This window comes from Raphanus sativus, chromosome 3, assembly GCF_000801105.2.
Source record: "Raphanus sativus cultivar WK10039 chromosome 3, ASM80110v3, whole genome shotgun sequence".
NCBI lineage: Eukaryota > Viridiplantae > Streptophyta > Magnoliopsida > Brassicales > Brassicaceae > Raphanus > Raphanus sativus.
The window spans coordinates 13,256,290-13,324,331 of record NC_079513.1 but is presented as its reverse complement, the minus strand read 5'-3'; the positions used below and the strand labels follow the sequence as shown (position 1 = coordinate 13,324,331).

The window sequence follows — 68,042 nt, the reverse complement described above, 5'->3', positions numbered from 1 at the left end:
ATATTTTTTTTTTCTGATTATATTTTTATCTTTTTTATAATCATATTTTGTGTATAAATTTTAATCAAAATATATTTTATTAAATAATAACAGTTTAAAAATTGATCCGGTATACGCACAGCTAAGGCTGAATTGCGGGTCGAATTCGTCCGCTGATCCGCCAACCCGCGGATTTGCAATTTTGTTTTGGTTAAAAAATGACCTACACAACCCGCAAACAAATAATTTGGTACTCGCACCCGCTCCGCTTAATTTTATAGTCATCCACGGGTTATATATATATTTTAAAAATCATTATTTAATTTAATTATTACAAAAATATATTTATAATAAAAAATATACATGATTTAAATTTTAAATTATTTTTTTTAAATTCCTGTATTTAAAAAAAAATATTTAATTTTTTAATTTTTTACTTTTTAAATATTTTATGGGTCAACGGGTAACTGCAATTCGAAATCCACCAACACACTTATGATCCGTCCTTAAAAGAACAGATATATTTTTTGTTATATATTTATAAAATTCAAGTTGTAACCATCAACAAACAACAAACTGTCGTCCATTCCACAAACTGCCACGTGTCAGTTCGAACTCTTTTGAAAAAAGTTATGTAACTGTTTATTTGACCAGTTAATTATTATCTGAGTATTCCTAAAAACTAATAGTCTTTTCGACCAATTAGTTGTTGCCGTGTTTTTTTCTAAATAAAGTTAAAGGTTAAGTAGTTATATTTATATGACCATATAAGTAGTTATATATATATATATATATATATATATATATATATATATCTTTTTTTAGTTGGACTCAACTAACATCAATTGGACATATTCCAAATTTAATAGTAACGATATTCTTTTATTTTGATTATAAAGTATTTTTAAATATGATTTTACTTAAATTTATTAAAAGATCATATTAACCCATATATATATATATATATATATATATATATATATATATATATTAACAGAATATTAGAAATTAAATATTCAAATATTTTTCAAAAAACTTGTTCGGTTTTCAGTGCGGATTGAGTATGATTGGTTTTCGGATTTAACATTTTAATAACCGTTTCGAATATATAAACATGTCTAACAGAGTATGAGATTTCGAATTTTCAGGTCGGTTCCAAATCGGATTTTTTGAATACAAATATTCTTGACTAAATATATTAGGTAACTATTAAAAATATAATATATTGTAATATCTATGAATAAAGTTTAAAAATAATTTTTGAAATGCATATAGCAAAAATGTGTAGTTATGCAACTTGACATATTTAATAGTTACTAAAACTTATATTAAATTAAACTAATATTAAATACAAATATGATTACAAAAATGAAAATATAAAAATAAATTTCTCACAAAAACTTAAAACAAAAATATACTCGTCCTTGAAAGGACGGGTTTAAAATCTAATTTATATTAAAAACCACAAACAATTAAGAATAAATCTATATTATTAAAGTTGAAGTACAAAATAGAGATGTTTGGAAACAAGAATAGTAGAATAAATGAGATATGTTTGGCAATATGAATAATAGAATAAATGAGATATGTTTGACAATATGGATAGTAGAGATGTGTACTTTCTTTTATTTACACATTTAGCCATTGTATTTTTAGTAAATTAATAACAAATGAATTGCTTAGAAACATGAATAAAATATTTAATATTCATTTTTATTTAAACATTTAGCCGTTGTTTCTATATTTCTTTTTATTTTAAATTATGTCACTATATTTACAATTATTTTTATTTACCATTCTTTATGGTGAAAATAAAAACACAAACTGAAATATAAATAGTATATTATGTAAAACAATTTTTAAAATCAGTATTATTACCTTATTTAGTTTAGTCAAATATAAAAAATTTCAAGAGTTCAATTTTAAAAAAAAATCATAAAATTAATAATAACTCATAGAAAACTAATGCAAAAAATTTAAAACTTTGAAATATGGATAAAAGTATGTCAAGAAGAAAAAAAAAATGGCTTATGTTATTAATAAAAATTGGAAATCCATTATATCAGTTTTAAAATATACAAAATGGACTAATCTAATTACCTAAAAAAATTGTTTTGTCTAAAATAATCAAAATTTAAAATTTATATACATATTTCAAATCAAAATAATAATTTAAAGTTGATTTATATAAAAATTGTTTTAAAATATTCATATATTCAAAAATTGTTTTACTAAAATATTTTTCAATAACCATTATTAAAAAATGTTTTCAATATCTATAAGAAAATACAATAAAAGGATTAATTTTATATACCAACTTAAATTATGGTTTTTATATTTCACATTAAACTTGAAGAATATAATATATTTGATTATTTATAAGATGGTACATATAAATTACTCTTACTTATATGATTATTTATATAATGGACCAATTTTTTTTTTGACGTCGAAAAGCTATTCTATTATTTATATGATGGACCAATACAATTAATTATAAAATGACATATACATGATACATAATAGTGACTAGGGCTGGGCGTTCAGGTATCCATTCCGATTTGTTTCGTATCTGTTTGAGTTTCGGGTTTCCAGGATCAAAGATTTCAGCCTCATTCATATATTTCTAAATTTCATTTCGAATTATGACTAGGGCTGGGCTTTCAGGTATCCATTCGGGTTCGTTTCAGATCTGCTTGGGTTTTGGGTTTCCGAGGTCAAAGATTTCAGCTCCATTCAGATATTTCTAAATTTCATTTCGAATTATATTCGGATCTTTGCGGGTTCACTTCGAGTTCGGATAACCAATTTAAATTATTTTTTAAAATTCATTATATATTTTGAATTTCTTAAAATCTATAAATAAAATAATATATTGTATATAAATCTGAATAACATATGTCAGAATACCTAAACTTAACATATAAATCGGTTTGGTTTAAATTTTGGATCAAAAAACCATAATTATTTTAAATATTTTTGGTGTTTTGAGTGTACTTCCACTATGTTAATATTTATATTTCACTATTTTATATATTTTCAAATATTTAAACCGACCTAAAATTATGGTTTTTATTATAAAGAAAGTTTCACTAAGATAAATACATTCAATACCTACAAACAAATAATATTTTTCATAAAAGTGAAAAATAATATCCGCGCTTTCGAAGCGCGGGTCAAAATCTAGTAGGATATTAAAAACCACAAACAATTAAGAATAAATAGGATTTTACACAAATTAACACTATACAGAATTTTATCAACATTCTGCGTTTTTGACTGAGTAGAAAGAAGTTATGATGAACCACACTCGTGATCTCTACACTAAGAATAAAATAAAATTTTAACAGAATCTGCATTTGTTAATCAAATAAAACAACTTAAAAATGAAATAAATAAAATATAAGTTTTATGGATGAGAGTTAGTGGTTCCTAGAATATAGGAAAAAAAATAAAAAGTAACGATATACTACACGTAACAGGTAGAAATACATTTATATGCAGTTATAAAAGAGTTGGTTTTCTTTTTTTTTTAAAGTAGGTTATATAGAAAAATAGTTATTGGATACAACATATATCAATTGGTCATACTGAATAATTAATAGAATAGATGGGCCAGCCTTGAACTTACGAAGTTGAAAAACTAATAAACATGCTAACTGTAGTGAAACCACACACATTGTATGAGTTTTTATGGTCAGGTATACTGTTCCGTATTAGGCTATGATATAGTCCAGAGGCAACTATTGAATAAAATGCTATTACAGCATTACTATCAAATATCAATAAACCCACCTCATGTTTATTACATGTTGTTGTGGTCAGATCGGACTCACAATATACTTATTTGGGAAAAAAGGAAACAATGCCAAAAACAATTTCAAGATATGAGAGATCATACGATGCTTTTGTAAAATGATATTTTTTAGAATGATTTATGGAATATTTTGTTTTATTAATTATTGGTTTAGTATGAACCTACAAAAAAAAAATTCTGGGTTCTCCCCTGATTGAAGTATATTCACGGATCTGCTAAAAACATGTTTAAGTGCTGAAGAATTAAAAACAAAGACTATGTGAAAATGCATAATCAATTAAATTAAAAATATATAACTAAAATATTAAGCGTTTCAGGCTTTGGTACACCTTAGAAAGAATCTTCGCTAGATACTTTGATCGCATCTTGCTGGATAAGTGACCATAGTTAGGATTGGTGTCACAATATTACCGCTCTCTTCTACTTGCAAGCTGATTCATGTCGAAATTATTATTATTTTCTGCTTGCGACCATTGGCGGTTCCAAACCAATGATGTTGCAGCATGTATGATAATATCCCGAGATTCTTACTAAGGCAAACATTACTATATATTAGGAACTGATTTTCTTAAGGACATGAACAAACTGTTGATTTGGTTACTATTATTTTCCAGCATTACTTTACTCAAAATAACAAATGTTATGTAAGGCTCAAAAGTTAAAATACACCATGTCAAGTGAAAAAAATGGCAGAGGTGCTTACTCTTAATGTGTTAGGTTCTTCGTCCATTAGATATGATACATTAAACTCAATCTATGATCTGTCAGTCTCAACATTATTTGAATCATCAACTTTTAGAATTTTTTTTTTCTAAAATAAAAGTGAATTCAGTAAACAAACATGTCCTATAAAACCTAATCAACTGTTCTAAAGATTTTTATTTCAAATACTATCATAATTGAGCCAAATTCGTGATTTCTGACAAAAATAACAAAATAAATAGTGAAAGGTATCTATACTATTAAAGTACAAGCACATTTGGATTTTTACTCTGTTTACCCCTATTAAAGAGGCTTTCTTTTGTATTCATTAATGACATTTTAGACATTCTGCATTGGTTTTTTTTTTAATTGTTTTTGGTTCGTCATTAATCACCGGTTTCCTAATTCAATTTTGGTATGTGATTATTTCGTGTTTAATACTGCATCATTTTAATATTTTTTCAACCGGACATATTTGAAACTGCATTGTTTTTTTTAAACTATTTAATGGTTTGGTTTTAAACCGCTTTTTCCTAAATATAATCCCAACTATCTAACAAAAATTATTTATAAAAAATAAAAATTGTTTATTGGTTCAACCAGTGGTTCAACCGGTAACTGGATTTCGATTTTAGTAGTTTTTATTGGATTTTTAAATTTTGTTTTTTTTTCAAACCTGAACTGAATTTATCTTTGATCAACCAGTAATCCGTTCAACCGCAGGTCTCAGTCGAATTTCAAAACACCGATCAAAACTATAAAACTGTTATATTGATTTATATTTAAAATATCTAATTCAAAATTAAAAACCTAAAAATACATGTATAATATAGTTTTACCGAACATAAATCTGGATATAAAATACATATATGAGACGGATTATATAAATACATATACAAGACAGATTATATAAATGTGATTATATAAAATTTTCACCAAACATAAACCCGCGCTTTGAAAGCGCGGGTCAAAATCTAGTACTGTAATTAAAAAGGCTGTATACTTACATTTTCAAATGCTCATTCAAATAATAGACTTTATAGTATTTATAATTTAATATCCCGTTCATAGGACGGATTAACCCTATTAATAAAATAAAATAATGTTATAACAAAAACTATTATTTATGTGCATGACACATGAAAACTCCTATTTGTTTTATATGTAATTATCTTATTTAATTTAATAAAATTTTGTTCATAAAATCAGTTATTAAATATTGATGTATTAAATAAGAAATAATAGTACTTATATGAACTATTGCTAATTTATGACTAAATGATATAGACTTCTATAAGATAAATTTATACCTTTTTTGTCATCAATTTATACCTATTTAAATAATTACAAATTATATCAGATAACGATATGCAGTTTTTCAAAGATTTAAAAAGTTAAGTCTTGATTTCGTTCAGACTTCCCAGCTATATTTCCTTTCTACATAGAACTTAAGTAATGACATTATTTTATACTAATATTAATAAATTAAAACCAATCCAAAACAAGGTAAATCAGATTATCAAATTTTCACTGATAAATCTATACTATTAAAGTAGAAGCATATTTGTATTTTTATTCTTTTTACTCTTATTAAGGAGTCTTTCCTTTGTATTAATTAAGGGTATTGTGGACATTCTACGCCGGTTTCCTAATTCAATTTCGGTCTGTGATTATTTCCATGTTTGATACTGCATCATTTTAGTATTTTTCCAACCGATCATGTTTTAAACTGCGTCGTTCAAAACTATTTAATGGTTTGGTTTTAAACCGCTTTTTCCTAAATCTAATCTCATCTACTATTGATTATTTTCTGATTCGAAATGATAATAGGGTTGAATATTGCCGAATAGAACTAAAGTTTTCGGTGAAGTCGTTTGGTTCCGTTACGAGTTTGGTTAGACTGGTAAGTTATTTAAATTCAATAATAGCATGCCGATTATTCTTTAAGATTTTAGTTAATTCTAAAATTATTAATTTTGACAACAATCATTATCATTTAAAACAATTTTGAAAATATAAATATATTTTAAACAAATTTCCAACTTATGATCACCAAATTTGTCTTATCATTAAAAAAATCACAATATTAAAAATATCAGGTTACCAACCGGTAACCCGTTCAACGGCGGGTCCGAGTCGGGTTTCAAAACACCGATCAAAACTATAAAACTGTTATATTGATTTATATTTAATATATCTAATTCAAAATTAAAAACCTAAAAATACATTTACAATATAGTTTTAACCGAAAATAAACTCGGATATACAATACATATATGAAACGGGTTATATAAATGCATATACAAGACGGATTATATAAATGTGATTATATAAAGTTTTCACCAAAAATAAACCAAAAATAACCTGAAAGCGCGGGTCAAAATCTAGTATCAATTAATACGATTATCAATATAAAAGTGTTTAGGTTGATCCAAACCTGAACATAACAAATACAAATTCAGATTCTAATAAAAGGAAATTATTTGGTTTTTCCTTTTTAGTTGTACAAAAATATGGCAAGATCCCATCTATATATAACGTAGCCTGTTGGGCAATGCAATCACTTAGATTATCAAATTTGTCTATTGTTGTTCAGAGTCTTCCTCCATCTTTCTGCTGTCTCGATCATCAGAATCTAGACTCGCTGCCTTGAAGGATACGCTACTAAATTCTGTGAAAGAACACTAGGGTTTCATCTGAGCTACGTTTGGAATAATGGCATATAATTTTGTGGATTATCTGCGAAACATATGGTCCGTTTCAATGTTTGATACTGACCTGAGAGACTCAAAGGAGATTGTAAACACACTATCTGTGCCTGAGAGCACAAAGACCTTTGTGTTTGCAATCAAAGTCCCCGAGCATGACTCCACTATTTACATACTCTCTGCTCAGAACTTTTCTCTTAGATCTGTTATTGATGCCGAGTGTCTTATACGGGAGCTTCGTCCTGATGCTGTAGTGACTCAAGTGAACGGTTCAGATCTTAGAGAAGAAGCTCAAGAGATGGATGATGGCTCTAATGATTCCATCCCCACGTCAGCTTTTAAAGTTCTTACACGTTGTTTTCTAGACAAAACATTTAACAAAGAAAAGTACGAAAGTGTTGCCGGGAAGTTGGTTTTGAAGGAGATTTTTGGGACAAGTTTCAATGGACATGTGTTGGCTGTCAAAAAGGTGGCTGAGGAGGTTGGTTCATCGTTTATGGTACTTGACTCTCCTTTTATTATGGAAAGTCTATCAAAATCTCTCAAAGCACAATATTATTATGGCTCTGCTATAACCAATGATGCACATGCCTTGATGTTGAAACTGTTAACTTCGCATAGTACTCACCTCAGTAAAGAGATTAGCCCATCAAGCAATCTTGCCAACGAGACAAAGTCCGATTCTCCTGAGCTTCCACTATTTGCTTACTCCATTTATAACTTGCTTGTTACTCTTCACAACATATTCAATGGTCGCCCAGCTATTAGGAAAGCTTTAGACAGTGCCACAAAGATGTTGTCTGATGTAAACAGAGGGGAAACCATTGATAAAGAGGCTCTTCTTTCTGAAGTATACCTTTTCAGAACTGCAGTTGAAGGTATAAGAATTGCTTTGAACAATTCTGGTAGGCAACCCATCAGGCTATCAAACCAAACCCAAGTTCAGTTCTCAAAGCTCTCTTCTACGGAGAAATCTTATGCACTTATGGCAGATAGTCTCCGTGATCAGGCTAAAAAGTTTAAGAACATAGTAGCAGTAGTAGACGCAGGTAACCTCGCAGGTCTCAGGAGACACTGGAGAACTTGTGTTCCTCAAGAAGTCAAAGATATGTCTACCGAGCATACGCTACTGGATTGTAGTAGTAATGATTCCAACTTAAAACCAATTGCTGCGGTCGGTGCAGGTGCTTTAAAACTAACCAAGGCCGTTTCAGCGTTTAAAGCCCTAGCTCCGTTGAAACTTTTCTTGAGAAACACGCAAAAGGCAATGTTTTTGGGAAAAACATCTTTATCCTCGGAGATAATCAGGTTCAGCGGAGTAACAGAGTATATATTATCTTCTGCGCAAGATACCAGCTTATTTTCCGTACAAGCTACACTTTATACAATGATAATAAGGAGAAGACGAGCAACACCTATAGGCACCTTACCAGTGGCTATGTTTGGAGTCAGTCTTGCTACTTTTGCGGGGTTGCTCTACTATGAAAAGGGGATCATGTGTGCAGCTGAGACTCTTCCTTCAGCTCCTTCGATTGCAAAACTAGGACGTGGGATTCAAAACTTACGTGAGGCGTCTCAGGAAGTGATAAGGAGAGAAAACAAGAGGATACCACCGAAAGTAATGGAGGGGCTTAGTCAGAGGGTGAGGGACTTCACCCTTCGCTATTCATTATCTTTCAGTTTCAAAACCAAATTTGGTTCGTATTAGTATTCTTAAAAAGGTTGTATATAATATTTCTGTTAATACAAATATTTAATTTTACTAGAATCTATATTATTAAAACAGAAGTACACTTATGAATTACTCTTTATTTTTTCAACTTATTTACACTATCATGCCACTGACGATCAATAAATCTGTTTTTTAGTTTTCTTTGTCTTTTTAGATTAATAAATACATATCATAAAGATCAATTTTAAATTAACAAATCTATACTATTAAAGTAGAAGCATATTTGTATTTTTATTCTTTTTACTCTTATTAAGGAGTCTTTCCTTTGTATTAATTAAGGGTATTGTGGACATTCTACGCCGGTTTCCTAATTCAATTTCGGTCTGTGATTATTTCCATGTTTGATACTGCATCATTTTAGTATTTTTCCAACCGATCATGTTTTAAACTGCGTCGTTCAAAACTATTTAATGGTTTGGTTTTAAACCGCTTTTTCCTAAATCTAATCTCATCTACTATTGATTATTTTCTGATTCGAAATGATAATAGGGTTGAATATTGCCGAATAGAACTAAAGTTTTCGGTGAAGTCGTTTGGTTCCGTTACGAGTTTGGTTAGACTGGTAAGTTATTTAAATTCAATAATAGCATGCCGATTATTCTTTAAGATTTTAGTTAATTCTAAAATTATTAATTTTGACAACAATCATTATCATTTAAAACAATTTTGAAAATATAAATATATTTTAAACAAATTTCCAACTTATGATCACCAAATTTGTCTTATCATTAAAAAAATCACAATATTAAAAATATCAGGTTACCAACCGGTAACCCGTTCAACGGCGGGTCCGAGTCGGGTTTCAAAACACCGATCAAAACTATAAAACTGTTATATTGATTTATATTTAATATATCTAATTCAAAATTAAAAACCTAAAAATACATTTACAATATAGTTTTAACCGAAAATAAACTCGGATATACAATACATATATGAAACGGGTTATATAAATGCATATACAAGACGGATTATATAAATGTGATTATATAAAGTTTTCACCAAAAATAAACCAAAAATAACCTGAAAGCGCGGGTCAAAATCTAGTATCAATTAATACGATTATCAATATAAAAGTGTTTAGGTTGATCCAAACCTGAACATAACAAATACAAATTCAGATTCTAATAAAAGGAAATTATTTGGTTTTTCCTTTTTAGTTGTACAAAAATATGGCAAGATCCCATCTATATATAACGTAGCCTGTTGGGCAATGCAATCACTTAGATTATCAAATTTGTCTATTGTTGTTCAGAGTCTTCCTCCATCTTTCTGCTGTCTCGATCATCAGAATCTAGACTCGCTGCCTTGAAGGATACGCTACTAAATTCTGTGAAAGAACACTAGGGTTTCATCTGAGCTACGTTTGGAATAATGGCATATAATTTTGTGGATTATCTGCGAAACATATGGTCCGTTTCAATGTTTGATACTGACCTGAGAGACTCAAAGGAGATTGTAAACACACTATCTGTGCCTGAGAGCACAAAGACCTTTGTGTTTGCAATCAAAGTCCCCGAGCATGACTCCACTATTTACATACTCTCTGCTCAGAACTTTTCTCTTAGATCTGTTATTGATGCCGAGTGTCTTATACGGGAGCTTCGTCCTGATGCTGTAGTGACTCAAGTGAACGGTTCAGATCTTAGAGAAGAAGCTCAAGAGATGGATGATGGCTCTAATGATTCCATCCCCACGTCAGCTTTTAAAGTTCTTACACGTTGTTTTCTAGACAAAACATTTAACAAAGAAAAGTACGAAAGTGTTGCCGGGAAGTTGGTTTTGAAGGAGATTTTTGGGACAAGTTTCAATGGACATGTGTTGGCTGTCAAAAAGGTGGCTGAGGAGGTTGGTTCATCGTTTATGGTACTTGACTCTCCTTTTATTATGGAAAGTCTATCAAAATCTCTCAAAGCACAATATTATTATGGCTCTGCTATAACCAATGATGCACATGCCTTGATGTTGAAACTGTTAACTTCGCATAGTACTCACCTCAGTAAAGAGATTAGCCCATCAAGCAATCTTGCCAACGAGACAAAGTCCGATTCTCCTGAGCTTCCACTATTTGCTTACTCCATTTATAACTTGCTTGTTACTCTTCACAACATATTCAATGGTCGCCCAGCTATTAGGAAAGCTTTAGACAGTGCCACAAAGATGTTGTCTGATGTAAACAGAGGGGAAACCATTGATAAAGAGGCTCTTCTTTCTGAAGTATACCTTTTCAGAACTGCAGTTGAAGGTATAAGAATTGCTTTGAACAATTCTGGTAGGCAACCCATCAGGCTATCAAACCAAACCCAAGTTCAGTTCTCAAAGCTCTCTTCTACGGAGAAATCTTATGCACTTATGGCAGATAGTCTCCGTGATCAGGCTAAAAAGTTTAAGAACATAGTAGCAGTAGTAGACTGATACGTTGCAGCGTATCTATTTCAGGAAGAAGTTGAAGAATGGAAGTGAGAAGAGAAAGGACAGAGTGGCGGGAGTTATTCAAAACACATCGAAGGAAACAGAGGAGGCAGAGACTCTGGGTGACTCCGAAGGTTTGGGTCAAGAGGAATGAGCAAAGCCGCGAGTGGAAAGAGAGGCTTTGCAGTTACAATTTCTGTTTTACGCTTTTGAATAAATACTTGTTGTTTGTCATTTGGAATGTTCATGCTGAGTATTGTTGAGAAGTATCGACATGAGATCTTCCCTATGATCGTTATGAGATCATAGCTTTCTCAGTATTGGATTTGTATTTCTGGATTTGGATTTCGAGATTGAATCTATTGAAGTATTCCTTTATTATCGATTGTTCTGAGTTTACAATATCTGAGTTACAGAGAAGAAGAGGAAGAAGATAAGTAAGAACTTATCAAATTGGTGCGTTTGTGACGATCGAGCAGTGCGATGGCTTCATTTGATGATGGCGATGAGGTTTCAGGTGATTGTGGTGATTCGAAGATGTCGACGAACTACGAGCTCTCGTTTCTTCACTCTGAGTGCGAACGACTACAGATCGGAGCGAAGGTGACAGATGAACATTTCAAATCGATCGAGATGCGTATCTCGACTTATGAAGCTCGTTTCGACTCGTTAGATAAGCGTTTTGATCGGTTGACTCAGTTGTTGTTGGATCAACAAACTGAGAAAGCTCAAGGGAAGCAGATCGAGACTCCAGGACCTCCGATTCCGGATATTTCGTCTTCTTCGCGAGCTAATCTTGCAAATCCAGGAGGTATGGCTACTGGTTATCAACTTCCTCCTTCGGTTTTTGAAAATCATGAAAGTTTGTTGAAGAAAGTGGAGATGCCGATTTTTTCTGGTACGAATCCGTTTGAGTGGTTGGCACGTGTGGAGAGATACTTTCGTATTGGAAATTTTCATGGCAGGGAGAGATTGCAGTTTGTTTCGATGAGTTTGGAGGGACCAGTTCTGAATTGGTTCAACGCCGAGATGGAAAACGATCCTTTTACTGACTGGCTACAGTTTAAGCGTCGTCTGGTGCAGCGTTTCCGTCAACGCTTGGAAGATGAGCCTGGCAAACGTCTGTTCTCTTTGCAACAAACAGGCACGATTATGGAGTATGTGAATGAGTTTGAGGCATTACGTTCGATTGTTACAGGAGTGGATGAGAGGAATTTGGTGGATGTGTTCTATAATGGTCTCAAACCAGAGATGCAGGAAGTGATTAAGATGAAGGAACCTAAGGGACTTACTGATCATATTACTGCAGTCATTGGGATGGAAGGTAGTGCGTTCTGTAAGTCTATCAGTTCAGCGGTACAAGACTCCAAATACAAGAGAACAACACAAGTTTCCACTAACAAAACTTGGTCTGCTTCTAATGCAAATGCGAGTCGTGCACCGTACGGAACAGAGAGGGGTTCTACTACAGCTGCTACAGATCGTCCTCGTGTGCGTCATACTGATGCAGAACTGGATCAGATGAGGCGTGATGGTGTTTGTTTCAAGTGCAAAGGTCCTTATATCAAACCGCATACTTGTCCTAAGAAAGAGTTGCAGGTTTTAACAGTCATTAACGGGTACGAAGTGGAGATTTTGGATGAATATTGTGAAGCTGTTAGTATGGAGAGTATTGAGACTGATCAAAGACAGATTGAGCTGTCGCTGAATGCTTTCTTGGGCATTGATACTCCAACTACAACCAAGCTTAAAGGGATCTTTGGCTCCAATGAATGTGTGGTTATGATCGATAGTGGCGCTACTCATAATTTTGTAGCTCCGCATGTGGTTGAGAGGGGAAGACTTCCTCTGTCTACCGAGAAGCGTTTTCAGGTTCTGTTGGGAACTGGAGTGACAGTTGAAGCTATGGGAGTATGCCTTCGTGTTCCTTTCTCACTACAAGAGGGCTCGTTCACTGGTGATTTCGTGGCTTTAGAATTGGGTGGAGTTGATGTGATTCTCGGGATTTCTTGGCTCAGAACACTAGGGAACTGTTTGATGAATTGGGAATCACATGAGATGTCTTTCAAGCATGGAGGTAAGATGTTAACTCTGCGTGGGGATCCATCATTACAAAAGGGTTCCGTGGCACTCAAGACACTTCAAGTTTCAAAGATGGTAGAAGTGTTGGAGTTAAATGCTTCTGAGAATGTTACACTACCTGTGTCTCCCCCGGTGCAAACTATTTTGGATCAATTTACATCCGTTTTTGCGATTCCAACTGAGTTACCACCGGTGAGGGGCAGAGAACACTCGATCCATTTAACTCCGGGAGTGACATCAATATCAGTGCGTCCATATCGTTACCCTCATGCCAGTAAAGAAGCGATGGAAGTTATGGTCTCAGAAATGTTGAAGAGTGGGATTATTCGACCTAGTTGCAGTCCGTTCTCCAGTCCAGTGCTTCTGGTGCGCAAAAAGGATTCTTCTTGGCGTTTTTGCGTCGACTACAGAGCACTAAACAGAGCCACAATTCCTGATAAGTACCCTATCCCTATGATTGATCAACTATTGGATGAGTTGGCTGGTGCTGCAGTGTTTTCGAAACTCGACTTGCGTTCCGGCTATCACCAGATTCGCATGAAGGAGTCTGACGTTGAGAAGACGGCATTTCGTACTCATGAGGGTCACTATGAATTTCTTGTGATGCCATTTGGTCTTATGAATGCTCCGGCAACCTTTCAAGGCCTAATGAATCAGATTTTTCGACCTTACCTGAGACGTTTTGTTCTGGTCTTCTTTGATGACATTTTGGTCTTCAGTGCTAATGAGACTGAGCATTTGGAGCACTTGCGCGTGGTGTTACAGGTCTTAGCAGAACAGAAATTGTTTGCTAATCAGAAGAAGTGTGTATTTGCTCAGAAACAGGTGGATTATTTGGGACACATTATCACTGCTAATGGTGTTGCCACTGATCCTACCAAGACTGCTGCTATGCTCAAATGGCCTACTCCGCGTACAGTCAAGGAACTTCGGGGATTTTTGGGTTTAACCGGTTATTACCGCAACTATGTTTTGGGCTATGGCGTTATCGCTAAACCCCTGACTGATTTGTTGCGTAAAGATGGTTTTCTTTGGTCTCCTGAAGCTCAAACTGCTTTTGATAAGCTTAAGAAAGCGATGTCTTCAACTCCTGTCCTAGCATTGCCTGACTTCTCGATTCCTTTCATTGTGGAGACGGATGCCTCAGGATATGGGTTGGGGGCTGTGCTTATGCAGAATAAGCGTCCTATTGCTTACTTTAGCCACAGTTTGACTCCTCGTGAACGTTTGAAGCCGATCTACGAGCGTGAATTGATGGCTATTGTCATGGCAATCTTGAAGTGGAAACACTACTTGCTTGGCAGGCGTTTCGTTGTACACACTGATCAGAAGAGCTTGAAATTTCTCCTAGAGCAACGTGAAGTTTCTATGGAATATCAGCGTTGGCTGACTCGTTTGATGGGGTTTCAGTTCGATATTGTGTACAAGCCTGGCATTGAAAATAAAGCTGCCGATGGTCTTTCTCGTCAGATGCAGGACTCTGTCGTGGAGACTAGCTCGTCTCTGTTGTCCTTAATTGTTCCGCATGTTATCCAACTACAAGATATCTATGCAGAGGTTGAGTTATCGGATGACATTCGGGCTCTTAAGCAACGGATTCTAGCCGGAGAACCTGTGAAAAAAGGTTACTCTGTCGTCGATGGCAAGCTATGGTATAAGAAGCGTTTGGTTATTCCACATACATCTCGTTTCATTCCTTTGATACTGCAAGAGTGTCACGACAGCTTGGCTGGAGGACACTCTGGCGTACTGAAGACTTTGAAGCGTATTCAACAAACTTTTCACTGGAAGGGCATGCGCTTGTTAGTTCAAGAATATGTTTCTCAATGTGTGGTTTGCCAAACGCATAAGACGTCTACACTCACACCTGCTGGTCTGTTACAACCTTTACCTATACCCTCTCAAGTATGGCAAGACATCAGCATGGATTTCATTGATGGCTTACCTGCTTCGGGTGGTTTTAGTGTGATCTTTGTGGTTGTTGACCGCCTTAGCAAGTATGGGCATTTCTTTGGTCTCAAGCACCCGTACACGGCTAGTGAAGTGGCGTCTAAGTTCATTTCTGAAGTGGTGAAGCTCCATGGGTTTCCTTCTTCCATTGTGTCTGACAGAGACAAGGTCTTTCTCAGTTCATTTTGGAAGGAATGTTTTAAACTCTCTGGTACGCAACTGAAGTATAGTACGGCTTTTCACCCTCAAACGGATGGCCAGACTGAAGTCCTCAATCGATGTTTGGAGACTTACTTGCGGTGCTTCTCGTCTGCTCACCCTAAGACTTGGTATCGTTTCTTAAGCTGGGCTGAATTTTGGTATAATACTTGTTACCATACAGCTATTCATACTACTCCGTTCAAGGTGGTTTATGGGCGAGATCCTCCTTCTCTTCTTCGCTATGAGCAGGGGTCTACTACCAACTTTGATTTGGAGAGCATGCTTATGGAACGTGACAGAATGTTATCTCAGCTAAAGACTTTTCTGGAGAAAGCTCAAGTGTTGATGAAGCGTTCTGCCGATAAGCACAGAAGGGAAGTGACATTTCAAGTGGGTGATGCGGTTTTCTTGAAACTTCGTCCTTACCGTCAACATTCTGTGACTCGTCGTATCTGTCAGAAGTTGTCTGCTAAATTCTATGGACCATTTGAAATTTTGGAGCGGATTGGCAAGGTCGCATATCGGTTGAAGTTACCTGAGGGGTCTCGAGTTCACCCTGTCTTTCATGTTTCTCAACTCAAAGCAGTGGTGGGCTCTTCTCAGCAGTTTACTCCTTTGCCAACGACTTTTTCGGATCAAGGTGAATTTGTGTTGATTCCGGAGTCTATTGTGGAGACACGTTACACGAGTGATGGGTATTTGGAGGTGTTGGTTAAGTGGGCTAGTCTTCCTGATCATGAGTCGTCGTGGATGTTGGGATGGGAGTTTGCGCGTCAGTTTCCATCGTTTCCGCTTGAGGACAAGCTGAGTCTCGTGGGGCGGGGTAATGATACGTTGCAGCGTATCTATTTCAGGAAGAAGTTGAAGAATGGAAGTGAGAAGAGAAAGGACAGAGTGGCGGGAGTTATTCAAAACACATCGAAGGAAACAGAGGAGGCAGAGACTCTGGGTGACTCCGAAGGTTTGGGTCAAGAGGAATGAGCAAAGCCGCGAGTGGAAAGAGAGGCTTTGCAGTTACAATTTCTGTTTTACGCTTTTGAATAAATACTTGTTGTTTGTCATTTGGAATGTTCATGCTGAGTATTGTTGAGAAGTATCGACATGAGATCTTCCCTATGATCGTTATGAGATCATAGCTTTCTCAGTATTGGATTTGTATTTCTGGATTTGGATTTCGAGATTGAATCTATTGAAGTATTCCTTTATTATCGATTGTTCTGAGTTTACAATATCTGAGTTACAGAGAAGAAGAGGAAGAAGATAAGTAAGAACTTATCATAGACGCAGGTAACCTCGCAGGTCTCAGGAGACACTGGAGAACTTGTGTTCCTCAAGAAGTCAAAGATATGTCTACCGAGCATACGCTACTGGATTGTAGTAGTAATGATTCCAACTTAAAACCAATTGCTGCGGTCGGTGCAGGTGCTTTAAAACTAACCAAGGCCGTTTCAGCGTTTAAAGCCCTAGCTCCGTTGAAACTTTTCTTGAGAAACACGCAAAAGGCAATGTTTTTGGGAAAAACATCTTTATCCTCGGAGATAATCAGGTTCAGCGGAGTAACAGAGTATATATTATCTTCTGCGCAAGATACCAGCTTATTTTCCGTACAAGCTACACTTTATACAATGATAATAAGGAGAAGACGAGCAACACCTATAGGCACCTTACCAGTGGCTATGTTTGGAGTCAGTCTTGCTACTTTTGCGGGGTTGCTCTACTATGAAAAGGGGATCATGTGTGCAGCTGAGACTCTTCCTTCAGCTCCTTCGATTGCAAAACTAGGACGTGGGATTCAAAACTTACGTGAGGCGTCTCAGGAAGTGATAAGGAGAGAAAACAAGAGGATACCACCGAAAGTAATGGAGGGGCTTAGTCAGAGGGTGAGGGACTTCACCCTTCGCTATTCATTATCTTTCAGTTTCAAAACCAAATTTGGTTCGTATTAGTATTCTTAAAAAGGTTGTATATAATATTTCTGTTAATACAAATATTTAATTTTACTAGAATCTATATTATTAAAACAGAAGTACACTTATGAATTACTCTTTATTTTTTCAACTTATTTACACTATCATGCCACTGACGATCAATAAATCTGTTTTTTAGTTTTCTTTGTCTTTTTAGATTAATAAATACATATCATAAAGATCAATTTTAAATTAACAAATCTATACTATTAAAGTAGAAGCATATTTGTATTTTTATTCTTTTTACTCTTATTAAGGAGTCTTTCCTTTGTATTAATTAAGGGTATTGTGGACATTCTACGCCGGTTTCCTAATTCAATTTCGGTCTGTGATTATTTCCATGTTTGATACTGCATCATTTTAGTATTTTTCCAACCGATCATGTTTTAAACTGCGTCGTTCAAAACTATTTAATGGTTTGGTTTTAAACCGCTTTTTCCTAAATCTAATCTCATCTACTATTGATTATTTTCTGATTCGAAATGATAATAGGGTTGAATATTGCCGAATAGAACTAAAGTTTTCGGTGAAGTCGTTTGGTTCCGTTACGAGTTTGGTTAGACTGGTAAGTTATTTAAATTCAATAATAGCATGCCGATTATTCTTTAAGATTTTAGTTAATTCTAAAATTATTAATTTTGACAACAATCATTATCATTTAAAACAATTTTGAAAATATAAATATATTTTAAACAAATTTCCAACTTATGATCACCAAATTTGTCTTATCATTAAAAAAATCACAATATTAAAAATATCAGGTTACCAACCGGTAACCCGTTCAACGGCGGGTCCGAGTCGGGTTTCAAAACACCGATCAAAACTATAAAACTGTTATATTGATTTATATTTAATATATCTAATTCAAAATTAAAAACCTAAAAATACATTTACAATATAGTTTTAACCGAAAATAAACTCGGATATACAATACATATATGAAACGGGTTATATAAATGCATATACAAGACGGATTATATAAATGTGATTATATAAAGTTTTCACCAAAAATAAACCAAAAATAACCTGAAAGCGCGGGTCAAAATCTAGTATCAATTAATACGATTATCAATATAAAAGTGTTTAGGTTGATCCAAACCTGAACATAACAAATACAAATTCAGATTCTAATAAAAGGAAATTATTTGGTTTTTCCTTTTTAGTTGTACAAAAATATGGCAAGATCCCATCTATATATAACGTAGCCTGTTGGGCAATGCAATCACTTAGATTATCAAATTTGTCTATTGTTGTTCAGAGTCTTCCTCCATCTTTCTGCTGTCTCGATCATCAGAATCTAGACTCGCTGCCTTGAAGGATACGCTACTAAATTCTGTGAAAGAACACTAGGGTTTCATCTGAGCTACGTTTGGAATAATGGCATATAATTTTGTGGATTATCTGCGAAACATATGGTCCGTTTCAATGTTTGATACTGACCTGAGAGACTCAAAGGAGATTGTAAACACACTATCTGTGCCTGAGAGCACAAAGACCTTTGTGTTTGCAATCAAAGTCCCCGAGCATGACTCCACTATTTACATACTCTCTGCTCAGAACTTTTCTCTTAGATCTGTTATTGATGCCGAGTGTCTTATACGGGAGCTTCGTCCTGATGCTGTAGTGACTCAAGTGAACGGTTCAGATCTTAGAGAAGAAGCTCAAGAGATGGATGATGGCTCTAATGATTCCATCCCCACGTCAGCTTTTAAAGTTCTTACACGTTGTTTTCTAGACAAAACATTTAACAAAGAAAAGTACGAAAGTGTTGCCGGGAAGTTGGTTTTGAAGGAGATTTTTGGGACAAGTTTCAATGGACATGTGTTGGCTGTCAAAAAGGTGGCTGAGGAGGTTGGTTCATCGTTTATGGTACTTGACTCTCCTTTTATTATGGAAAGTCTATCAAAATCTCTCAAAGCACAATATTATTATGGCTCTGCTATAACCAATGATGCACATGCCTTGATGTTGAAACTGTTAACTTCGCATAGTACTCACCTCAGTAAAGAGATTAGCCCATCAAGCAATCTTGCCAACGAGACAAAGTCCGATTCTCCTGAGCTTCCACTATTTGCTTACTCCATTTATAACTTGCTTGTTACTCTTCACAACATATTCAATGGTCGCCCAGCTATTAGGAAAGCTTTAGACAGTGCCACAAAGATGTTGTCTGATGTAAACAGAGGGGAAACCATTGATAAAGAGGCTCTTCTTTCTGAAGTATACCTTTTCAGAACTGCAGTTGAAGGTATAAGAATTGCTTTGAACAATTCTGGTAGGCAACCCATCAGGCTATCAAACCAAACCCAAGTTCAGTTCTCAAAGCTCTCTTCTACGGAGAAATCTTATGCACTTATGGCAGATAGTCTCCGTGATCAGGCTAAAAAGTTTAAGAACATAGTAGCAGTAGTAGACGCAGGTAACCTCGCAGGTCTCAGGAGACACTGGAGAACTTGTGTTCCTCAAGAAGTCAAAGATATGTCTACCGAGCATACGCTACTGGATTGTAGTAGTAATGATTCCAACTTAAAACCAATTGCTGCGGTCGGTGCAGGTGCTTTAAAACTAACCAAGGCCGTTTCAGCGTTTAAAGCCCTAGCTCCGTTGAAACTTTTCTTGAGAAACACGCAAAAGGCAATGTTTTTGGGAAAAACATCTTTATCCTCGGAGATAATCAGGTTCAGCGGAGTAACAGAGTATATATTATCTTCTGCGCAAGATACCAGCTTATTTTCCGTACAAGCTACACTTTATACAATGATAATAAGGAGAAGACGAGCAACACCTATAGGCACCTTACCAGTGGCTATGTTTGGAGTCAGTCTTGCTACTTTTGCGGGGTTGCTCTACTATGAAAAGGGGATCATGTGTGCAGCTGAGACTCTTCCTTCAGCTCCTTCGATTGCAAAACTAGGACGTGGGATTCAAAACTTACGTGAGGCGTCTCAGGAAGTGATAAGGAGAGAAAACAAGAGGATACCACCGAAAGTAATGGAGGGGCTTAGTCAGAGGGTGAGGGACTTCACCCTTCGCTATTCATTATCTTTCAGTTTCAAAACCAAATTTGGTTCGTATTAGTATTCTTAAAAAGGTTGTATATAATATTTCTGTTAATACAAATATTTAATTTTACTAGAATCTATATTATTAAAACAGAAGTACACTTATGAATTACTCTTTATTTTTTCAACTTATTTACACTATCATGCCACTGACGATCAATAAATCTGTTTTTTAGTTTTCTTTGTCTTTTTAGATTAATAAATACATATCATAAAGATCAATTTTAAATTAACAAAAATAAAAAAATCGTTGGAATATTAAATATTTATATATACGATTACCTTAAATAACTATAGTTATAATAAAAGGTAGATTCTTACCATAGTTGAATCATATGTTTTCTGCACTTTTTAAATACACATGTCTAAAAATATCGAACATGAATTATATCATATTGTCTGGTTATTTTTCATATGTCAATAATTTCAAATTTCACAACTTTATTATATTAAAATATGATAAAGTAATATATTTGGATAAACCTAAATATACTAATAATTATAGAAACACATCTCACATTTATCAGTCAGTCGACAAAAAAGATATTTTCAAATTCAATGCCAAATTTTGACCACAATTTTAAAATATTATTTCCAAATACATCCTCCTACATTTATGGTATTTAAATTTTATATTATATTCCTTATAATTTTAAAATGGGTGCATTTGTGTAAGGGAGTTATTTATTTTTGAATTTCACTGAATTTATTTCTTTGTTTTTTCCGGTTGAAAATATTATTGATTATAAATAACAATAAACCTTATTAACTATCCAATAAATAACATTACATGAACATATTTCTCTATTCACAGTACATGATCTTAAAACACTAAAATAAATTTAATACATCTAACTCTTATTATTTTTCTTTCCATAAATATTTGCAAGAATCGTAGTATTAAACTAAGTTGGTGTTGTTTCATCTATTCTCTCCATAACTAAGGAATAACTAAAAAAACTTAATATTCGTGCGGTCGCACGGATCAAGGTCTAGTTAGAAATTAAGATAGAAAGAACCTTTTTAATAAGGCTAATATTAATTACTTGGTTGTTGGCCCGCATTAATAATTAAAAGACTATAATGATAAATTATTAATTTATGTTTTCATTTGATTTTTTTACATATTGTATTTTTTTAAAGTTTATATGTATACTATATTCATTACTAATAAAATTATTCACAGAAATCACTCAATATTCTTTTCCAATTTTATAATATTAAATAAAAATTGATTAATATTTAGCTATGCTTTTTTGTTTTTAATTTTTAACTTTTTAATTAAGAGATATTTTTGATAACAACACAAAAATATATATATATATATATTTTATATTAAGATATCTTTTTAGATTTTGGATAATTTTTATCTAATCAAATCAACTTTAAATTCGTTTTTTTTTTGACTAATTTATACATTTTATTCATTAAATGTATCAACGATTTTAACTATCTTAACTTTTAGCATGAAAATTCGATGGCGAAAAATCACTCTGTAAATAATAGAATAAATACCGTTTATCAATATTTAGTTTAGTTTTATGTTCAAAAGGAAGCAAGTGTAAATATGAATTCAGATTCTAAGTCATACATTAATTTTCAAACCAAGAAAACTAACTTAACCAAAACTTAACCTAGTCGAATATTTAATTGAATAAACGGAAAAAAGGTTGCAGCTTTTGGAGAAGCTCAAGTTGAGTAGAGTGTATTAGGAAATTGGGCAAAGTGATTTGATCTCCTCGCCAGCTTTTAGAATTCTTAAGCAGAGTTTTGTTGAAAAGGTTAACCAGAAAAGTACGAACGTATTGCAAGGATCTTTGTTTTGAGGGAGATATTTGTATTTTTGGGCAAGTTTTAATGGACATCTATTGGCTGCCAAAAGGGGGCTTGGGAGGTTGGTTCATTGTCTATGGTAATGCGATCTCCTTTTCTTAATATTGTCGTCTATGGTAATACAAAAACAATCTTCATGTTTCTTATTGTCTTACCAGATTTTTTTCATGTTTTTGCAGAACCGTATGAGTTATAGAATTTTGGTCTATTATATAAATTAAAAATCTAAATAAAATGTTTTTATATTTTCTTTACAAATAAAAAAATTTCGGATGATTTAACCAAACTAATTTCAATTTGATAAAATGTGTTTGTTTCATTCTTGGTCATCTATTGGTAAAAATAAAAATCTTGGTCATCTATTGGTAAAAATAAAAATGCAAAACGCTATTAATGTTATTTCAAACAAACATCATTGATTTTATCTTGGACACATACTTATTTTTCACAACAACATTGATCTTGAGTACACTTCTTGAAATAATAACCACACTCCTCACAAAATTTATAGCACCCTGCTCGCCCTCCATAGTAACACGCCTCTTGTGATGCTGAAGCATACTGCGGTCCCCAACTTTATTCCATAACCTATTTATATAAATCAAATCAAAGAACCAATATGTATATTTATCAAAAGGAATAAAATCGTACGTACAATTATTATAAATCATTGCCTGGAGAATTATCAGGAGTAGTAGCCGCAGTTGTAGTATGATAATCAATAAAGGATATTATACCCCTGTTCTTTTCTCCGAATTTGCTGGAATGTTTTCATTCTTTTTTTTTTAAATATATTAGTTTTAAAATATGTGTTTTTTCACAAGCATTAGATACAATTTATCATCTTAAAAACTAAGAAATGCAATTATTCATATAAAAATATAATAGATTCAATTTTATATTAATACACTGATTTTTAGATATAAAACAATTGTAAGTATTTATGTAAAATAATAATAAATAGATATGAGCAAAATAAAAGTGAAAGACACAACTTTTCATCTCAAAAACTTAGAAAACTAATTAATGTTGAAAATTTGTGTGTTTTCATAAAAAAAATTAAAATGATTTTTGAAAAAGTTGTCAAATTATGAAATTATGTGTGTATCTATAATTTGTATCTTTTCATTATAGTGTCAAAGGTTGTATGTTTTCATTTTTTTATTTTTTAAAATGTATTAGTTTTAAAAGTTGTCTCTTTTCATAAGGAAATGCAACTTTTCATCTTAAAATTAATAAATGCAACTTTCATATAAAAAAACTTAAGAGATTAAATTTTTATATTAATACCCTGATTTTTAGATATAAAATTGTAAATATTTATGTAAAATAATAATAAATAGGTATGAGCAAAATAAAGTGAAAGAATTAATTTTTTCATCTCAAAACTAATAAAATACAATTTTATGTAAAACATTTTTAAAAGATGCAACTTTCATGTATAAAAGTTAATAGATTCAAATTTTCATATTAATACATTGAATTTTAGATACAAAAAATTGTAAATATTTATTAAGCATTAATGAACAGATATGAGCAAAGTAAAAACAAATAAACATAAATTTTCATCTGAAATCCTAATAAATAGGATGTTTTCATATAAAAATATAAGAGATGCAACTTTTCATATTAACACTTATTAAAAAATTATAAATATTTATATGGTTTCGTCAATGAAGAAGTACAAATGTGTTTTGATTTAAGAGGTATCTATGCATCGTAATCTAAGAGGTATGAACGTGTTGTGATCTAAGTGGTACGAATATGTCATGATCCAATGTTGTGACTGAAAGGGTGGGAACATGTTGTGACTGAAAGGGTGAGAATGTGTCATGACTAAAAAGTGCAAATGGGTCTACAAACAGCTGGTGAGAATGGATCTTGACCGAAAGGGTGTATAAGTGTTGTGAATGTGACTTAGAAAGTGCAAATGGGTTATGACCAAAAGGGTGCAAATAGTCGTGACCGAAAAGTTGTGAATGGATCATTTCCAATAAAGTGCAAACGGAACGTTAGCAAACGGCCGTGACCGAAAGGTTGCGAATTGATAGTGAGCGAAAAAGCGCAAACGGGTCGTGGCAGAAAGAGTATGAATGGAACTGAAGTAGTGTAAATGAATCGTAACTGAAAGGGTGCAAAATGGATCATGACCGAAGGGGTAAGAATGGATTGTGACTGAAAGAGTGCAAACAAGATATCACCGAGAGAGTGCGAAAGGTCAACCATGATATCGATGATCTAAAAGCACGAATTTTTGGTCAACATAAAAAATCTATTTAAATCAGAAATATATCATTTTCTCAATAATTTTTTGATTTTGTCTGTTTTACACATCCATAATATTTTTTGTCTTCATGGTCCTTATTTAAAGATAAAATATCTACACTTTTCTTTTAACAAAATTTAAAAGGTACATATTTCACTGCAACGCTAGTTGAAAAAATGTTTACAATTTCTATAATCATTTTATCCAGAAAATTAACATTAAAGAGTTTGATGTCAAGATTTTGTGGGGGTTGTATGTCAATCCTTGAACCAAATTCGTTGTCCATGTTAAAGATTCACTTTATCTAATTGCATATCTATTTATATAAAATAAAGTTCTTTCATTCCAGGATGCACTACGTCAGATGCCAGCGCATAAATTCGACTTCAAACGGCGCGACACGTGTCCAGATAACCGATCTGCTGCGTTTCATTAATAGGTGTGTGCAATTCGTTTGGGCCGGGCTTGGTGTAAACTTCTTACAGACCAGCCCGTTTATCATCTTAGCCTGCATGAAACGCTGCATGCATTTTCCTTGAGGGTTAGACCCCTGTTCTTCGTCTTCGTCTCTCTAGAGCTCATGGCGATTAGAGTTTCACAATAGTTATTTCGTCTTCTTCCTCACTGTACGAAACGATACCAGTCACCTAATAATACTCTTAAAACCCTCCATTAATACATCACCCACGATCCTTCCCTCTAAGCAATACAGTAAACTTATATATCCAGAATATAGCTAACGCAGCGATCTTCCTTTCCGATCTGAGGACCATACGATGCTCATCCACCGTTCAAGTCCGTTTGCTCTGCTTCTGGGAGGTCAGGAACGTCCGACGTATCAGCGAACTCATGGGAGTCGATATGTTGCTGCTTGATTCCCAGGTCTGTTATGTTCCCCCGATTGAGTTTTTAATTTAAATGTTTCAGACATATTCATTCCTTATTACCAACAATTCCTGTTTAGAGCTTCGAAACTGATTGGCATCTGTTTTAAATATTTTCCTGATTATATATCATCTGTCGTGTTGAATCTTTACTAAAGAAAATCTTCTGATCATTTTATGTTTAGTCGACCATGATGCCGGCGACGGGAATATGAACCGGCTTGCAACTCAAAGCCCTAATCTGAATACGGTTTCACTATATTCCCTAGCCGGTTTTGATGTGACCCGATGTAATCAGAATTACCGGGACTCCTCTATGATGTTTTGTTTCGGAAAGTCTACCTTTTTTGATGAGATAACCGAACCGGCTATTCCGATAGGTGTGGAATCTTTTCGGTTCCGTAATCACAGCGAGCTGCTTGGTCTTGCCAGCACAAACTCTCAGCTTCCAGGTACTGCTCTTCTTCTCTGTAAATTTGTCTATTATGATTAGTTATTTAATAGTAATCACCCCACAGACATCGTCGGTGAGATAGCTGCCGTGATGCCGACCCTCTGCAGAACAATAACCGTCTGATGGCAACCATTAAAATGGATAAGTTACTAATTGTTCCATATTTATCAATTTAGATTCTAATACTGGTTGTCTACTTTAAAAAGTATTACATTTTGATCGCTTTTTATGTAAATGTTATCAGTGATGTTTCGGTGACTATGAGTCTGTTCGACTCACAGGCTGTCAAGCTCCACAAACAACTTGAATCATGGGAGGTGATCCAAGGGTTCTGGTTCCAACCAGTATCAACCCAAAATTGTGGGAGCTAATTACTTGAACTTAACATCACATAGTCCGCCTTTTAATTATTCTCAGTACATTTACAGCATTTTATTTTGAAGGTCGTCTGTTTCTGAATGCTACTTCAGGCACACACATATATTTTGACAAGGAAACCACCGCAGGGGAGGATTATTTCTACAGGCTGGTTGCCCAATACACCGGGTTTCCATAAGCAGCTCAATTGCTAAAGAGCTACGCCAAGGTAGAATCTCTGAGCATAGCTGAGCTTAATGAATTTGTCATATCTGCTTCTTCTCATGTATAGTAACCATATATTATGATTTGAAAAGAGAATGAACTGAAGTTAAAGTTTGCTGCTGGTGGTTAACGAATGTAGGAGATTGATTTCATCTGCACCGTGAAGGTCACTGGTATCAAGCTTAGATAATGGATGGTGCTATGTTTCTTGCTCCAACTGCATCAAGAAGCTCCAACACACTGTCTCAGCTTTCACCTGTCTGCATTGTACTAATACTAATGCTGTTGGTGTCCTAAGGTATGTACTATTTGTGCACACCTTATTTGCATTCATTAATGTTGGTGTCCATGCACATAGTCAATTTTGAGATTTGATACGTGTTAACTTCCTGCTAGATATCGGGTGGAGATGTCCATTGAAGATGAAACTGCTGAAGGCCTCTTTGTTTGTTTTGGCAGGGTTATGACAAAACTGAATAATACGAGAGCCTACGAAGCTGACCATGTTTTGGTATGTTCTTACTCCGCCTGTTATACTTCTTTTTCTTGAAATTTTACTCATAAAATTGCCTTCAACCGTTGCTTCCTCAGGCTGGTGATGGTTTGAACCCAGAGGACACTCAGGCACCTCCATTTGTTGCAGGCATGGAGTGTAGGACCTACACGTTCCAGGTCAAGGTCGGTGCATACAACTTCACTGCAAACCATCAAACCTTTATGATCTCCCGCATCCTTAGTGAAGGTGACCGTATGCCGCTCCGTAAATTTATTGGCAATGTAAGTTCCATGTATATTACAGTCAGTTAGCTTCACGGTATGCAGATATCAACAGGTTAGTTTGGTCTGAATAGGGAGGCGATGATGACAATGGAGACAACAACAGTGGTGCCATCTCGGTTCGTTCTAAGGTGGATACTGGTGGTAGCAGTCAGGTGCAAGGATCCTCGGAAGTTAAGAAAAAAATTGATCCTTTTTTTTCCCTGTTTTGATGACAACATGGTCTTTGAATCTTGGTTATTTTATGTTTGGTTACATACAAGCTTTATAAAATCTATCACGTTCTCCATTTGTTTTGTATTTAAGATCTTTATTCAAATTTGGATCGCTCAAAGACTGCTTGAAATGGAATATGATTTGAAATGTCCGTTTCATAGCATTTTACTTTAATATAATATAATCTTATATAGTGACTGTACGTATACGTCACTATATAATCTTATACAAACTATCCATGTGTTTGAATCCAAACATCAATTATTAAAACGGCGAACCAACTTTTATATTCAAAAAATTGTTTGATTGATCTACTACATCATTTACAAATAAAGCTAAAAAGACATACCGTCTGTTTGATTGATCTACTATATCAATCTACTGTAATTTTAGGAAAATCTATTCACCTATTGTTATATTGTTATAGCATACTTATATTTTTAAAATTTATAATAATTAAAATAAGTTAAACATTAAAATAATTTTATATTACTAATTTATTTACGGGCGGGTTTACCTTAGTATTATAAATATTTTTCTTGTAACTAGTTTTTGGGACTTAAATACTTGACAATGTTGGGAAAATTAATTAAACATATTTGTTGACTGTTATGTAGTGGATATAAATATTTGGGGATTTTTTCAAATATAAACTAAAACTTTAAGTCAAACACAAAAATAACCCATACATTTTTGAAACTTGTTTTTTCCTTATTCAACCTAGAAGTTCGAGTTATTCCCAATAACCTCAATTTCGTCTTCTTCCAGCGCATCAAGGATAATGCTGATCCTACCGGCCTTGTGGTAAGGATTTACCCTGATCCCGACGGACTCTTCACCAGCAGCGAAGATTCTATTCGGTAGGTCTAATAACTATGTTGCTTCGCCTGATTCCATGGACACTACACCAAAAAAAGATATGATATCGATTATAAAACTAAAAAACTCCTCCAACACAATTAATATCTTAGATTTGGTAACACTCGTCACTAATCATACCTGATTATTCGAAATTGTTTGGCGATGAGAAGGACCAGATTAGAAATCGCAGTGAGAGAGTAATTATTCTTCTATTTTTCAAAGTATGGTTTGAGTTGAAAATGGTCTCCCTTTCGAATTTCTTTGAAATGATGGAGAAACCGATATACACAATAACTAGAAGAGAGAGGAATCGATACATACACATATTCTTCGGGTTTCGTAACGCATAGGCCCAAAAGATATGATTTTACCTGATATTTGCTCTCTTTGTATTTGAATTCAAAGTCCGATGCATGATCTGCATGCTATAGCGTAGGAGCATTCAGTAGTAGGGGTATTTCAGTATTATAGAAAAGTGAACAATGCCTAGACCCTACGAAAACCTACACCACAAATTTAGACATAATTCTTGTATATACGATGCAAATTCTCTTTCTATACATTATCAATTTCCAGAAAGTATGTTTTTAATGAAAAATAAAAAGATTGTGGCAGACATAAAGTTTAGGGCTTATTTGCCAAATAACAAAAAAAAAAGAGAGTACATTGTTGGTTTAAGCTTGAGATAACTTAGAGAGTAAGTTGTCTATATCCTAACCGAGATATGGTTTAGGAATATATTGTGGAGTTATCTATAACATAAGATAGGAGTTATCTATAGCCTAAAATGTCGTTGGTGTTTAAACTATATAAGGGTTTGCAAGTGTGTTTGCGTAACCTAAGAGTTTGAAGAGATTGTCTTGTGTTCTTGAGTTTTGAGTCATTTTCTCAAGGTTAACAAAGAGAGTTATTCTTTATACAATTCAATCCTTTTAGATTTTATTTGGTATCAGAGCCTAACATACTTACAACGTTAGGTAATCGAACATGGGAGACAAGAAGGAAGAAGATACGTCTGAGACAAAGATGAAGGAGACCGGACCATCCTCCATTAAGTGCCCGATGTTAACAGCTGCAAATTATACAGTGTGGTCAATGCGTATGAAGATAGCCCTAAAGGTCAATAAGGTGTGGGAGACAGTAGAGGAAGGAATAAAAGACGAAGATAAGAATAATATGGCAATGGCTCTGTTGTTTCAATCCATTCCGGAAGCATTGATCTTACATATAGGAGAGCTTGATAATTCAAAGGCTGTATGGGATGCTATAAAGGCGAGACACGTGGGTGCTGATCTAGTACAAGAATCTAGATTGCAGACCCTAATGGCGGAATTTGACAGAATCAAGATGAAGGAGACAGATACTATTGATGTCTTTGTGGGAAAGCTTTCAGAGATTACATCTAAATCAGCAGCACTTGGAGAAACCATTGACGAGCCAAAACTCGTAAAGAAGTTTCTGAAAAGCTTACCACGAAAGAGGTACATCCATATCATTGCAGCACTTGAACAGGTTATCGATCTCAATACAACTAGTTTTGAGGATATAGTAGGAAGGCTCTAAGCTTATGAGGAGAAAATTGGTGAAGAAGAAGAGGAGCAACAAGAGGACTCAACCAAGCTGATGTACACAAAAACAGAGTCGAGACAACCTGTTCAAGATAAGTACAGAGGAAACAGAGGAAGAGGACAAGGTGGTCGTTCTTATTGGAGAGGAGGAAGAGGTCGTGGTCGTTCTTACTATCAGGCAAACCGTGGTGAGAGAGACGACTCAAAGATTGTGTGCTACAGATGTGATAAGTTAGGGCACTATGCGTTGGACTGTCCTGACATATTGTTGAAACTACAAGAAGCTACTCAGAAGAAGGAAGATGAGACACAGGAAGCCGAGAACTTAATGATGCATGAAGTGGTTTATCTGAATGAAAAGAAGGTGAAACCAAGCTTGCTTGAAGCAGACGTGGACTTAAGCAACATGTGGTATTTCGATAATGGCGCCAGTAACCACATGAGTGGAAACCAAAGCTTCTTTACTACTCTAGATGAAACTGTTTCAGGAAAAGTAAGATTCGGTGACGACTCACGTATAGACATTGCTGGAAAAGGATCCATACGCTTTTTATTCAAGACTGGGGAGAAGAAGATATTGCACAATGTGTATTATATTCTAGACTTGAAAAACAACAAAATCAGTTTGGGTCAAGCCACAGAAGCAGGCTGTGAGGTGCGTATGAAAGGTGATCTCCTGTTCCTATACGATCGTACTGGTGCTCTATTGGTAAAGATCAGTAGGTCAAGAAACAGACTCTATAAAGTGGTGCTCGAAGTTGAACAAGTTCGATGTCTGCAGCTAATCTCTCTCATTGACTCTACTAAGTGGCATACACGTCTCGGACACATAGGTGTTGACACTATGAAGGTGATGGTAGATAAAGAGCTGGTGAAAGGGATACCGAAGATGACAATAGAGAAGGAAACGTATTATTCATGTTTCCTTGGCAAACCAAACAAGGAAACCTTTTCCTCAAGCTACAGCCTATCGTGCATCGAAAGTGTTGGAGCTTGTACACGGGGACCTGTGTGGACCTATCACACCCTCTACACCAGCACATAAGAGATATGTGTTTGTCTTGATTGATGATTGCAGACGCTATATGTGGACCGTTTTGTTAAAGGAGAAGAGCGAAGCATTTGATAGGTTCAAAGGTTTTAGAGCAATAGTTGAGCAGGAGACGAAGGCTACTATACAGACACTCAGAACTGATAGAGGAGGCGAGTTCACAAGTCATGAGTTTCGAGAATACTGTGAGAAGAGAGGAATCAAGAGACATGACTGCGCCCTACATTCCGCAGCAAAACGGCGTAGTGGAGAGACGGAACATAACTATGTTTGAGATGACTAGGAGTATTCTCAAACACATGAACATGCCAAATTATCTATGGGGAGAGGCTGTTAGACATGCGACTTATCTGATAAATCGAGTCGCAACAAGATCACTGGAGAAAACTACCCCATACGAGGATTACAAGGGGAAGATACCAAGTCTTGATCATGTTCGAGTGTTTGGCTGTACAAGTTTTGCAAGAACAGAAGTTGTGGGAAGGAAGAAATTGGATGATAGATCGAGGATGCTAGTACACTTGGGAACTGAGCCCGGCTCTAAGGCATACCGTCTGTATGATAAACCACACGCAAGATTGTTGTCAGTAGAGATGTGATATTTGATGAGAGTAGAGGTCGGAATTGGAATAAAGATGAAAACAGAGCATCTGAAGGCTTTGTTCTGTCCTATGGAGATTTTGGGAACAGTGGCTTGCGTGAGGAGGAAGCTACTAGTGAAGTAAATGATAGTGGAACTCGTGTTATGAGTAATACTGTTGGAACTGGTGAGCTAGAAGAATGTAACAATGAAAATACAGAGATTACAGAGGAAACCACTCTGAGTGAAAGTGATGGAGAAGAGGAGTCAGATCATGAAAATGATGAACAACCAAGAAGATCAAACAAAATTCATAAGAAGCCTGGCTACTTGGATGATTACATTTGTTTTGCAGAAGTAGAGGGAGAGCGTCTTCTTCTTATGATTAATGAAGAACCCTGGAATTACACTGAGGCAAAGGAGTCGAAGGAATGGGTCTTGGCTTGTGAAGACGAGATCGAATCTATAACCAAGAACAAGTATTGGGACCTCATTGATCTACCTTTTGGGTGCAAACCAATAGGTTTAAAGTGGGTGTTTAAGGTGAAAATAAACCCTGACGGTAGTATCAACAAGTACAAGGCAAGACTAGTTGCTAAAGGGTATGTGCAGAGACATGGAGTTGACTTTGATGAAGTATATGCTCCTGTTCCTCGTATTGAAACAGTATGGTTCATCTTGGCTCTAGCAGCATCAAACAACTGGGAAGTTCATCATCTTGATGTTAAAACGGCGTTCTTGCATGGTGAGCTTAAAGAGACAGTCTATGTTACACAACCTGAGAGTTTTGAGGTTAAGGGAGAAGAAGCTAAGGTCTACAAATTAAAGAAAGCGTTGTATGGTCTCAAACAAGCACCACGTGCGTGGAACAACAAGCTAAACGAGATTCTTAAAGGCTTGAGGTTTGAGAAGTGCTCTAAAGAGCCATCGCTTTACCGGAGAAAAGGAAAGGAACATCTCCTCATAGTTTCTGTTTATGTGGACGATTTACTTATCACTGGTACTAGTGTCAAGAAGATCATCGAATTTAAGGAGGAGATGGCTACTAAATTCAATATGAGTGACTTGGGAAGACTAACATACTACCTTGGTATCGAAGTTTTGCAGATTAATGGGTGCATAGTGTTAAAACAGGAGCGATATGCCTTGAAGATCTTAGAAGAAGCGGGGCTGAGTAACTGTAATGCGGCTCAAGTACCTATGGAGATGAACCTGAAGCTATCAAAGGATTCCAGAGACAATGCATAGATGCAGGGGAGTATAGAAGAGCAATTGGATGCTTGCTGATAACAGGACTTTTCAAGGTCCCTATCAAATGCAGTAGTATATGAGATGTCGAACCAATCCTAGGTGATTTCAATGCACTGAGAATACAAATCCATGCTTAATCTAAGTGCAAACCAAAAGTGAAATGAGTTTTAAACTAGAGCAATACTGAAATGCAATAAAACAATAACCTTTCTTTGATTATGAGATGGGAGAACTCATGGGATAAGGGATTAGACCTTGGGTGATCAAGTTTTGAACTAAAGGTGACAGCTTTCAATCAATCTATTAACCTTAGGCCTAGACACAACCCTAAACAAACTCTATCTCTAGATGGATGCTCATTTGCTAAGATGACTCAAGCATCAAATCTCTTTGGTTGAATGTCATAAAAGCAATCATTAAAATCAAGTCTACTAGCCATCTTAACACCTTTAACAACAAATCTCTTTGGCAAAGTGTGTTAAAAGCTTAGGAGAGTTGGCTCAGACATTTCATCAAACACCTTGTGGGTGGGAAATGTCTAAAGCTCAACTTTTGAGAGGCCAACTCAAAAGATGCATTAAGAACACTCTACAAGCAAGGAAATAGAAAGATCTATACCTAAACACCTTAGATCTAGCTTAATCACCCTTAGTCTCCCTAACCCATGAATCCAAAAGTGGACTACTCACTAATCACCATGATTCCTCTTAAACCCATGAGAGATTTAAGCTTAATCATGTAAAGAAAGGAAAAAAGGAACTTGAAATCACTCAAAAACACAAAAACAAGATGATGAATTGATTAAAGGAAAGAACTTTCACCAAAAGGTTTGTGTTTCTTAAGAGAAATTAAGATAATCTCAAAGATTAGGTCTACAAAGTATTTATAGTAGCTAGAAACATAAGGGTAAAAGAGTAAAAATAAGTCTGGTCAACTCTCAAATGCTGACTATGAAAATGGTCGCAACTGCCTTTTGGCGCTGTCAAGAAGCCGTTGAGGGGTGCAAAAACCCGCTGGGATGTGCACACCGGCTTCTCGTCACGTTCACCAAGCCACTGCAAGAAGTCGAAGTTGGGCAGGGAGGTGTGTTTTTCTCCAGCGGTTTGGTGAAGCCGCTGCACCAAAAGCCGCTCCAGCACTTAGAATTTTCAGCAGAACTTCTGCACCGGCTTTTCGCCATGACGCCAGGCCGCTGGATGACCATTTGGCCGCTGTGTGATGTGCATCGGCTTCCTGCAAGGTCAAAATGCCGCTGCCTGTCACATGAAGCCGCTGGGACACTTGGTCATCACGCCATGAACTCGAAAAACACCAATCTTGCCTCCAATCCACCTCCAATTGCTCCAAAGTCACCACTTAGCATCTCCATCACCTGATAAGAACAAATGCAATGCAATGCAAACTAAACAAGTCTAAATGCTATCCTAGATGATCAAAATGCATGATAAATGAATGGTAAAATCTATTAAAAACACAAGATATCAACTCCCCCAAACTTGCCCTTTACTTGTCCACAAGTAAACTTTCAAGAACTTATTTGGAGAAGAAGTTTGAAGGTGGGAGCTCATAGCCAAAAGACACCAAAAACACTCAACTTGACATCCTAAAGAAATATAGCAAATAGCATGAGCAACTCTCTTATTACACTCTAGCTTCTCTAGGCCTATCAAGATACTCTTATGCCTTTACACAAGATGCAATACTCATCAACCAACAAGTCTTCCTACCAGCTCTCACATTGATTCACACACACACACACACACAAGGTGGATTCTCACAAATGGGCACATGATCTCAATCATTTGGCTAGGCAAACAAATGATCTAAAGTGAATGAAGAGAAGGGTTCAAATGCATCATTTTAAAGTGGTTATCACTCAAGAACAAGGAGCTTGATCATTATGCAAAATTTATCTAAGATTAGAAGCAACTCATGCATACATGGATCCATTCTCATCATTCTACCCTTTTCCTAAGTGATTACAAGTTCTACCCCCATTCACTTCATTCCACAACCCAAATAGCAACTCATTTTCATGTCTAACCCAATGAACAAATTTCTCTTTTTCTTTTCTTTTTACTTAGCCAACAAGGGACAATCTTTGCTCAATGCTTAGCTCTTACTTCTTTTTTCCCTTCCCCACTATCTTATTGATTCTTCTTATCATTTTTTTTTTCTTTTCTTTTTTTTTTTTTTTTTTTTTTTTTTTTTAGGGGGAAGGAGTCAAAGACCACAATCTAGAGATTTTTTTTTTCTTTTTATTCTAAGGTCCCTAAGGCTTTTCTTATCAATCTACACTCTTTTGTTCATCTTTCTCAACTTTCTCACTACCCAAACCCAAGATACAAGCTTATAAAGGACATAAACCTAACCATCATCCTAGAAGCTAGCTCAAATCATGATCCTATGCTAGCAAGAGATGAGAACAAATCCATGTCGCCTCCAATACTCTCAAGATTTTGCACATGACAAGCTATCAGAAAAGGCCTCACTCATGCAAATCAATGTTGGCTTCAAAGAAAGGTAAGGGTTCAAGGGTGAGGGAGTACCATTTGGGTTAACAAAGAGTGGTACAATGGAAAAAGATAACCCAAATGTGTATGGGAACCATGATCAAGTATGCAAATGCCCATAAGTGAGAGAAATTAAGTTCATTCAAGCCTAAGTTCAGTTCGGAGCTGGTTTTCAGAACAATGTCAATGGCAAGCAAGCATACAAGTTTCAAGAAGAGTTTTCAAGGCTCGAAGCGTGCAAGGTTTTAAAGAGATGCTTAGGCTACTTGATATGCTTAACTAGGGTGTCAAATTCAGTGCAAACAAGTGTTCTTTACAAGGTATCAATAGCTTCTCCATATGCAAGTGAATGCAACCTATATGATCTAGACTCAATCCTAAGAATGCAAGTGATGCAACTACATGATTTTATATGCACTTTTCAAATTTTTTAATTTTTATGGTTTTTATATGCATATATGAATGTACAATGCAATGCATGAGACTCACAATCAACAAAGCAAACATGATCAAATACTTGATACCTCCCCCAAACTTAAATCACACAGTCTCTGTGTGAGTAAGAGAGAAGGAGATACCGAAAATATGATAAAGGCAATGGTATGTACAAAGAAGGGTTGGAGTGATACCTCAAGTGGAGAGTGAAGTGTGGTAATGGGTGTCTAGAGCTTGAGCTTTGAGCTGGCCTTAAACTTCTGCCACACTTATTGAAAACATAAAGAAATGAAATTGCAAATTTATATACAAGGATAACCATGGGAATTCCTCCCAAGTGAGCTTGTTTTGAGTCACTAGCTTGACTACCTTTTCTCTTGTACTAGTGAGAAGGAGGATCCTTCCCACCTTCAAGAGTGATGGTGAGGACGTGGGAAAGGAGTTCTTGAAGCTTGGTTGGATCATCTTGGAGTTGAGGTGTGATGATGGCCTTTGCACTTGAGAATGGCTTAGACCTTCCCTTGCACTTGATCTTGTACTCAATGGCTCCATCCTTGAGCTTCATTGGCTGGAGAGTGAGAGTGTGAGGAGTCTTATCAAGAGGTGGAGAATGAGTTTCTTTCACTATCTTCTTCATGTCATTAGCAGCCTTTGTGGCTCTACTCACCTCCTCCTTTTTAGCACTTTCCAAGTGCTCATCACACAGCTTATTAGAGGACTCTCCAACAAGATCATCTTGCTCAGGTACAACCACTTTAGCTTGGGTCTTCTTATCAGCTTCTTGGCCAAAAGTGATTGTCCCACAATAGCCAGCATCCAATGGAAGTTGTAATGGGTAGGAGACAGTTTTGTTCACATTCATAAGAGTGACCTTCTTGTTGGGAAAGTCAATGCAAGCTCCAACTGTTGTGAGGAAAGGTGTGCCCAAGACCAAAGGAACTCTCTTCCCAGTCGCCATGTTAAGGACAGTGAGGTCAATGGGAATGGTGCATGCTCCAATCTTCAAAGGGAAGTCTTTAATGATACCAAGTGGGGTTGTAGAAGAGGAATCCCCAAACTGTAGTGAAGACTTGTCTGGTTCCATATTCTCAATCCCTATACTCTTCACCATCTCCATTGAGATTACATTCACACTAGCACCAGAATCAACAAGAGCATCTTTAAGATTGAGCTGACCAAGGGAGCAAGGTAAAGTGAACATCCCTTGGTGTCCAAGCTTAGGAAGAGACTTTGGAGGGACTGGTGGGTCAAGCTGCAGTGTTGAGATGTTCAGGAGCTCTGCTACTTCTTCTTTGTGAGTGAGAATGTCCTGGATGAGCAGCATTTGGACATGTGCCTCACGCATACCCGAGATCTCTGGAAGCTTGACGCCAACATCACTTAGGTCCTTCCTGAACTTAGAGATAACCTTCTTCTGAGCTTTGGTGAGGACCCTTTGTGGAAATGGGAGTGGGACCTCATATGGTGGTGGCTCAACCTTAGGAGCTTCTTCTAGCTTGACCGCTTTTAGCTTGTGGTCAGCCCTCTTCTCAACTTGTTTCTCAGCCCTAGTCTCAGCTCTCTGCATATTTGTTGCTTCAACTTTCCTTTCAGCTTGTACCTGAACCCTTTCCATAGCCTTATCCACCATATATGCTTCAGCTGTTGCTACAATCTCTGTTCCATGCAAGAGTCTTTCAATCTCATCCACCTCTTTCTCATGATCACTCAGCTCAATCTTTGAAGAAGTAGTAGAGATGACAACATTGCAAGACTCCTTGGGATTCTTATCTGGTTTCCCTGGTAGTAATCCCATTGGGCTCTTGGAAGATGATGGCATAGAGGCGACCTGACTCTCCAAAGCGTTGAAGCGAGAGGCAAGTACTAGGAACTTGTTGTTCAGCTCGGTATAGCTAGTATCAATCTTGGAGTGCACGGTTTGGAACTCATGGCCAATGTCCTTTGCTAATCTAGACTGAGCATCCATTATCTGCTTGAACATTGACTCCATACTTGAGTCAGGAGTTGTAGCTTGAGAAGAGTTTCCTTGAGCTTGAGTGGACTGATTGTTGTTGTTCCCAAAACTAGGAGGTGTGTTTTGCCTAGGCTGGTATTTGTTGTACTGAAAGTTAGGTTCCTTTTTGTACCAAGTACCATTGCTGTTGATGAAGCACAACTCCTCTTGCCCTTCCAAACCATCAATCTTCTTGATCTCAGCAACCTGCTTTTGTTGTTGTTCTCCAACTGATTTCATCTGATCCAGCTTAGTTTTGTTGGCAAGAAGTAGGTCCAGCTTCTCTTCCAAAGACTTGAGCTCTTTCTTGGTCTGCTGATCATCACTTTTGTTGACTCTATCATGATCCTCACTGTATACTGAGTCACTCTTGGCCATGTTCTCTATCAGCTCCTCTGCATCCACCTCGTTTCTGCCCAAGAAGAATCCATTGCTGGCTGTATCAAGTCTGTTTCTGCACTGTGGTATAGCCCCCCTGTAGAAGGTACTCAACAAGCTCTCTTTGGAGAAGCCATGGTGTGGGCAATGAGCTTGGTAGCCTTTGAACCTCTCCCATGCTTCACTGAAACTTTCCAAGTTCCTCTGCTGAAACCCAGAGATCTCATTCCTGATCTTAGCTGTCCTGGAGATGGAGAAGAACTTGTCTAGAAAGGCTTCCTTGCACTCATCCCAAGTAGTGATAGAGTCACTTGGAAGAGACTTCTCCCACTGTCTTGCCTTGTCTCCCAGAGAGAAAGGGAAGAGCCTGAGCTTCAAAGCATCTTCTGACACTCCATTGGTCTTGGACAAACCACAGTAGCTATCAAACTTGTCCAAGTGGTCAAAAGGATCTTCAGTAGCAAGACCATGATACTTGTTGTTCTCAATGATGTTGAGCAGTCCTGACTTGATCTCAAAGTTGTTGTTCTCCACAGCAGGCGCTCTTATTCCCAACCTATGACCATTGATGTGAGGTTGATCATAGGCCCCAATGGCTCTAGCTTGGCGTGGAGGGTGTTGTGGCTGGCGCTGAGGTCTAAGGTTGGCAGCTCCTTGACCAATACCAGCTTGAGCAGCTTCATGTTGAGGTAGGTTCTCCATATCAAACCCCAATCTCTGCAAGTGAACCTGTTGCTCCTCTTCTCTCCTTCTTTTTGTATTCTCTCTTTCCAAAGCCCGGATGTCTGGTACTAGAGGAGTGAGGTTTGTAGTCCCTCTACTTCTCAAGTTCATACACCTGAAATGAAAAAGAAAGAGGAAAAAGCAGAGCCAATATCACAATAACAATAAAAATGACTTAGTCTCAAGCAAATGACTAAATCCCAATGTCAAAATCACAATAGAACTTGGCAACGGCGCCAATTTGATAACAGGACTTTTCAAGGTCCCTATCAAATGCAGTAGTATATGAGATGTCGAACCAATCCTAGGTGATTTCAATGCACTGAGAATACAAATCCATGCTTAATCTAAGTGCAAACCAAAAGTGAAATGAGTTTTAAACTAGAGCAATACTGAAATGCAATAAAACAATAACCTTTCTTTGATTATGAGATGGGAGAACTCATGGGATAAGGGATTAGACCTTGGGTGATCAAGTTTTGAACTAAAGGTGACAGCTTTCAATCAATCTATTAACCTTAGGCCTAGACACAACCCTAAACAAACTCTATCTCTAGATGGATGCTCATTTGCTAAGATGACTCAAGCATCAAATCTCTTTGGTTGAATGTCATAAAAGCAATCATTAAAATCAAGTCTACTAGCCATCTTAACACCTTTAACAACAAATCTCTTTGGCAAAGTGTGTTAAAAGCTTAGGAGAGTTGGCTCAGACATTTCATCAAACACCTTGTGGGTGGGAAATGTCTAAAGCTCAACTTTTGAGAGGCCAACTCAAAAGATGCATTAAGAACACTCTACAAGCAAGGAAATAGAAAGATCTATACCTAAACACCTTAGATCTAGCTTAATCACCCTTAGTCTCCCTAACCCATGAATCCAAAAGTGGACTACTCACTAATCACCATGATTCCTCTTAAACCCATGAGAGATTTAAGCTTAATCATGTAAAGAAAGGAAAAAAGGAACTTGAAATCACTCAAAAACACAAGAACAAGATGATGAATTGATTAAAGGAAAGAACTTTCACCAAAAGGTTTGTGTTTCTTAAGAGAAATTAAGATAATCTCAAAGATTAGGTCTACAAAGTATTTATAGTAGCTAGAAACATAAGGGTAAAAGAGTAAAAATAAGTCTGGTCAACTCTCAAATGCTGACTATGAAAATGGTCGCAACTGCCTTTTGGCGCTGTCAAGAAGCCGTTGAGGGGTGCAAAAACCCGCTGGGATGTGCACACCGGCTTCTCGTCACGTTCACCAAGCCACTGCAAGAAGTCGAAGTTGGGCAGGGAGGTGTGTTTTTCTCCAGCGGTTTGGTGAAGCCGCTGCACCAAAAGCCGCTCCAGCACTTAGAATTTTCAGCAGAACTTCTGCACCGGCTTTTCGCCATGACGCCAGGCCGCTGGATGACCATTTGGCCGCTGTGTGATGTGCATCGGCTTCCTGCAAGGTCAAAATGCCGCTGCCTGTCACATGAAGCCGCTGGGACACTTGGTCATCACGCCATGAACTCGAAAAACACCAATCTTGCCTCCAATCCACCTCCAATTGCTCCAAAGTCACCACTTAGCATCTCCATCACCTGATAAGAACAAATGCAATGCAATGCAAACTAAACAAGTCTAAATGCTATCCTAGATGATCAAAATGCATGATAAATGAATGGTAAAATCTATTAAAAACACAAGATATCACTTGCGCTATCTTCTCCATAAAAGACCTGATCCGGCCTTCAGTGTTGGATATTTGAGTCGTTATATGCAGGAGCCCAAGGAGTCTCATGGAGCTGCACTTAAACAAGTTCTCAGGTACGTGCGTGGTACTCTTGCTCACGGACTGATATTCAAGCGCACAGACAGAACGGGAATCATAGGCTACAGTGATGCTAGTCACAGTGTTGATGAAGACGATGGAAAGAGTACTACTGGTTTTGTGTTTTACTACGATCAGTGTCCCATCTCGTGGTGTTCGTCCAAGCAGGAAACGGTGGCTCTGTCAAGTTGTGAGGCTGAATTTATGGCTGCCACCGAGGGAGCAAAGCAGGCAATATGGTTGCAGGAGCTCTTTGCCGAGATAACCAGTGAGAAGTGCATGAGGATTACTATTCGGATGGACAATAAGTCTGCAATAGCTCTCACTAAGAATCCGGTTTTTCACGGTCGGAGCAAGCATATTCACAGAAGGTATCACTTCATCCGTGAGTGTGTTGAGAGGGAGCAAGTAAAAGTTGAGTACGTTCCAGGGAATGAGCAGCTAGCAGATACCTTGACCAAATAACTTGGTAGACTCAAGTTCAGAGAAATGAGAAGTATGGTTGGTGTTCATGACACAAGAGATTGGGAGTTCAAGTTTAAGGGGGAGAATGTTGGTTTAAGCTTGAGATAACTTAGAGAGTAAGTTGTTTATATCCTAACCGAGATATGGTTTAGGAATATATTGTGGAGTTATCTATAACATAAGATAGGAGTTATCTATAGCCTAAAATGTCGTTGGTGTTTAAACTATATAAGGGTTTGCAGGTGTGTTTGCGTAACCTAAGAGTTTGAAGAGGTTGTCTTGTGTTCTTGAGTTTTGAGTCATTTTCTCAAGGTTAATAAAGAGAGTTATTCTTTATACAATTCAATCCTTTTAGACTTTATACATTAGATTTTTAGCGAGAAGTTAAAGAGAGATAGGAAGAGAAATAAGGAGAGAGAGGATGTTTTTGGTTAGATAGTGGGTTTGGGTTTTTTTATAGTTATAGGGTGAAGATTCCCTAAAGTTTATGGATCATCATCATATATTACGGGAGTGCAGTATTTGAACGGATAGGATACCCTATAATTAAATATATTCTTCTCTTACGATGCCATACTTTAATACCAAAAAAGCACTGCAACACTCGACATGCCAAAACTTTGGAACAGACTGCAAGGATCTGATTGCTATGATCAAGGAGCCTCATGCTTGGCCAAGCTTTGCCACTGAGTTGGAAAGGATAGAAACATTACTAATATGCTTCCCTACTTCAACATCTCCTATGTTCCTCGAGCGCGTAATCAGTTCTCAGATTTTTTAGCTAAGACAGCTATATCTTTCTATAGGGAGTTACTTTTTATTGGTTGTTCTATTCCGGTCTGGTTACCCAGATCACCTCAAGCTTGAGTAATAGAATAGCTGTTTGTCGTCAAAAAAAAAAAACCAAAAAAGCACTTACCCTCTGATTAAAACAAACCTCATGAACGAAGACCTCTCTAAACTTTCGCTCTCACCTCTCACTAAAAGTTTGTAAACATATAATTAGAGGGAAGCTTCAAGAGATTCAGACTTATTGATTTTGCACACAGAGAAATGGTATCTCTTCGCCGTGTTAGGTGGTGCGTCATGAGTGTTCGACTTCAATCGTGTGCGGACTTATTCTCTCGACAATTCAGATTCCCGATCAACCATCAATCCAGCGATAATCAGAAGATGCCCCTGCAGCTTCGAGTTGGAAACCTGGAGATGCTGACCATCGGTGGCGACACCATCGGTCGGAATCCAGTTGACGTCCTGACGATAATGTTCCAGAGGTTTCGAGCATGGTCAATAGCGTCATCAACCCATACATTATCTGACACGTCGCTGGGCTTGGTTTTGGTCTTATCTCTTTAGTATTAACTGGGCTTAAACTTGTACTGGGTTTTATTTCCTCTCAAATTTTGCATGTAAAAATTGGCTTTATGCCTTTGAATAGGCCTGGGCATTTCGGGTATCGGTTCGGTTCAGTTCGGGTATTTCGGGTTTCTGGTCTTTCGGGTCTAGGAGTTTAGGATCTGATAGGGTAATTTCAAATTTTTGGTTCCGAGTCGGTTCGGATCGTACCGGGTCCGGGTCGGGTAGGGTCTTAGATAGTTGGACCCATTCGGGTAACTAGAATTTATCGGTTTGGTTTTGGATCGGGTTTAGGTCGGTTCGGTTCGGATTTGACCTAAAAACATCTAAAAATACAAAAAAATATCTGAAAATATTAATATATCCAAAAATATTTGAAATTTTATTTAAAATTTGTGTTTTTATTATATTAAAATGTGTATATATATTAAAATACGTGAGATGCAAAGATAATTGGTTGTCTCCTAGTGGTTGAACCCCTTGCTCTATAGAAAAATAACCCGTCTTCGACTCCTCTTCGATTCATTTTATTTAATTTACATTATTAATTCGGGTACCGGTCGGGTTTCGGGTTCGGATCGGGTCGGGTCCAAGATCCGCGGATTCTCTACAACAAGATCCGATAGAGTAATTTGATCGGGTCGGTTCCTATCCGGATCGGGTTTTTCGGGTCGGTTTCGGATCGGGTCTTCGGGTCCAGGTAAAATGCCCAGACCTACCTTTGAATATGAATGGTTGACGGAAAAAAATATCTCATGAACACTCTTTAAAACAGATGTAACCGTATATGTTTGTTCATGAACGGATGAGAATCTATTCAATAGTGAACTAACTAAATCTAGATTGGCTTTGATACAAAACATTATTTCTTGTATTACATTAAAACTTTATCATGTGTTAATTTAAGTAAAAGAAAAGACTGAGGTATGTATATGGAGATGAAAAGACTAAGTATAAAAAAGTAATAAAAAATGTTCAAAAATGTGGAATTTTATCTTAGAAATTGCAATGGTTTTTTGAGTGGGTGTCAAAATTTTCTAGAACTTTTTTTTTAATGATGATTTCCCATTCTAAGAGTTGCATACATTTTCAAAGAGTTGTCTTTGTGTCTAAATATGTGTGTTTTTATTCCAAAAGTTGTAACAAATTTTTAAGAACTTGTAAATATCTACAAACATGTCTTTTTTTTTTTGTCGACACAAACATGTCTATTCATTCTAAAAACAACAGATTTTTTAAATAAGTTATTTTATTTCATTGATTTCAATTTGAGTATGATGATGTGTCGGTTTCACAATCATTTGACAATTAATGCGTTCATCTTCTATTTTATTAACTCCACCGCAAATAATTTAATATGTCTACACTAAGTTTTTTAATCAGCTTATTTTTTGTTTCTGCATTTTAAACATTTGTATTAGTGAACTTGAATTTTCTCAGTACAACTACTGAATAATATCATTTAAAAAAAAATTACAAAAATCATTAAGATTCGCATCAACTAAAATATTAGAATGAGAATGTTTTTATAAATTTAAAATTTCATATATTGCCGAACTTAGCCATGGTTGAGGTTTTTGTACACGAAAGCAATAAAGAATTGTGATTGGTTATGAATTAAGAAAACTGAAGTAAAAAACACCACACACAGACAAAGTCTGATCTTTAGTTCAGCCACAAATTACTTTTCTTTACGAAATTTTCACATTGACCAAAAATTAGAAACATAATCAAATTACTAGAAAAAATCAGAAATCAGAAAAGCTTTTAAAAAAGATTCGTGAAACCGATTGAAAAACAAAATTCATGTGTTGAGTAAAGAGATCACATTATTTTCCACGCATCTATAACACTTTTCGCTCGATTGTATCGTGTTTTAATATATTTACCAAAAGCTTTCTATAAGAAAATACACATTAGTGGTTACAGACTACGTCAATTTTGTAACATGGCAAAACAATATTGACATAACGTCCAACCATTTTTATTGGTATTATTAAAGTATAGTCCAATAATCTTGATGTTAAATAAGCCCAAAATATTTTTTTTAATATATTTTATTTTGCTTTATATTAGTAAAAGAAAGTAAATCTAGGTAAAATATTTGGATCTGAAGACCAAACTGAACTAGATTTCAAAGTAATATTAAACACAAACTAGAATTGATTGAATACTCAGATGGATCTAAAAATTTAATATCCAGATAAACAGACCTGAATCTAATCTAAACTAAAATATTTTGGATACCAAAAAATCTTAAATCAAAATTATATATTTAAACATGTTATTTTTAAAATTTATATCTATTAGATATCCAAAAATATGAAAATATCTAAAATTGTCAATATAGTCACAAGTAAATATCAAAAAAATAACATAAAAGTTCAAAATACTGAAATATTTTTTGTTCTCCATCCAAATATTTTAATTCACTAATTTTATTTAAATTTAAATATTTAGTCTTACATTATTCAAATTTATGTATATTATTTTATTTTCATATTTTGAGGATTTATGTATATTTGATTCTTTGTTAAAAAATACATAATTAAAATGGGTATCTGAACTCGAATACGAACCGAGGCTGCAATGATTCGAACCAAATCTAAACCAAAATTTGTAAATATATGAATAAAATTTAAAATTTTAACTCTAAAATCTGAAATCCGAATAGATCAACTGAATCCGAACGGATATATGAATGTCAATCCCGAGAAAAAGCTATACAACAAATTCCTTAATTCAACATACAATAAATAATCTAATAAACTACTTCATTCCGTGCACAGCGCGAATTACTACCTAGTATATATTTAAATGATAAGATATCTTAAATTATCATATAATCATGTTTTCGACGACACATGTCTTACATGGTTTCAAACCAATAATATATGACTTGTTGTTATCATATATAGATAAGAGTTTTATGTTTCCGCTGATGACAAAAAAAAATGACTTGTTGTTATCAGTTACCTTATTAATTTAGTTTGATTAGATGGAATGTGTTTGCTCTTGAAGTAGTCTCAAATATTCAGTTTTAAAAAAAAAATTAAATAACTTAGCTAAATGGATAATTAGACATACTGTTTATATTATTGGTACTGATATATTTATAATTTTATAACAACCAAACATATAAATAAAATATAAATTTTTGTATTATCTAAAAGAATATAATTGTATGCAAGATAATTTTGTAACACGTTTATTTCTTCGAAGCAATTGTATAAATTATTTATAAAAAGTTACTTTATGAAATATGGGTATCCCCTTAATATTAAAATATGAGCATTTTTAGAGAGTAACCTTATGCTCATGTATTATTAACAAGAATGACATTTCCTATGTGGCAACACCACATACTTTCTCAGCCTCTTTATTAAAAACCATCTCCTTACTAGATTTTTTACATACATTGCCATTATTCATTAATTGTAGTTTAACATAAAGTTTTAATCATGTGAATTGGTAACGTGCGATCTCAAGGAAGATGATATTAAAACCGGTAATTTTGATAACGTCAATTGCTTTGTATCAAACTATATCAAATCAAGTTACCATGGAAGATGATATTAAAACCGGTAATTTTGATAACGTCAATTGCTTTGTATCAAACTATATCAAATCAAGTTACCATGTAGCTTATCACATAATATAGAGTCGACTTTAATGTTTGTATGCCACGTCAAAACATCTCTACTAACAAGACCGCTTGATGTATCTTTACATGTAATATCATCCTTATTACCATGTTAATCATGTATTATATCAACCTTTTTAACATATAATAATTACAAACTATTTACATATAATACTATCTTTACATAAACTAAATGGATCGTTTGATGATATACGTTTGTAATCCGGTTCTTTAGTTTACATTAATCCGATTACATACATTTGAGATCCATTTATTTTTCTTGAGTCTTGACATCGTATTACATAAGCAAATATCGATCTCAGGTTGATGGTCTTTATGATGGTCCAAACTAGGAATGTATACACATAAATATGACATTAATTCCGGTTTTATATGTGCACATTAATATCAGAAGGATTCGTAAAGGAAAGTCACCGTCAAAGCCGATTCATATATACTTACTAGGGTCGGCCCGCCCTACGGGCGGGATGTTATTTCGAAAATAGTTAAAATAGTTAGAGTAAATATTTAATATAAATTTTTATTAACTTAAAATTTAAATATTAGTTTAGCTCTGTATTTGTTTTTCTTTATTTTTAAGTCTAAATATGGCTTTGTTGTGGTTTTATAATTCAGAACATTTTCAATATTATTTAGAAAATAAAATGTGTATCAATGATATAGAGATCTACAATCAAAATTAATAGCTCTGCATAGTTGAAAGTGTAATAGCCAAATTTTTTATTATTTGATAGTAGTAATTTTAGTTACATTTAAGATTAATTTAAAAATCTGGGCTTCATTCTATATTTAGCTTATTTTACATCATATCATTTGGAATTAGATGAACTCTTTTTCTTTTGTCATTTTTTATACTTATCAGCTTTCTTTGTTAGCCATAGAACCGTCTAATAGCATGTGTTACTGGAGCGGTTAAATATGGTCCGAACTAAAAAATAAAATGATATTAATATATTTTCAAAAATCAATACATTAATTTGATTTAAATTTTCAAAATTTTAGACAGTGTTAAACTTATAGTTTATAATTTGAAAAGAAACCTAAAAAATATATAGATGAAATTATTAATATTAAAAGTTATTTCCTTTTTGGAACAGGACGTTGAAAAAAATTGAGACGGCCCTGGTTAGCGACAACTATTTTTTTGTATCCTCTTGACACTTTCAAATAATATCTGAACTTCAAATATCAATCTCCTTTACGTAATTTCATCTTGACACCTGAGGAGAAACATAGCACTTCGTACTGTACCACCGGGTGATTAGAAACGGTTCAAAAGAAACTATTAGAATGATAACGAATGAGAAGACCGAATTAATGAATTTCACAGAGAGAAACTTACGTATATATGTAGAATCACAACAATGGAAGGAAAGAGGGGATGTATTTGTTCCATTATTTATTCTTTTAACATATATTTTAGTTTCAATAATTTTTGTTTTATATTATGTCTCGACCATTATTTTGTAGTTGTTTTCTTAATTTTATCAGTTTTTTCGTTGAGCTTATTTGTTGTAAAACACTAAATGTGGATTGACTAAATTTTCTAATACGATTTTTACTACCATTAATAGAGTTGCGTTCAATTTTATTATATTGGTATATACATTTTAATATGTTTGTTTTAGTATAAGTTATTTAATTTAAACATATAGTAGAATATAGTAGAAACTTTACAATCTACTTGATAAGTCTCAACTTATCAACTCTGTAACCTGTAACCAGGAGAAAGAAGAGAATAGAAAAGAAGATATATGTTTTGATTATAGAATGTTTGATACCGTCAAAGATAAAACAACAACGTCTCAACAAAGTCATCCGTAAATATAATATGTAGTCACACTCAGGAGAGCACAGACTACTCCTGCTTCCATACTTCGACTCTAGCCACTTTGGAAATCCTTCAGCTGTCTTGCCTTGTGCCACAAGCTTTTCATCCACCTATTAACCATTGCCAAAGATAACTTGAGCTTATATGCGGAAGCATATTTACACTGCAGATGAAGACTTGAACATTAACTTTTTTTTTTCTGTAATTAATTATCTTATGATCTTATATAAAAGAATATATTCATTATCACCAGCAAGAATTGAAACGCAAAACACAACAACAACTTGAAAAAGATTAAAGTTAATACCTTCAGTTGCAGGAAGGCGAGAGAGATGATGCTCACTGCTCCATAGACAGAAAACGATGTAGAAACTTAATAACTGTTATCCAGACAAAGCATTTTTCTTCACATATTTTCCCTTAACCAAACCAATGATTTAACAACTTCTTGGCTCTTGACACTATCAAATATAGTCCTCGGGTTTACTCCCCTATATATCCACTTTGGAAAAAATTCCTTTTCTTTCAACAAAATAATCATCAACAATGATTCCTCCTAGACTCATAGTGTTTTAATATTATGTACTGATAGTCCATCAGTGTTTCTTCTCTTGCAGACCATTGTACTTACAGATCAAGAAACTCAGACAAAACGATTCCTTCTACTACCATCTCCTGCAGATAAAATCGTTTCATAAAGTCTCTATTCTTTACATTAGAACAATACAATAAACAGAATGAAAAGTATTTATCAGCAAAAACATTGTATGCTTGATGTTCTTACCTATGCATCTAAATCAAGAGAACTGAGAAACCTTTTGTAGGCTGAAGGGAAGGTAAGATTGATTTGATCAGGAGAATTGAGAAGCCGTTTGTAGACGGAAGTGGAGAAAACTGTTTCCGTCGCTGCTTGACACAGAAAACGCAGATCAGGTCTCGATCCCTCGCAGAAGCTTTCCGGCTACGGAGGCAAGGAACAGAAGCGTAACTAAGTTGATTGAATGCACCCCAAACCATTACGCCTTGGTTGACCAGAGGTGGTGGTGTGAATATCGAACGTCACAGCAACGACTCGGTCTTCACGCAATGATGGCAGGTGAAAGACGGTGGAAAATACAAATACGCATAGTACAGAGAGATAGATCTCGACTCAGCAGGCCCCTCGAAGGTGGTGCTACAACGACAGAAAGAGTTAGTCATATCAAAAGATGAATGTAAGCAGGGAGATCGGAAGCGAAGATGAGTTCAAAGGAAGAAACCTTACATCTATTTATACTGTAAAATCACCGCCTTTCAGATCGAAACAGAGCATTGAAGACAGCGTAGTTGATGAGCGAATTGATGGGATCAAACATGGACCACTAACTCACACCGTTTTGGTGAGGGTAAGGGTAAACGACATCGACGTTGCCGAAGAACACGAAGGAGAGCGTTGATTAGGGCTTCAGCAGAAGACAGTGTAGATGGGCCTCGCGAAGAGCAGCTGAGTACCAAGTGTTGAAGCCCAAACCCGACTCAAGAAAACACTCCTTTAATGAAACGCAGCGTCGCTTACGTGTCTGCACGGGAAAGACTCAGTTTCCAGCCTGGCATCCTAGGTGGACACTCTAGGAGTGATTGAAACCCAACTTTATATAAATAGATAGATTTTTGATCGTCTTTGATTTAAAAATTAATTGTGATGACCAGAATGTCGGTATATTTCCTATATTATTCCAATCAATATTGCAAAAGAAGGAATAAGGAAATTTTCAAAATTGAATATTAATTTAAATTATGTTAAATAATTTAAGCTTATATCGAACATGTTAAAAATTTCTACATATGCCTCACATAAATAGACTAATTAAATCATATAGTTGATTCCAAATATACATAACGTGTTAGAGGAAGCCACGGTTCTAACGTAGTCAAATCATATGAATATCATGGATAAATTTGGTTAATAGCCAGATCAAAAACGATGGTTCGCTATTATGATAGTTTTTATTCTGATTAAGAATAAATATATTATATGTTCTACTCTTACAAATTGTCTCATCAATTCATCTCAAGCATAAAGATTATGCAAGACTTGCAGCTCTATCATTTGAAAGAACTTATTTCTTCTTTTGTGGGTTCGTATATATATAGCACATATTGATTGAACTTACTTTGGTTTTAGATTCAATTAATAATATAGTTTGAGTTATTCTTGGGTTCACCCCCTAGGGTAAACCTTTAGGTTCACCAACCAATAGAAACTTGTCATTTTAGATTCAATATCTTTTAATTAAGGAAACAAATAATTTGTCAAATTATATTATTTTTTCAAAATCAAATTTAAAAACAAATAAAAATAGTATATAAAAACGAATTAAAAAAAATTAATGTTGTCAACAAAACACTAAACCCTAAACTCTAATACTAAACCCTAAATTCTAATCATAAACCCTAAACCCTTGGGTAAACCATAAATCCTTGGAAAAAACACTAAACATGTTGTCAACAAAACACTAAACCCTAAACTCTAATCCTAAACCCTAAACCCTTGGGTAAACCCTAAACATTTGAGTAAATCCTAACCCTTGGAAAAACACTAAACATTTGGATAAATTCTAAATTATAAATCTTAAACACTAAACTCCAAATCTTATAAATAAATATTTTTTAAAATAATCTTTATTGAGAACTATTGTTATTTTTATTTATTTAATCTTTTTTATTTATTTTAAAAACATAATATAATTTGGCAAGTTATTTTTGTTTCCTTAATTAAAAGATACTAGATTTAAAATAACAACTTTCTATTGGTTGGTGAACCTAAAGGTTCACCCTAGGGGGTGAACCCAAGAAAACCCAAGAAAAAGTCATATTGTTTTATATAACATAATATAATGGTTCAACTTGTGAATATCATGTGGGTATAATGAAACATGTTTATCTTCATTTGGCTCAAGTCAACATGAAACCAATGACATCAAATTTTAATTTCATTCAAACCGAAGACATCGAAATAAATGTAATGTAACAATCAAGGTAGTGGTCAATCAGAAATTGTGGAATCAATTCAGAATTTACACTGATTGATTTTTATTCCCATTACTTTGGGACAATAAGGTTGTATAAAAAAGTAAGTTTATGGATCAATTTTTTAAATTACAGCACAAGACTGACATTTTCACATCGTTACATGTTTATATAAGGTAAGTGCATTGATTATATAATTGATACTAGATTAAGACCCGCCCTAAAGGGCGGAAATTGATTTGTCAAATTTCAATTAATAATATATGGTATATATAATATGTGTATATAATATTATATATATTTTGTGTAACATTTATATATATACATATTAGACATATATATAATATTTTATTAAATATATATAGAATTTAATAGTGTTATAATTTGTGTTGTACTTGTTATTAGTTTGTATTTAATCTTCTTTCATTTTTAGTATAATAATTTGCCTTGTCACACCTTTTACCTTTTAACTTATACAAATAGTTATGCCTTTTTCAAAAAAAAAACTTATACATATAGTCTCGTAAAATGTAATATATAAAAAATATATTTAAAAAATCTACTGACCATATGCCACCATTATTTGGTTGTTTGAACAAAAAAAAATCATGTTCTTGCATAACTGTGTATGTTGTGATATGATGTAGGTGAAGAGTAAATATATGGAAGTAAAATTAGTGATACGAACATGAGCCTATGTTGGTCTATGCCACAATTGTTTGGTTTTTGGAAGATCAATGAGCATAAGCATACACGGTCTTTGTATGCTTACGTTGTAAATGAGTCGGACGTTGTAAATGAGTCGGATATTTTTTCTCTTATGTCTGGAATGATATGGAACTCGTTGATTTAAGAGTGGTTCAGTTTTATATGATCTAATTATATTAAGAGATTAACCAAAATTATTATAAAAATGTTACTGGTTAGGTTTAACTAATCTATGTTGGTTAAAATTTGGTTTAATTTAAGTTGGTAGATTGCATTGTATAGGAGGTATGATATATTCTAGCAACAACTATAAAAGAGTCCAAAATTTAAATGAGAACTTCAAATAGTAGATAATCCCTAAATTAATAGATTAGATATGGCATTCTTTACCTAATTTGAGCTGTGCTGATTTGTTATAGGGAAAATTCGTAAAAATACATCAACTGGATTTTGTTAAGATTTTTAATACCCAAAGTTTTTCATTACCCAGCTTAATACTCCAACTAATTATTTTACTTATTTTAATACACAAAATTTTAAAAATGTACCCATTTTAATTCCCAACATTTATTTATTTTAATTAAAATATCAATAAGTTTCAAACAAAATTTTAAAAAATCTCTAGATTTACAAAAAACAGTAAATTATATTTTTTTTGAAGTTTGAGAAATAAAATTAATTAAGTTTTGTATAACACTAAATTTGTGAATTGGTTTTAAGTTATAAATATTGAAGTTATTTTTTTCTGAAATAAAAACAATTTTATTTTTTCCGGCCCCTTAAATTATAATTTTGTTTTAAACTATTTTTTACATAATTTATTTACATTATTTCTTAAATCTTAAAATAAAATTAGAAATTGGTAATATTTTTTCTTAGATTTTAGAGATTTTTTTTTAAAAATCGTTTTTAACTTATTAGTATATTAAATTAAGATAAACAAAATTTGGGTATTAAAAATGACACATTTTAAAAAATAATGTATTAAAGTAAGCAAAATAATTTGTTGGGTATTAAACTGGATAGTGAAAAATTTTGGGTATTAAAAAGCTTAACAAAATTTAGTTGATGTATTTTTATGGAATTTCCCCAATGTTATATTGTGTGTTAAGGAATCTGTTTTAAATATAAACTAGATTTTGATCCGCACACCCGTGCTGTGTATGTTTTTCTGTAAAATATATTTTTTTCATGTCAATAGGGCAAAAAATCCAAATCCAAAATATCGAACTAATCAAGATCCATTAAGAAGTACCAAACTCGAACTGAAATGATTAAATATCTAAATTATTCAAAATTTTGGTACTTAGATAACTGAAACCAAATCCGATCCGAACCAAAATATTTCCGATACCCGAATGTATTTAAAAAAAATATATATTTATATATATTATTTCTTTAGATTTAATGTATATAAAAACATCCAGAATATAAATGGTACTTTTAGGTTGGTTTAAATAATTGAATATATATATAAATAGTCAATGTAAATAAAGTATACTTATACCACCAAAAATACTTAAAATAATTATTGATTCTCTATCCAAATATTTAAATCAAACCAATTTATTTTCTAAGTTTAAGTATTCTGACATATCTTACTCAAATTTATATGTAATATATTATTTTGTTTATATATTTTGAGAAACTTAAAATATATAATGAATTTTTAAAATAATTTAAATGGGTTATCCAAACTCGAACGAACCCGCAAAGATCTGAATCGAATCTGAACCAGAATCCAGAAATATCCGAATGTGACTGAATATTTGTTCCCAGAAACCTGTAACCTAAAGAGAACCAAACCAAATCTGAATGGGTACCCGAACACCATCCCTAATTCACAATCTATTTTTTCCTATAAAAATAGAGCAAACATATAATCAAAAGTATTTATACGTATTATCATATAAAGAATCACATTTATTATACTTTTAAAATTTAATGTGAAATATATAAATCATAATTTAAAGTTGGTATATGAAATTTGACTTTGTATTGTATTTTTCTTATATATATTGAAAATATTTTTTAATAATGGTTATATAATCAATAGTATTTTATATGTATTATCATATAAAGAATCACATATATTATATTTTAAAATTTTAATGTGAAATATATAAATCATAATTTAAGTTGGTATATCAAATTTGACTTTGTATTGTATTTTTCTTATATATATTGAAAACATTTTTTAATAATGGTTATTTTAGTAAAAATAAATTTTTGAATATATGTATATTTTGAATCAATTTTTGATATAAATCAACTTTAAATTATTATTTTGATTTGAAATATATATATATAAAGCTTAAATTTTGTTTTATGATTATTTTAGACAAATGATATTTTTAGATAATTAGATTACTTCATTTTTGTATATTTTAAAGTTTGCACAAATAGATTATTTCTCATAATATAATATATTTCTAATTTTTTTAATAACACAAATTCATTCTTTTCTTAAAATAATGTTATCTATGTTTCCAAACAACATTATATTTTTTATACTGCTATTCATGTTTCCAAACAATTTTTTTCTTAAACTGCTATTTATATTCCAAACAAACCTATCTTTTTAAACTGCTATCCAAATTTACAAACAAATATTTTTTAAAAATTTTTATTCATGTTTCCAGACAAACCTAATTTGTAATTCAGTTTTAATAATATAAATAGTGTGCTAGTTGATTGAAATCGAGATTTTTACAAAGATTTTCTAATATTTAGGAATATATTTTGGAAGGTAACTAATAGATTTATAACGATAAGGAAAGTAATAAATGATTACTTTAGATTTTGAAATAAATAATTTATATTGGTATTGGTATTTTGAATTTGAAATAAGACTAAAACACTGTGTTTTATTGATTGTATAGGTGCTTTATATAGCCAACCGAGGATCAATTTGGTTTAGTAATGGTTTTATAGTTAGATGAATTATTAATTAGGAAATCGTGTTTCTTGGTTTAATATCAAACCAAAACTCTTGTGAAAATCAATAAATACTTTTTTTTTAAAAATGATGGACTTGGTCTCACAAGATAGTAGAGGACTGCTAAAATATGATAACGTTTCAGGATTGTATAGAAAGATATATATATAGTAAACCGAGGATCAATTTTGTTTAGTAATAGATTTATAATCTGATGGTATATTAGTTAGGAAATCGTGTGTTGGTTTAATATAATATCAAAACACTGTGTTTTAACACCAGTGGCATGTCATTGTAATTTTTGTGGAAAACTATAAGTTAAGTACAATTTGTACTTCAGTTTTAATAGTTTAGATTGGAGCGCAAGTTTTGTGATATTAATTCTTGAATATTTTCAATAATTAGTTGGATTTGATTTCAAAGCACTGTTTCGTATATAAGAAATAGGTAGCCTTGCACACATATCATCATCACAATCTTATTTCCAAACCATCATCACAAAATTGTTCTAGCAGCAAAACAGTAATGGCGTGCTTCAACTCCGTAGCCTATTTGAAATAATTTAAGACAATGCGGAGAGTAAGGATGAGTATCATCTGATTGTAGAACCAATATTCTTCTACTGGTGACGTAACAATTGAATGGTTCTCATTAATTCGTGAATATTTTCAATAATTAGTCGGATTTGATTTCAAAGCATCGTTTCGTATATAAAAAATAGGTAGCCTTGCAGTTGCACACATATCATCATCACAATCTTATTTCCAAACCATCATTCCAGCAGCAAAACAGTAATGGCGGGCTTCAACTCCGTAGCCTATTTGAAACCATTTAAGACAATGCGGAGAGTACGGATGAGTATCATCTGATTGTGGACGCAATATTCTTCTACTGGTGGCCTAACCATTGAATGGTTCTCATTGATTCTTTAAGTTTCCACATTTTTAACATTTTCTATGTATTATGTACTAATATTTTGGTGTGAAGTATAAAATTTTTTGTTGCTCGGATTGTTTGATTTCCTTTGTTGTTGTTCTTAATATGATTACAAACTAAAAATTCTGAAGACACTTTTCACAGTAGTTGTAGTTTTTTCCAATTTTTTATATGTTTTCTTATAAGTTGTTTCTTTCATGGAAACTTTATTATAGGGTTGATTTGTAGATGCTATAGCTTCAGATTTTTTGCTTTAGAAAATAAGCTGTGAGTTTTTTGCTTTAGCTTTAATTTTTTTTTGCTGTAGATTTATTTCCAAAGCACTTAATAAAAAGTATAGAAAAATTGATTTTGAAAGTTTTTATATTTCTTTTTCTAATATTTTTGTTGTAGCTTTACTTTTTAAGTGTAAAGCATGTTTGCTTTGAAGAAAATGCTTTATAAAAAAAAATGGCTGTCTAAAGCACCTACAACCCACTACCAATCAACCCCTCTATTGCATATGTTTCATTTCATCTTATATTCATAATTTTATTATGAAAAGCAATAATTATATTTTCTATGTTTCGTTTTATCTTTAATTCATAACTAATTTTATATAAATTTTGATTTATTCTTATAGATTCACTTTCACTTATAGATTCACTTCCACGAACTATCTTGTATATGACTGTCGAAGCTTTTCTTTTATCAACATGTGTTACCCTTTAGCTTTCAGTTATAACTTTTTTGGTAGACCAAAATGGGACTATTTGTGATTCAAATCAAGCGACTGATAGATTAGTCTAAACATGACTTCTCAAACATATTTAGAAAAATGTGTGAAACGCTAAAGACTTGTATTGTATTTAATTTAATTCAAGCTTATGTCAATTTAAGGTTATATATATATATATATAACCTTAAATTGACATTGAGCATTACTATTACTTTGGACAGCTATAAAGTTATACTTTGGACAGCTATAAAGTTATTGCAAAGAAATATAAAGATTTGATATATCATGTTAAAGAATTTCTTTAACTCTTTGATGATGGATTTAAAAGTAGATTAAGTGAATAACTATAGTTTTATATTTTTCCTTTTTTCTAATGTAATGTTCATATAATCTATTTTATTAAAATTTCTGATATATTTTCCCATAACAAATATCAGAGGGATGAATGATGATAAAATTCTGAAAATAGATAAATTCGCTATTTATAGAATATTTTAGTGTATGAATGATGATAAAAGCTAACAAAGAGAAATACTAAAGGGTTTGACTGGTTGAAACTGTGGTTTTATGTCTTTTCTATTAAAATTTATGCTTTAGATTTTTTAGTTGTGGTTTTCAATTTTCTTTAATGTAGATTTTTATAAAGCACTGAACAAAAACATTAAAGAAATTGAGTTTTAGAGTTAATATATTTTTTTATAACTTTTTGGTTTTAGATTCAGTTTTAAAAATTAAAACATGATCTTTTTAAAAGAAGGCTGCAGAAAAAAAAATGCATGTCCACAGCTTGTAGAGCGTTTTCGAATCACACCCAAAGTGATGCAAGGATCAATTGGTTTTGAAGGATATTTTTGCAAAGAGTTTCCGCGGACATTTATTAGCTGCCAAATAGGTGGCTTGGGAGGTTGATTCATTATAATTATGGAATATCCTTTTGTTAATATCACTGTCATCGAAGGCTCTTATGAGATACTTAGATGGGAGACAAGGTGCAAGATCTAGCTAATAGTCTCATACCACAAAACTCTGGTTCTGTTATATTTTAGGCTCGAGAAGGTTTCTGATGGCCAATGATGCACAGGCAAAGATACTGAAATTCTTATTCACATATCACTCAGCCCAGTAAAGATCTTACTCAATCAAGTTGTGTTGCTGTTGACTATAAGCAATCCTCATTTCTTCAAGTTAATTTCTTATTGTCTTACATTTTCTATGTTTATGTGAAATTGTATGATTACAAGTCATAGAAACTTTTTACTTCTGATTAATTACATAATATAAAATTTTAATTAAAAATTATATTCTGATATAATTTTATTTTTCTCTTAAATATTTTAAGAGAATTTCTATTACTTGGGTTAATCAAACTATTTCAGTCTAATAATTTTTATTTATTTTAATTCTTGATCATATATTGATAAAAACACATCAAAGCTGTTTATGTGATTTTCAAACAAATGCCAGTATATTTTATTAGATTATTTTATTTTGAACGCAAGCTTATCTGTGACAACAACAACTAGTTGGTTCACACCGGTCAAAAAAATAATCCCATTCATAGCAAAACCTTGAGCACCCGACTCGCCCTCCATAACCACACGGTTCTGGGGTCTGGAAGCATACTACAGTCGCCCAATTTATTCCATAACCTATTTACATGAATAATATTATTAAACCAATAAGTATATAATCAAAAAGGATAAAATCATACCTATAATTAAAAGTGTTATACAAAAATAAATTTTACCTGGAGTATTTGCAGGGGTAACTGCCGCATTTGTTGTATGACAATTAACAACAGATACGATAAAAAAAGCACCAAAAACAAACATAACTAAAGTTTTCAAAGTAATAACCATTTTATAAATAAGTTTAAAATTTTATTGTAAGATTTTCACTTTAACTTTTCTTGTTTGTTGAGTTTTTCTTTACATTGACTGATTATATATATAATGACACATACACATTATATATATTTTCTTGGTCAAAGATATCTTAGGGGGTATAACATTTCCTTTTATATCTAATATAATAGATTTTTTGTCAAAATATAAGCAAGGAATTGACTATAGAATTGCACAAAAAGAATATGATAATATATACTTCCATACTAATTAATGTCTACACTTGACTGAATGAAATTTACATACTAGTACATCCTCTTAGATAGAAGATCTGTAAGATAGAAATTGATATTGCTGTAGTATAATTTATTTTATAGCATATCTATACTATTAAAAGAGAATCATTCTGAAAAAAAATCCACTTATAAAGGTTGTTGTGTTATAAATATTGTAGTGATGTCCATATGGAAAGTCCTAGATATATTTGTTCTCCACTCCAAGTTAAGCTTTGTCTCCAAGTTATTGTAACCTATATAAGGAGATCATTATTCATGGAATAAGACACACTAATTCATCTCTTCTCTTCTCTAATTCTCTTCTTACTTACAACACGTTATCAGCACGAAGCTCTAGCGATCTTGAGTTAATAGGTATAGATTCTAATTCTATTTTTTTTTTAAGTTTCATCCTTCTTCAAATCATGCTTATTATCAATTCATGGTTTGTAAGAATGGATTCATACATGGTATGAGCTTAGGAGCTTTAGTCGATAATATTGATCTACCCTTGTTTCAAGGAAAGAAAATCGTTTGATTTAAAAGAGATTTTGTCGATGATAATAAACTAATGCTCAACCTTATTAAGATCTATACTCGTATGTGTTCTTATTTTTATTTTTTTAATATGTGATGCTTATATTATTTTTATATCATCACGTTAAAATACATCTATGAGAGTTCTCTCATTTATATTATATATAAGAAGTCGTCGTTTCTAATTCTTCTATATGTCGAGTATATATAGTAATAGTATTCGTTTATTAGAAATTCTGAAACAAGACAATTCGTATATTGATTTATTGGTCTGATTAGATTGGGTCTAATTAAATTTACATAGAAAACTGATTTGAATTCTCGATTCATGTACTATAATCATGGGTCACAATTTTCTATGCTTTGTTCTAGTGAACTAGATTTATGTTTATCAATACACGTCGAATGTGGAGTTAAATGGTTTATATAAATTCGTGTATAACTTGTCATATGTATTATATGTTATAGTTTATTACCATTACATATATGAAGTCTTATGTATAAGACTTGACTTTAAAAGATCTATGTATTTTGGAAAACAATCCAAAGAAAGGCACGATCATCTAATATGATTACCTAAAGCTCATTATATAGTTTGTATCTAAAAAGTTACAAAACCTGAAGTCTGTAAATAAAGCTCAACTTTGTTGGATGCTACTAAGAGAAAATTTACTTGAAGAAAATTTTAATGATGCATATATATTAAAAATACATGTTGTTCAAGAAACACATGATTAAGAAAAGAGATTAAAAAAGTTTATAACTATATCTTGTCTCCTTGTGACTGAGAAAAACAATGAGCTATTTGATGTAAGATGATCGATATAAATTTCTCTTAAAGAGAATATGACATTTTATATTGAGAAAGAAAATCCACATAAATAGTATTGATCACGAAAGTGATCATAAAAGTGGTGGTAGACGTGAATGTGGATAAAAAATAAAGTCAAGATCAATGAGTTTCTTTTTAGAACTCAAATTCTCACTTGAAGTTGAGAAAATAAAAATGGTAATAAGGAAGATATATGATTCAATCATCTGTAGATGAAAGAAAATTATTGTGAGTACAATATAAGATAGTATAAATCTTATAGAATGTTCAAGAAGATGATATATATATATATATATACATATACATATATATGATACTCCAGAAGAGTATAAAACATTATTGCACATAAGAATGCAATTTAAAATCCTTAATGTATTATATTCTTATAAGTCTCAAAAGTAAGAAGGATATAAGAAAGAATACATGGCTCATGTAAGGCATCTTGTTGATTATAATATGAGATTCAATCGAGATTGATAAAACTGTAGTGTTATCATCTCGAGGGGAAGAGTTAAAGAATCTCACATATTATAATAAGTGAAACATCTAGAAGAATATGTTTCCACTCAAAGTGAGATTGGTGACTCTTTCTTAAAGTAAATCTATGGAATTTTGAGACAAGTTATGTTGAGATACTAAGCAAAGGAAATGCTAAACTCACTTCCATAAATATTTCTCAATGCAGTAAAAGCATTGTAGAGAAAGTATTTACATCCTCTTATAGATTTTACTACACAAAGATTAATGTAATGGAGATAAATATATAGTAAACCAGAAGTTTACAAAGTATTTGGCAAGAACCAGTTAGACCATTTTGGTTCAGTACTGATGCGAAAAGATATATAAAGATTTATGTGAATATTCATTGAAGAACCAGAAGATTCTTGAGAATGATTTCACAAATGTTTCTTGCTCATAAGATAAAATGGAAATACGGTTTTCACCAGCCAAATGAAGTTATGGCATGAATAAAGGAGATGTTGGTGGACTGATCACCCACTAATCATCTTTATAATATTGGTGAATTCACGTCTTGACATTTTTGACGACTACAACAAATTCACTTGGATAAGTGTTAATTATTTTGAGTAACACTAATTAGCATCACTACAAAAAAAGTTGCTATTCATAGCACATTATTATAGCTCGTTTCACTGAACTGCTGTCGTTGATTAGCGATTTTTTTTTTACTTATAGAACAGCATTAGATAAATGCTATGATAGATTTTTAGTAAGCGGGAACCTAAAATTAGCTTTTCCGCGAAACACTTAGTGAAAATTAGAGTTCTAATTTATTTTTCCCTCACTCTAATCGGGTTCCCTCTCATCTCTCTCATTTTCCCTCTTTCTCAAATGAACCCTAAATGAAATCTCCATCGATTCTCTCTCTCGAAACAAATCTGCAAACCTATCAACTCGAAATCAATCTCCATCAAGCTCCATCTCCAAAACCCTAAGTGAAATCTGCCGCCATTCCCATCTCGAAACCAATCTCCATCCTCGCGAACCATCGTCGCCGCTTCTCCCAGCCGCCACATATCTTCGATTCAACTCCGATTCTACATCTCGAAGGTATTGGAAGTCCTAATTTTGACATATCTATCAATGTTTGAGCTCAAATCGATTTACATTATTAGTTTTAATAGATTGTATTTTTTTTTCCTGTTTTGATTTCTCTGTTGCTTTGTGTTCTTGGTTGCTTTGAGTTCTTGTTTGGTATCGTTATATTGTCTAAATGATTCTGATATTTTTATTTATTTGAAGCCAACTTATGTGTTATTTGTTCCGATTCTGAGGACAACTTGTCAAGTTCTTTCTGTTACGAAAAGATTTCAACTTAGGTTTGAACACAGTATGATGGACAAAGCTTGGGTACATCTAAACAGGTACTGATCTTAAGCATATATATATATTATGTTTCATTTTGGTGTTTATAGGCTTAACTTGTTTCTTTTGTTTTTGTTTTGATTGTTAATGGAAGAGTTGATCATGGATATGAGAGAGGGGCTTCACAGTTTGTCCGAGATGTGGCTTCATCTATGGGAGGGATTGATATGATTATATGCCCGTGCATAGACTGCCGTAACATAGATCGTCATGCAGCAAGTGTGGTACTTGATCATCTTGTTACCAGGGGTATGGAGGAGGGTTATAAGATGAGGGCTGATTGGTATCTACATGGTGAATTGAACGCAGAGGTTGCAGATGAAAACAAAGTGAGTGAATGGAACGATGAGATCTTTAGGTTGTTCAGAGCTGCTCAGTGTTTTGATGAAGACTTAGCTGATATTGGGGGTTTAACTGAGATGGCAGAGGGAGACGACAAGAAAGAGGATGAGTTCTTGGCGAAGCTAGCTGACGCTGAAACACCACTGTATCCGAGCTGTGCAAGCCATAGCAAGTTGTCTGCAATTGTGTCATTGTTCAGATTGAAGACTCAGAATGGATGGTCAGACAAGAGTTTCAATGATCTGCTAGAGACATTGCCGGACATGTTACCTGAAGAAAACGTCCTGCACACATCACTCTACGACATTAAGAAGTTTCTGAAGTCATTTGACATGGGTTACGAGAAGATCCATGCTTGTGTCAATGACTGCATCCTTTACAGAAAGAGGTTCACGAAGCTAGACAAGTGTCCTAAATGCAAAGCTTCGAGATGGAAGACTAATAAGCACACTGGTGAGAAGAAGAAAGGCGTTCCACAGAAAGTCTTACGGTATTTTCCTGTAATACCACGACTGAAGCGAATGTTCCGGTCTGAGGAAATGGCCAAGGAATTAAGATGGCACTTTACCAACAAAAGCAGTGATGGAAAGCTGCGTCATCCTGTTGATTCAGTGACATGGGAGCATATGAATGCGAAATACCCTTCATTTGCAGCTGAAGCGAGGAACCTGAGGCTTGGACTTTCAACGGATGGCTTCAATCCATTCAACATGAAGAATTCGATGTACAGTTGCTGACCGGTCTTGTTAGTTAACTACAACCTACCACCTGATTTATGCATGAAGAAGGAGAACATTATGCTTTCTTTGTTGATTCCTGGTCCACATCAGCCTGGTAACAGCATAGATGTGTATCTAGAACCCCTAATAGACGATCTGAACAGTCTGTGGAGCGTTGGAGAGGTAACATACGACGCTCTTAGTCGATCTACTTTTACACTCAAGGTGATGCTGCTATGGACGATCAGCGATTTTCCGGCTTATGGTAATCTTGCAGGATGCAAGGTGAAAGGGAAAATGGGGTGTCCTTTATGTGGGAAGAATACAGATAGCATGTGGCTGAAGTTCAGTAGAAAACATGTCTACATGTGCCACAGAAAGGGTCTTCCACCAACTCACAGATTTAGAGGAAAGAAGAGATGGTTTGATGGAAAAGCTGAACAAGGGAGAAGGGGAAGAATACTCACTGGTCGTGACATTTCTCAACATCTGAGAAATTTCCACAATGATTTTGGAAATTTTAAACGATCTGCAAATAAGAGAAAAAGGATTCAATGTTCAACTGAGAAAGGGTCTGATAGTGAGAGTTTCTCTAGCGAATCAGAGGAAGAGGAAGAGGAAGAAGTACAAGTCGATGAGGATGAGTTATCTAGATGGAAGAAAAGGTCTGATAGTGAGAGTTTCACACTTGTTAACATGTCTCATAGTCAAGCCTCATTTGCAAGTGACCCATACATACTAGCATCTCAAGCGAAGCAGGTTTTTTACTCGAGAGAAGACGAGTCATCAAACTGGTATATTGTCATGAAAGGTCCTTCTAGAAGATACAGTAAGGAAGATATGCAAGAAGGAAATGCAGACATTGGGCCATTACCGTCAGATGTTGACATGGACGTTGACATTGATGAAGCTGAGAATGCTAGAACTGATTGCGAAGGGATATATGTGTGAAACGTAGCTTTTTTGTATTTGAGTGCTAGTTTGCTTTGTCTTTTTGAGTGGTTCTTTGCTTTGTCTTTTTGAGTGATTCTTTGCTTTGTCATTGTGTGCTTGTTTGAGATTGTCGTGTGATTGCTTTAATGTTGTGTTGAGTTGATTTAACTCTGTTTTCTTATAATTTTCAGGTAAATTGACATGGGAGGTAAAAGAAAGAAAGGTGGAAAGAAAGGAAATAAGAAGTCAAAAACGGTAGATGAAGAAGTTGAGTTTGTTTGTACTGTCAAACCACGTCAGCAAACAGAGCAAGAGCAGGATGGTGACGAATCAGAGCATGATGTGCAGGACCAACCACAAGAAGTGAAGGACCAACAACAAGATGTGCACGACCCAGAGCATGATGGTGATCATGAAAAGGAACAAGAAAAGGAGCATGATCAGGAGCGACAACAAGAGCAGCAAGTTTCTAACGAACCTGAAGGTGAGATAGAACATACTCTGGAGCCTGAGGTTGGAAGCTGTCGTAAGAGAAAGCGTGGACCAACCATGATGAGAGACTTGGCCAAAGATCCAAATACCAGAGTTCATGTGGATTTCACTTTTATGGGAAAGCATATGGTCCTGGTTCAGTGAAGCTGTCTTCATATTTAGGTCCCTTGGTAAGGGAACACGTCCCTGTTACATTAGAGACTTGGAAAATAATCACTGAAGAAGTGAAGACAGTGCTCTGGAAATCAGTCCAGGTAATTGTTTGTATACAATGATTAGTAGAATTATATATTGAAGTTACAGATTACTGGTTTGTTAATTATTTTTGCAGGCAAGGTTTGAAGTTGATGAGGAGTACCAAAGAGTTGCAGTTCTGAAGCAGATGGGAGCTTTATGGAGGTCATCCAAGTCACGACTAGTAACCCAAATCAATGAAGCTGAAAATAACCAACAAATGATGAATCTCAGACCCAAGAATGTGCCTCCAGTTGAATGGCGTAAATTTGTGAAACTAAAGACAAGCCAAGAATTCAAGGTATACATTCCGAGTTGTTTAAGCTCTACATTACTATCTAGATTACATGTTAACATACAAAATGATAGGTTCTGAGTGATAGCTACAAGGAGAGGAGACGCAAACAGATTCCTCACACTTGTAGTCGAAAGGGAATGGTTCGACAAGCAGAAGAAATGGTAAGCACACTATCTTGTCCTTTTAAATGTTTTGACAATGCAAGTTGACATATAATATTTTCCATAGAAAAATAGTTCTGAAGACCCATCTGAAGTTTCAAGACTTAAAGTCTGGGTGAAGTCACGTACAAGAAAAGATGGAACTCCTATAAACACTAATGCCGCTGAGAAGATTGTAAGTTACATACATATTCGGTAACTCTTATTACAATATATTTCTAATGTTTCTGGTTAATGTTTTTTGTGGTTTGCAGCAAAAGGCTGCTGAGATTGCTACCGGTGCTAAGCAGACTGGTAAAAACGAAGATGAAGACACACTCATCCAGGTTTTAGGACCTGATAATCCTGGTCGTATGAGAGCAATGGGGAGGAATGTCAGTAAGACAAAATTAGCTTGCTTCAATGTCAACCACAAGTCTATTTCTGAAATGCAAGAGAAGCAATTGCATCTCCAGAAAAAGGTTAACGAGTTACAGTCTGAACTTGCGAAAGTTAAAAACCAGGTTAGTTACATCTTGAAGAATAGATTAAGACATATAAGTGGTTAGATTGAGAAAATTATGCTGTGTTGTGTTTATGTTTCAGAGAGAAGACAATGAGATTGGGGAAAAATCGGCTGCTAGAGTAAGTTGTTATCATATAAGCTGATTAGCTATATGACAGTCTCACATTTTTTACTACTGTCCATTTAACAGAGTGTGAACAAGATACCCCAGAAGAGGTGTCTTTTGATTGATTGGGCTGATGAAGAAAGGAACATTGGTGAAGGCCGTATCCTCTCTTCTGACCCAAATGACATAGTCAATGACAGTCGCTTAGGCCCTTCGGATCTTAAAGTCTTGGTTGAAGCTGCTACTGAACCAGAAGCATTCCTCTGGCGACCTGCGAGTAACATGTGCACAATTAAGGAAGCAGTGGGTCATATTATTGCATGGCCGAAGAATAAATGTGTGGAACTAGGTCTGGGGCTTGATCCAGAAGACATTGCACCACTGGTAATCTCATTCTATTGCACTCACCTATAAACTAATTTAATTATTTCCTGCTAAAGAGAATTTTGGTTTTCTGAATGTGATTGACAGGGCTCTAGAGCAACTTCTCTCAACAAATGCAAACTACTGGATTTGTCTGATGATGATGTCGTTGTGGGTGAAGGGCGTTGGCAGACAAAAGAAGCAAAAGCATTGGTCAATGGACTTCCTCTCGGACCTAAAGCGGTAAAAGTTTTCCTGGATGTTGTACATGAGCAGAGAACATATTTATGGAGGCCTACGATGGATCTTGCATATCTCGAGGACTGCGTACACTCTTTTATATCATGGCCTGTTCGGAAAGTTGTCTTTGACAATCCACCAGAAGCAACATCACAACAATCTCCTACTCCAAAAACCGTCTCTTCAGTAGGAAGAGAAACATGTATCAAAAATACATCTGTTGGTTCCAAATCTGTAGCAACAACATCAACTCCTACTGAGGAGTCTCCACCATCTAATCAGGTAAATTTATAACTTATTATTTGCTTTCATCTGCTTATATTAATCTTTGAGTTTTAAGTAATGTAAATGTCTGTTGAATGTTTGCATAAGCATGGATCTCAACCAATCAAGCAGAATCAGAAGTGCAAACTGATGGACCTTGGTGAGAGGAAACAAGTAGTAGCTGAAGGTCGTGTGCATTCAACAGACCCATCTCAAATGGTCCACTTTGTGCGCTTGGGTCCGAAAGCGGCTAGAGTGTGGGTAGATGCTGTGATAGTCGATGATGCAGAAGTCTGGAGGAAGACAGATGAAATCGAGTGTTTGAAAGATGCACATGGTTCATCGATTGCATGGCCACTTGAAAAATTGGTCATATTCTAGATACTGTAAGTGTTGTGTTTTGTGTGTTTAAACTGATGAGAGTTTTTATTGCATAACTGATCAGAGTTTATATTGTTGCAGGCTGCAGGGGGATGAACAACTTAGGTCCAGACTTGGCTAGTTTTAAGCTTAGACAAATGAAGTTAATGTATGATATTATTTCTTGTCTTTTGTATCTGTTTTCAAACGGCATTAGTAACTCTTGTGTAATGACTTATGTAATGACTTATGTATGTGGAACCTATTTTATGAATGAATTTGTTTCGTTATGGATTTCTGGTTTGGTGAAACAAGATTCAAATCATAGCTCTTCGACACAATACAATAGCTTTAAAAAAATAGTTATACTTTAAGATCATAGCATTTAAAATTACATACAATTTGAACTATCATAATACATTTCGAAGCTATTACAATAGGTTAGTATAGCATTTCTGAATAGCAATTACCAAAATAAATTATTGCTATTGTAGAAGTATATACCATAGCACCAAATACGTACCGTAATCAGTTTATAACACTTAATAATCGTGCCATATATTTCTTAATAACAACACCTAGGTATTGCTATCATAATTAGACTTTTCGTAGCGTCAAGAAAAAACGCTATTGTAGGGGGGGTACCTATGATGACTGCCGTATACATAGCATTTATGAAAACGCTATCAAACCCCTAACATAGCATATAACCCGCGCTAACAATGAGCATATTTCTTGTAGTGCATCAAGCCAAAAAGTAATCATTAATTCTCCCTATCGTTGGTATTGGGTCAGAAACCAACCAATTTCATCTAAGAATATTGGATGGCGATATACATTCCAGATGCTCCACCACAGAGCTTAAAATAAGATGAGTTTTCAAATCAGGTTGGTAATATATGTTGGATATGAATCTTCATTGATACTTAAGCATCTAGAGCCATCCCCGAAGGATATAAATAAGACTTTATATGGATGTTAAAAACTAAATTAGTATTTCCAACATAAGTGGGAGAAAATAAAAAGCTGGAAAAGAAAACAAGTTGAAATGAATTATCATTGATCCTCAGACTAAAGAGAAAGTGAATCAGAAGTCCAAAAGATAATTCTATAACTTAGTAAATCAGTTGCCAGAAGCAACTAATGACCCTAATATAGTGTGACGTAGTCACATATACCAGCTATTAATGCTCTAAATAAGAATTGATGTTCCAGAAGAACAATATCAAACTGCGAG

The 68,042-nt window shown here is 34.2% G+C and overlaps 6 protein-coding genes, 2 long non-coding RNA genes, 1 other non-coding gene and 1 pseudogene across 11 annotated transcripts; 9 read left to right on the top strand and 1 right to left on the bottom strand.

The window, feature by feature from the left end:
* Positions 1-7,094: 7,094 nt before the first annotated feature.
* LOC130509995 (uncharacterized) lies at positions 7,095-8,914 on the top strand. The gene has a single exon (XM_057006331.1). The coding sequence runs from the start codon at positions 7,214-7,216 to the stop codon at positions 8,912-8,914; it is 1,701 nt and encodes a 566-aa protein (XP_056862311.1). The 5' UTR covers positions 7,095-7,213.
* Positions 8,915-10,193: 1,279 nt separating this feature from the next.
* On the top strand, positions 10,194-17,529 carry LOC108845230 (uncharacterized; annotated as a pseudogene).
* A 1,279-nt stretch (positions 17,530-18,808) lies between these two features.
* Positions 18,809-20,628, top strand: LOC108845226 (uncharacterized). The gene has a single exon (XM_057006330.1). The coding sequence runs from the start codon at positions 18,928-18,930 to the stop codon at positions 20,626-20,628; it is 1,701 nt and encodes a 566-aa protein (XP_056862310.1). The 5' UTR covers positions 18,809-18,927.
* Positions 20,629-25,274: 4,646 nt separating this feature from the next.
* LOC108845225 (uncharacterized) lies at positions 25,275-27,625 on the top strand. Of its 2 annotated transcripts, none has more exons than XR_008943543.1 (9): positions 25,275-25,593; positions 25,781-26,047; positions 26,114-26,194; positions 26,294-26,409; positions 26,493-26,635; positions 26,771-26,929; positions 27,091-27,142; positions 27,223-27,408; positions 27,483-27,625. It is a non-coding gene; the product is annotated as an uncharacterized LOC108845225 (long non-coding RNA). The 2 variants fall into 2 exon arrangements; XR_008943542.1 differs by having other exon boundaries at positions 27,028-27,142.
* A 1,847-nt stretch (positions 27,626-29,472) lies between these two features.
* Positions 29,473-30,048, top strand: LOC108845224 (uncharacterized). The gene has a single exon (XM_018618472.2). The coding sequence runs from the start codon at positions 29,473-29,475 to the stop codon at positions 30,046-30,048; it is 576 nt and encodes a 191-aa protein (XP_018473974.2).
* Positions 30,049-38,384: 8,336 nt separating this feature from the next.
* LOC130510355 (small nucleolar RNA R71) lies at positions 38,385-38,491 on the top strand. The gene has a single exon (XR_008944027.1). It is a non-coding gene; the product is annotated as a small nucleolar RNA R71 (small nucleolar RNA).
* Positions 38,492-48,010: 9,519 nt separating this feature from the next.
* LOC108847194 (uncharacterized) lies at positions 48,011-49,546 on the bottom strand. 2 transcript variants are annotated; one of them, XR_001948900.2, is made up of 4 exons: positions 49,369-49,546; positions 48,889-49,278; positions 48,412-48,779; positions 48,011-48,267 (listed from the first exon to the last, which is right to left on the bottom strand). It is a non-coding gene; the product is annotated as an uncharacterized LOC108847194 (long non-coding RNA). The 2 variants fall into 2 exon arrangements; XR_001948899.2 differs by having other exon boundaries at positions 48,011-48,214; positions 49,369-49,543.
* Positions 49,547-61,758: 12,212 nt separating this feature from the next.
* LOC108845223 (uncharacterized) lies at positions 61,759-62,867 on the top strand. The gene is made up of 2 exons (XM_018618471.2): positions 61,759-61,787; positions 61,883-62,867. The coding sequence occupies exons 1-2, from the start codon at positions 61,759-61,761 to the stop codon at positions 62,865-62,867; spliced, it is 1,014 nt and encodes a 337-aa protein (XP_018473973.2).
* Positions 62,868-63,983: 1,116 nt separating this feature from the next.
* Positions 63,984-65,615, top strand: LOC108846618 (uncharacterized). The gene is made up of 6 exons (XM_018619833.2): positions 63,984-64,409; positions 64,606-64,809; positions 64,878-64,967; positions 65,035-65,142; positions 65,222-65,470; positions 65,553-65,615. The coding sequence occupies exons 1-6, from the start codon at positions 63,984-63,986 to the stop codon at positions 65,613-65,615; spliced, it is 1,140 nt and encodes a 379-aa protein (XP_018475335.2).
* Positions 65,616-65,673: 58 nt separating this feature from the next.
* On the top strand, positions 65,674-67,085 carry LOC130509491 (uncharacterized). Its single transcript, XM_057005607.1, has 4 exons — positions 65,674-65,962; positions 66,050-66,463; positions 66,554-66,831; positions 66,908-67,085. Exons 1-3 carry the CDS (start codon positions 65,861-65,863, stop codon positions 66,824-66,826), a joined length of 789 nt encoding a protein of 262 aa, XP_056861587.1. The 5' UTR covers positions 65,674-65,860; the 3' UTR covers positions 66,827-66,831; positions 66,908-67,085.
* Positions 67,086-68,042: the final 957 nt, after the last annotated feature.

Bases quoted from the DNA above. Each gene is read 5' to 3' on its own strand.
- LOC108845224 (XM_018618472.2), top strand. From the start codon at position 29,473: ATGGGAGACAAGAAGGAAGAAGATACGTCTGAGACAAAGATGAAGGAG.
- LOC108845223 (XM_018618471.2), top strand. From the start codon at position 61,759: ATGGACAAAGCTTGGGTACATCTAAACAG. The intron at 61,788-61,882 runs GTACTGATCTTA...TGTTAATGGAAG, and splicing joins GCTTGGGTACATCTAAACAG to AGTTGATCATGGATATGAGA.
- LOC130509995 (XM_057006331.1), top strand. From the start codon at position 7,214: ATGGCATATAATTTTGTGGATTATCTGCGAAACATATGGTCCGTTTCA.
- LOC130509491 (XM_057005607.1), top strand. From the start codon at position 65,861: ATGTGCACAATTAAGGAAGCAGTGGGTCATATTATTGCATGGCCGAAG. The intron at 65,963-66,049 runs GTAATCTCATTC...TGTGATTGACAG, and splicing joins CAGAAGACATTGCACCACTG to GGCTCTAGAGCAACTTCTCT. The intron at 66,464-66,553 runs GTAAATTTATAA...TGTTTGCATAAG, and splicing joins AGTCTCCACCATCTAATCAG to CATGGATCTCAACCAATCAA.
- LOC108846618 (XM_018619833.2), top strand. From the start codon at position 63,984: ATGGGAGGTAAAAGAAAGAAAGGTGGAAAGAAAGGAAATAAGAAGTCA. The intron at 64,410-64,605 runs GTTCAGTGAAGC...TTATTTTTGCAG, and splicing joins TGGGAAAGCATATGGTCCTG to GCAAGGTTTGAAGTTGATGA. The intron at 64,810-64,877 runs GTATACATTCCG...ACAAAATGATAG, and splicing joins AGACAAGCCAAGAATTCAAG to GTTCTGAGTGATAGCTACAA.
- LOC108845226 (XM_057006330.1), top strand. From the start codon at position 18,928: ATGGCATATAATTTTGTGGATTATCTGCGAAACATATGGTCCGTTTCA.